Consider the following 57,436-nt stretch of genomic DNA (forward strand, 5'->3'; position numbering starts at 1 on the left):
AGCCGTTGGTCGCGTTGATCGCGGGCCGCGTGTTGATCGCCACGTGCACGAGGGCGCCCAGGATGCAGATCATCAGCAGCAGCTGGATCGCGTCGCGCGTGCGTTGCAGCCAGGGCGGGTACAGCTGATGATGCTGCTGCTGCTGGAATATTACGTCGGTGCTGCCCTGCATCTTCTTGCTGTAGGCGCTGGCCTCAGCCATGTCCGAGATCGAGTACTTGTTGAGGTCAACGCTCCTTCTCCGCGCCCCTTCCATGGCCAGTCGAAAAGAATGCAAAGCAACCGCGGTGTTGGCCCTGCTGCTGCTGTTGCTGCTGTTGTTGTGTGATGGTTGCGTGGGTGCACGCGTGTTGGGGTACGTGAGTGCCTGTCTGCTTTGGAGTCGAGGGGTGTATATGGGTGTATGCATATGTGTGTGTGGAATTTAATTCGGCATGTGTGTGTGTGATAAATGTGCTCGCTATCAGCACTTGCCCCAACAGTCTGGTAATGCTACACGTGGAATATCTGTCTTTGTACTGAGTATGTGCGTGTGTGCTTGCGTGTGTACGTCTATAAGTATATATACAGCAGAGATAATTTAACTTCTCAAACTTTAACACACGCTATTAAAGCAACACGGCTGCTCTCATCGAGCAAACGTTAATTAAGAGACGCCTGTAATGGCTTTCAATAATCTCCAAAGTCCTTCCTTGTGTTTATATAGACCTGCCCTGCACGCGTGTGCATGTGCGCGCGTGTGTGTAAACGTACACTCCCACACACACGTGCTGACGTGCGTACATACACATGCTCGCCTTAGGCTAGACCCACCTTTAATTACAAGAACGCACGGTGATTACCCGTACCCACCTTTACGTCTCCATCAAAAAAAGAGGGCCTGGGCTAAATTTGGACCACCACCACTATCATTATTAACATCATCATCATTATCGCGACCAACACGACCGACAAAATCCAGTCCAGGTGACTCCAATGGTCACTTGGGGGCGGTAGGGGTGAGGGTCTCCATCACTTAGCCGAGTTTCTCATTTTGAAGACGAAACTCGCGATTGCATCGCCGCCGGGCATGAGCCGGGTGGCTCAGAGGTCAAAGCACCGAGCTCTCGGTGCCTCCGAGGGCTGAGGACTTGAATCCAGGTTTCAGATTAAATCGGTTCCTGCGGGTGTTGCGAGACGGGACCGGCGGTTGCAGCCCCTGCCCGAGACGACTAGAAGCGCCCAAAAGAAGCATCGCAACTGGCATGGGATCCGCGTCGTAAATGAGGGCTAGATCTTGATTTGAAGCTTTCGTGACTGCAGGAATCCATGCCCTTTGGCTCTTTCGGTAAAGTCACGTAGATGGAAATGTAATAGATCACGACGTTTCGATCGCAACACAGGCAACCGTCATCAGGTGAGGCGAACACAGCAGGAGAACTGCTGACGCAGGAGAGAAGAGGACGACTCAGAGAGAGAGAGAGAGGACGACTCAGAGAGAGAGAACGACTCGAGAGAGAGGACGACTCAGAGAGAGATAGAGGATGACCAGAGAGATAGAGGATGACCCAGAGAGAGAGAGAGAGGACGCGTCAGAGAGAGAGAGAGGACGACTCAGAGAGAGAGAGAAGAGGACGACTCCGTGCCATGCAGGCGGAACGAGGTGTGGAGTCCGCAATGTTTGCTGCTCACCGCTCTCTCCTGCCACAGTCAGGGAACCACCGCCTCCCCCTCCTCCTTCGACCACCCCACGTGTAAGGGAGCTTTTGGCGACATTTTACGTGCCGTGATCCACCAACTATCGCTGCTGCCTCCACAGTGCTGGGCTGTGCAGGCCACGTGCAGCAAATCCACCACCACCGCCACCGCCCAGAGGGATGTCTGGTGACTATTTCTGTCTTCATCCCGTTATGTATTTTTGGGATTTTAGATACGAGTCGAGTTTTTAAAACCGGAACCTTTCTCTCGGCTTTAGCGTTACACTCAGCGGGGGGGGGGGGGGGGCGAATTACTCGGTCCACTGAGGATTCCTGCAGCTCGTGCATGCGAGTGCTTAGCTTGGGAATAAGAGCAGCGAGGGCAGCGGTAGTGGTCCCCGCCTAGGTTGACTCAGCCTTAAATGATTATCCAGTACCTTGTGGGTATCGTGCTCGTGTGTGTTAAATGGGGGAGCGGTGGTGTAGCGGTTAGCGCTACGCTGCGCTACAAACCGGGCGGCCCGAATTCGATTCCCGCCCATGGCCAACACCAGTGGCGATTATCTGAACCGGTCCTGGGCCCTCCCCTAAGTCGACTAAACCTCAAATGAGTACTTAGTGCGGTGTATAAAACATCGCCACTAGGGAGACAAAGGCGGCCGGGCGTGGTGTTGACCACCCACCCCCTCGTGTGCCTTTGCCGGCCTTCATAGGCGCTCGCTAACAGCACTTGCCCCCCGACAGGATATATGGGGGATCTTTGCCTTTGTGAACATCGTCACACGGGAGAGACAAAGGCGGCCGGGCGCTAGACTCGGAGTAGCAGCAGCAGTAGAAGCAGCAGGAGCGATGTGGTACTTTAATGGACCTTGTAACCTGTGAGATAAACCCTCAATGTCCCTCGACGCACGCCTCCCACCTACACAGGAGGGTGAGTGACCTACGGGGGGAAGACGTCTGTGCAATGTGCTGCTCATGGAATGCTCGGCACGGCAGAGGGAGAACCTTAAAGCGAGAAAGTGACGGTGAAGACGCCTCTCCTGTCGACGTGAGAGTGGAATGAGCTCGCGGAGCGAATCCGCGATTCGCTGCTAATGAACTTAATTGTGGGGTGTGGTGCCATGGGGTGGAGTTGGGGGGGGGAGGGGGCGGACGGGAGGGGATGGGGAGGAAGTTATTTTGAGCACCAATAATAAAACCTGCGGACTGTTGGCACCATGAGAGTGTTTCTCACGCAAAGCCAGCGGCCACGCGGCCTCCTGGGAGCGCTGCGATTCACAGCAGCGTTGATCCAGCACAAGCAACCTCTTGAGCCGGTTTCGACACGCAGTGTCTCAGCAGCAGCAGCAGTCGGGCTCGCTTGAGAGCAATGCTGGGTGTACTGCTGGATGTCACAGGCAAAGGATCCTCTCCGTGCGATATGTTTCCGAGCGGTGGCGTAGTGACCGCGTTATCAGCTCAGCACGGTCGCATCTCGACTATTGTTATCATTATTATTATATATCGTTGGCTCTTCTTGCCTAATCCAGGGGTGGGGAACCTTTCTTCGGCCAAGGGCCATTTGGATATTTGTAGCATAATTCGCGGGCCATACAAAATTATCAACTTAAAAATTAGCCTGTTATATTTGGTCAAACGTTTAATTAACTCACCCTCTACTGTGATGGCTGAAACTGTTTCTCTTTGGCGAGGCGTGTGATGTTAGCTGGTATTGATGATGTTGCTGCTACTCGCAACTGCTTTCCAGGTTTGCTCCTAGATTGATTGAATTTCGAGTCCCGCCTGCGGTTGCCTTGGCAGGGCCAGATCCAAATAATGTCGCGTGCCTTACACGGCCCGCGGGCTGGACGTTTCTCACCCCTGGCCTAATCGCATCGTCGTTACGATCACGGTCTCGGACATTTAACCGCTGTAGGGGGCGCTCCGTTTTTGTAAAATTCAGCCGCTACGGCTCCGCAGTTACCTCTTTGCAACATTACGTTACCGCTCGAATTAAATGAGACTCAACAGTGGAATGTAAATGGAAGTACTGTTGCTGTAAACCACTGTTGTTGAAAACAAATCTCATGGTAGTTGTCGAGGGTACCCCCAACTCGTAGCTTTGCCCACCAGGGGAGTGGAGAGGGTAAGGCGCCTCGTGCCCCTTGCGCTGGTGACGCTGCTGGTTCCGAGTGTGGAGGTGATACAATTCTAGATTTGAAGCTTTCGTGACTGCAAGGATTCATATTCTTAGGTTTTTTTCGGTAAAGTCACGTAGGTAAAAAATTTAAATAAAAGTAAAATAAAAATAAAATTTATTTATGTTATTTTTATTTTTTAAAAATGTAATGAAAGTAAAGTAAAAGTATAATTTATTTATTTTATTTTACTTTTAAATGTTTTACCTACGTGACTTTACCGAAAAAACCTAAGAATATGGATCGTCCTTACCTTACCCCTCCGAAACGTCGTGCTTTTTATTTAATTTTTTATTTACTTTTATTAATTAAATTTATTTTACCTACGGTGACTTTTCCGAAAAAAACCTAAGATATGAGGTGATAAAATTCTCCCCCAGCGCTCTGTGGGGTTCCTTTGTCAACCGCGTGGGCGCGCGACAGCGCTTGTGGGGCGTGGGCCCAGGCTGCGGGTGGCCGCAGTGGCACTGTGGATCGTATTCTTAGTTTTTTTCGGTAAAGTGACGTAGGTAAAAACATTAAAAAGTAAAATAAAATAAAAAATCACGACGTTTCGGAGGCAACACAAGCTTCCGTCTTCAGGTGGTACCGTCACAGCCACGACAGCTGAAGCTTGTGTTGCCTCCGAAACGTCGTGATTTTTATTTTATTTTACTTTTAATGTTTTACGTACGTGGTGACTTTACCGAAAAAACCTAAGAATATGAATCATTGCAGTCACGAAAGCTTCAGATCTAGAACTGTGGGTCGTCTTTGATTCTCCGCTCTTGGTGGAGGTGGCGTGAGCAGCGAGTGAGACTGCGAGAGAGTAACACAACGCACGCGGCGCACACGTGACGCAACTTGTCCGCGCTCGCTGTCGTTTGCTCTTGGAAAACCAACAATGTTTGATGGTCGACGAGTTTTGAATGAAAGAACCAAGAAGACGAATCCCTGCAGTCACGAAAGCTTTAAATCGAAATTTAGATCATCGGTCATTCGCTCTTTAGGATGACAGCTACAGTTACCCTTACGCGATGGAACATTACTGAACAAAACCGCAGAATAAACATTGTAGGATGAAATTGTGACTCAGAATCGTGACAATTCGTACGCATACAAGGCTGGTGATAATTAATGTTCCTTATAATACTCTTAGGTTTTTTCGGTAAAGTCACGTAGGTAGAAAATAAATAATTAAAATAATAGAAATAATAATAGAAATAAAATAATACATCACGACGTTTCGGTCGGAGGCAACACAAGTCTCCGTCATCAGGTGGGACCGTCACAGCTAAATTTACCGTATCAAGTGATACCTGATGACGGAGACTTGTGTTGCCTCCGAAGCGTCGTGATAATAATTTTATTATGTTAAATTTTTATTGTTTTATTATTTCCCTTCTACGTGACTTCACCGAAAGAACCAAGAAGATGAGTTCTGAATGGTCTTGCGTTTCCATACTCTGTGGTTTTTCCGTAAAGTCACGTAGGGTAGAGAAATAATAGATCACGACGTTTCGATCGCAACACAAGCAATCATCAGCAGTGTTTTTGTTGCTGTGGTTGTCCCACCTGATGACGATTGCTTGTGTTGCGATCTAAACATCGTGATCTATTATTTTTCTACCCACGTGACTTTACCCAAAGAACCAAAGGGTATGGATTCCTGAAGTCACGGAAGCTTCAAATCAAGATTGTCTTGTGTATCCTTCATAGGTTACCGTATGGATTCAGATTGTAACGCAGTCATTTTACTTTGGCAGGTTGGGCATGCACGACTATTCACGAGTTGGCTCTCACGCATGATACAATTTCACACATTTATAAATGACATGACTCGCGTGCTCCCTGGGACATTGACGTGTAACCCGCCCTCCCCCCCTTTGGCTGAGAAGCCCTGCGACTCTTAGCTGTTAGGGACGACGCGAGTGCGGGACTTGGGCAGGACGCGTCATGGCCACGCCAGGATGGGGCCACGTGGCGAGCAGTCAAGACCGGTCAGTGCAATCTTCTTGGTTCTTTCGGTAAAGTCACGTAGAAGGGAAGTAATAAAATAATAAAAATAAAACATAATAAAATTATTATTTTATTACTTCCCTTCTACGTGACTTTACCGAAAGAACCAAGAAGATGAATCCCTGCAGTCACGAAAGCTCTAAATCGAGACGGTCAGTGCAAGTTTGGTTGAAGGCAGGGGGTGGGGGGGGGGTAGACATTGGCAGTGCATGCACCCCGCTACTTACGAACATTCTACTTACGAACTTTCAGAAATACGAACAAACCTGTCCGTGAAAAACTTTATTTGAAGCTTTCGTGACGGCAGGAATTACTCTTTGGTTCTTTCGCTAAAGGCACGTAGAAATAAAATACAAATATTTATACGTGACTTTACCGTAAGAACCAAAGAGTAAAACCTGTCCGTATGTCCAGTTGCCTGTTCGGACCGAGATTCGTAAGTTCAACCGCTGCGCAATAGATGGCGGTGATGGCATCTACATCTGCAGAACGTGAAGAACCAGTGGCATCTACATCTGCAGAACGTGAAGAACCAGTGGAATCTATATCTGCAGAACGTGAAGAACCAGTGGCATCTACATCTGCAGAACGTGAAGAACCAGTGGAATCTATATCTGCAGAACGTGAAGAACCATTGGCATCTACATCTGCAGAACGTGAAGAACCAGTGGCATCTACATCTGCAGAACGTGAAGAACCAGTGGAATCTATATCTGCAGAACGTGAAGAACCAGCGGTATCTACATCTGCAGAACGTGAAGAACCAGTGGCATCTACATCTGCAGAACATGAAGAACCAGTGGCATCTACATCTGCAAAACATGAAGAACCAGTGGCATCTCTATCTGCAAAACATGAAGAACCAGTGGCATCTACATCTACAGAACGTGAAGAACCAGTGGCATCTACATCTACAGAACGTGAAGAACCAGTGGCATCTACATCTGCAGAACATGAAGAACCAGTGGCATCTCTATCTGCAAAACATGAAGAACCAGTGGCATCTACATCTGCAGAACGTGAAGAACCAGTGTCATCTATATCTGCAGAACGTGAAGAACCAGTGGCATCTACATCTGCAGAACATGAAGAACCAGTGGCATCTACATCTGCAGAACGTGAAGAACCAGTGTCATCTATATCTGCAGAACGTGAAGAACCAGTGGCATCTACATCTGCAGAACATGAAGAACCAGTGGCATCTACATCTGCAGAACGTGAAGAACCAGTGTCATCTATATCTGCAGAACGTGAAGAACCAGTGGCATCTACATCTGCAGAACATGAAGAACCAGTGGCATCTACATCTGCAGAACGTGAAGAACCAGTGGCATCTACATCTGCATAACGTGAAAAACCAGTGGCATCTATATCTGCAGAATGTGAAGAACCAGTGGCATCTACATATGCAGAACGTGAAGAACCAGTGGCATCTACATCTACAGGAGATTATACAACTTTTAAAACCATTCCTCGTGTCTTGTGTACATTCCGTGCACCGTGTTTGGAATCGACAGGAGTGAAGTTGGGACTTACGAACAAATTGACTTACGAACAGACCTCTGGAACCAGTGTCAAAATATAGTAATAGGGTTTTACCCTTTCAACTGGTACAAAAACTGACACCTTTATACAAGGGATCATGGTTGCAATAACCACAACACAAGCAGTCAAAAATGCAAACAAAAAGAAACAACTCTGATAATGATAATGCTATGCACTGTCCTTGAAGTTGATTGGTCCACACCCGAGACAACTTTTCTTAGAGCCTAGTCTCCATTGGTGTTGGACCAGATGACGCCAAAAGGCGTACAACTCAAAAGCAGCGCACGATCAGAGTATTGAGAGCTCGGGGATAAGCATTTACACTATGAGACATCTCCTTTACCAGTGGCAAAATATAGTAATAGGTTTTTACCCTTTCAACTGGTACAAAAACTGACTCCTTTATACAAGGCATCATGTTTGCAATGACCACAACACAAGCAGAGGAGACCTCCTCCAGCCACATGTCCCCAACGCGAGCTGTCTTCGGTCGCTCGTCTCAGCATGGGCGACTACTGCGATGTGCCGAGGTCGCACCGCCCGTTCAATGGGTGACTCCCGGGGACTTTTTCCCGTGTGCCCCCCTCCTCACACCCCCCCCCCCCCCCCCCCCCCCACAAGTTGTGGAATTCACTCCCGTCCGATGTTCGATCTCCTTAAACCCTCGGCTTAAATCTCCGCCTTAAGGTATGTTTTTTTTTCCTTCTTAAAGGCCCGTTCCTCCTTGTTACACTTTCTCACTTACTTGGGTGCCTGGTCGGGGGAGGTGGTGGGGGATGTGTGTGTGTGTATTCGTGGTTAAATCACGAGACTGCGTGCTTATATTAGGTTTTAGAATTGCGTTTAAGTTATTGCTTAAATGATTTTAGCTCTGTGCAACGTTATTGCGACCCTCTGCGTGAAACGCACTTTAAATGTGTAAATATGAACACTATGTTAACACGATTTTTGTTCCTGGGTAGTAAGTGCTAATTTTTAATTGCTTATGCCTCAAAAGTACAGAATATGGCTATTATACCCCACACACTTTGCTTTTATGAAAATAGGTACATTTAAAAATATCACCGTCCTGGTCACAAAGGGGAATAAATAGCCATTTTCTGCACTTTTGAGGCATAAGCAATTAGGAAATAACACTTACTACCCAGGAACAAAAAAATGTTTTTGTTACAGTGCAATCATTATCACTTTAACACGCAGGTTTTCAGGATCAAAACTATGCCTAATAGAGGTTGTTTAGTAGTTTGCGGGTTATATAGCGAAAATGTGAATGTTGTGCGTTGGCCCTCCAACGCACAACCGGTGCTGCTGCTGAAGTAGCAACGGAGTGGCACGTCTTGTTCACGTGACGAACCCTCACGCGAATTGGCTGTGTCGGGTGGTGGCGGGTTTAACGACACATTCATATGTACGCGATCGAACCCGAAAAAAAACCTACTCTATTATGGATATTATTATTATCATCATCTAGAGAAGTAGTCTTTAGAAGTGGTATATAGAGGTAGTCTATGACAAGCGCAACACGTGGTCATGAAGGACGGTCGTCATGAACACAATCGGTGAATACGGAATGCGCTTAATCAACAGCAGTCACAAAACCGCAGTATCTGGATTATTAAGTTATTATACAAATGTATTCACGTACGAATATAATGACAAAGACCCCCCGTGTAGCCTTGACAGACTGTAGGGGCAAGTGCTGTTAGCCAGCAACTGTAAAGGCCGGTACGGCACACAAGGGGGTTGGGTGGCCAGAACCACGCCCGGCCGCCTTTGTCTCCCCAGTGGCGATGCTTACACACCGCACCAGGTACTAATTTGAGGCTGAGTCGACCTAGGGGGGCCCAGAACCGGTTTAAATAATCGTCACTGCTTTTGGCTGTGAGCGCCAACACCGGCGCTAACCGCTACACTACCGCTTCCCACACACACAGGCACACACACACACAACAACAACCGCCATTCGCCACTAAGTGGCGGTGACGTCACCACGACGCTTGTGCCAGGCTATGTGCACCTTGAGGCCACGTGAAGTGTCGAACGCCCGCTGGCAGGAGGTCACGGGGCAGACCCAGCAGGTGCCGTGGGTCGACTGACCGAGATGACTGGCTGATGCACCTCCTGTGCACCCTACTGTGCCAACTTGCTGTGCTTTAGCCACCCGGCGCTCCACAGGCACACGCACACACACAGGCACACACATACACACACACATACACACACAGCCACACACACACAGCCACACACACACTGGCACACACACACAGGCACACTGGCACACACACGCGCGCGCACACACAAACGCGAGCGCGCATCTATCGGATTATAAGACTCACCCCCCACCTCCCCAAATGTTTGTATTAAAATCAAAATCAAAATCTGTAATTATTCTGAAGAAATCTGATGAGCTCTAAAGCTCTTTTTCACAACTGTTAAGCCGGGTCCCGTATAAACGTTACACCAGCAAACAGTGCAAGAAAACAAACACGATAGGAGTGCAAAGTACAAGAGAAATACAAAAAAATCACCCAAACACGTTCCTACGAGGAAAATGCCCACTGGGGTGTTAACGCGTGGGTGTGGAGGGGGGGGATGGATTCGATTCGAAATGTGTGCAGCTGCTACCGCTGTATTATGAGCGGTGCACAAGCATAGTCAACAACAACATCAACAACATTACTAAAGCAACACTCGCCAACAGCAACAACGAGCGCCGAGAAAGGAAGCGTCATTAAAACGAGGCGACGTTTCGGGAAACGGACCTTCTTCAAAAAAACGGAATAGGAATGCGGGCGGGGTGCCGCTAGTCTCACAATCCGAAGCAGACCGTCGTGGTGATGATGATGATGATGCCGCAGACGGGGGGGGGGGGGTGGGTAGTGGAGGGGGAACACGTTAAGCGAGGTGCAGAAATGTGCAATTTCATTTAATTGCACCCCGACTTTCGCGTGTGCGTCTGCCTAATTAGACACCGGTCATTATTTCGCTGTTTATCGTCGCAGTTACATTGTCCGTATCCGCACCCCACGCAGCCCCCACCACCTCCCCAACTCAAACTGGGGGTGGGGAGGGAAGAGATGGGCTCAGAAGAAAAAAAAAATCATTAATTTATTAATTACCAGAGTCACGACGATGGACTTTCCAGAGATTAGAGTCTCCATCTGAGGCTCGGGACAGACGGTGTCAAACTCACCTGGGGTTCACCACCAGAAGACGGCACCGACGGGAGAGGTGGAGGAGGTGGAGGCGGAGGAGGTGGAAGAGGTGGAGGAGGCAATGAGGTGAGATGGCTGGGGCTGTCCTCGCCGCGAGTCAAGGCTCACCTGGTGGTGGCTCACCTTGATGAGCGCGTTATGACGCTGAGATCGCTGCGGATAACGACCGTCTCTCACTCGGGGACCGGTTGGGGAGGGCGGGGAGCCGAGGATGTGGAACAGAGGTGACCAGCCAGAGGGAAGGAAGAGATAACCTGGCCTGTGGGAATGAGTTTCGCGATGAGTTTGTGTAAGCGGGTGGTTGCTTTTTTATGGTTTGTTTTGTTGCACTGGGGGGGGGGGGGGGGGGGTTGTTTTTAAATAGTTGAACAGGGCCATGAAACTAAGGCTACGATTATCGTCACGGCAGGGGTTAGGGTAGAATTTATTTTTAAATAAAAAAAAATCGTCTAATAGGATGGGCGCAAAGCCCCACCTCATTTTCCCTTTTTATATTTCAATGTGCATCTCTTAATATTAATAACATATATAAATATAAAAAAGCAATTATAACCGTTTCAAGGTAAGGAAAAAATGTAAACCCAGCGGCTAATTAGGGTCGCCTTGTCACATTGATCCATGGTTTCTGTTGGGTTTAGGCCACGTGGTAGTTTTATGGCAAGACATAAAAATCTCGTCCGTATATTTTTGTTTCAAACAAAATTGCGTGCGGCGTTAAAGTATATTTGTTTGCATGTCTTAGCACAAATTACGTGTGGTTAATGCGGACTTGATGCCTTAATAATGGGTGTCTATTTGGTGTTACATTTTAGCACCTCCTGTATTAAGCCAGACAGGGTAAATCCTTTAAAAAAAAGTGTTAATACTGGCAAAAGGCTCTCACAGATACACCTTTTTTTGTAAAGTCATTTAGAATGAAGTCAAATGGAATATTGATGTCAGCCGTGGTCGGTAATCGAACCGAGGTGGCTGGGTTCTTCACGCAGCGCGCTAACCACTGCGGAATCACTCCCTCCCCAAATAATTCGTGAACTGCCCGTGCATACACTCAACTCTGCACAGTGACAAGTGCTGATCGCAAGCCACTGCACACGGATGGCGTGGGGTGGTTATAATTACTCACGGCCGCCTTTGTCTTCTCGGGCAACTCAAATCTGGAATCGAAACGAGAATCGTAACTGCTACTAAACTATATTCTTAGGTTTCTTTTCGGTAAAGTCACGTAGGTAAAAAATGTAAAATAATAAAAGTAAAATAAAAATCACTATTTTATTTTTATTTTACTTTTATTAATTTAAAATTTTTACCTACGTGACTTTACCGAAAAAACCTAAGAATATGAATCCTTGCAGTCACGAAAACTTCAAATCTAGAATGCTACTAAACTATATATTCATTGTTATTTCGGTAAAGTCACGTAGAAGGGAAATCATAAAAAATAAAATTAAATTCTCACGACATTTCGATTGCAACACAAGCAATCGTCATCAGGTGTGAAAACCACGGCAAGACAATATTTCTGTGGTTTTTACACCTGATGATGATTGCTTGTGTTGTAATCGAAAGGCCGTGAGATTTTTATTATTTTATTTTTATTATTTCCCTTCTACGTGACTTTATCGAGAGAACCATGAATACGAATCCCTGCAGTCACGAAAGCTTTGAATCGAAATTTAACTGCGACCAAACTACTACTTTTATTTTAACAGGTAAGGCCCACTGAGCTATATCGTTCTTTTTCAGAAGCAATCTGGTCACAAATGATGGCTCACCGAAGTGGCTATTCACGCGGAAATTTACATCAGCCAAATACTCGAAACGCACGTTTCTAAATGTGGAGGGTAAAACCCGGAGGAACCCGAAGCAAAAAAAAAATCCACGTGACGACGAGGAGAAGAAAGAGAAACACGCAAACTCGAAATATACAGCAGGCGTCAGGGTCGGGATCAAACCCACCACCTCTTGCATTTCAGATGAGCAAGATAACAACTCACCACCACCACGGCGGCGGCGCCCCTGTGGTGTAACACATTGTATGCTGCTGGATGGACAGGATGGGGGAGAAGGTGGGGATGAAGGGGAAGGGGTGGAGGGGAGATGCGGGAGGGGAGGGGGGCTGAAGAAACGTTGATCATTGTTTCACCGGCCGCACCGCGAGATGAAATCGAACCTGCTGCCTCTGAATTGGCAGGTGCATTTGTGCGAAGCGTGGTACCGCATTGGTGGAGGGAGCGGTGCAGAGTTCAACATGAATGATCGTCAACCACGATCTACCCACTGCTGGATGGAGGCCGCCGCAAAGGCCCTACCCTAAGCATGAACCCCATTAAGAGATTCTAGATTTGAAGCTTTCGTGACTGCAAGGATTCATATTCTTAGTTTTTTTCGGTAAAGTCACGTAGGTAAAAAAATTAAAATTTATAAAGGTAAAATAAAATAAAAATAAGATAAAAATCACGACGTTTCGGAGGCAACACAAGCTTCCGTCTTCAGGTGGAACCGTCACAGCCCGACAGCTGTATCAAGTAAATGAGAGATTACAAGAGATACCACTCCGTATATATAATGGTTGAGGGGGGGGGGGCAGGAATGGCCCACTTTTTATTATTATGGTAAGGTGCGGCTTGAGACTATGAATAGACTACATAACAAATGACTGAGCCTTTATTATGGAGAGGTGCGGTTTGTAACTACGCCTATAGCCTACATAACAAAATGCTGCAAATGAGACCGAGCCTCTGCCATGTAGTTGGTAATAGACTACACAACAAATGACTGAGCCTTTATTATGGAGAGGTTCGGTTTGTGACTACGCCTAGCCTACATAACATAACAAAAGTGTGAAAAAAGAAGCTAAACCTGGTAAAACAAAACTGGCTGTCTATCAGTAACCTGTAATAGAGAGCCGGCTACTTAACTCTGCTGTCGTTTGCTGAGCGGTTGAACGATTTTGTTTCTTCTGTCTCCTGGCCATGTGGGCAGTTTTAATTACTCGAACGCTTTGTGAGATAAGGTCGGGGCCTGGGGACGGGGTGAGGAGTCGGGGATGAGAGTGAGGGCGGGTGATGAAGGGAGGAGAGGCGGTGCGGAAGGGAGTGGGAGCCCAGGAGGCATGCGACATCCCATGAACGGTGCACGTAAAAAGATACCCACTTAGCCAACCCCTTATCTTAGATAGAGACCCATAGACGCACATAGAGACCTATGAACTCTCACAGAGACCAATATATTCACCTAGACATATTGAACCAGATAGAAGCCAATAGACTCACATAGACACCCATAGACTCACATAGACCACAAGAATCACATAGACACCCATAGATTCACACAGACCAATAGACTCACATAGACACCAATAGACTCCACACATAGACCTATAGTCTCACACAGACATCAATAGACCCCACACAGAGATCAATAGACTCACATAGACACCAATAGACTCCACACAGAGACAGAGACCTATAGACTCACATATACACCAATAGACTCCACACATAGACCTATAGTCTCACACAGACATCAATAGACCCCACACAGAGACCAATAGACTCACATAGACACCAATAGACTCCACACAAAGACCTATAGACTCACATCGACACCAACATACCCCACACAGAGACCAATAGACTCGCATAGACACCCATAGCCTCGTAGTGGAGTTGCTGGTAACCGCAGGTCACACTTGTGGGCGACTTCTTCTTGGTTCTTTCGGTAAAGTCACGTAGAATGGAAATAATAAAATAAAAAAAAATAAAGCATAATAAAATAATTCTCACGACGTTTCGGCCACAACGCAAGCAGCCGCCCTCAGGTGGAGAACAGAGTCAGACTCTGTCTTCTTTATTATTTTATTATTTCCATTCTACGTGACTTTACCGAAAGAACCAAGAAGATGAATCCCTGCAGTCACGAAAGCTTTAAATCGAAATTGTGGGCGACTCTTAAGCCTCATCGGGTTGAGAGACATCATCATCTGCCGTGTGATGCGCGGATGTTGTTAAATGCGGAGCGAATTCCTGCACTGATTGGTGCTCACCTCTCCTGTTTACGGCCCTGAACCAGTGGTGGCAATTCCACGTTCCTATGGCGGCGGGTGGGGGGGGGGTAGGTGGACGAGCCTCTCCATTGGGGTATCAACGGACGACTTCTTCTCAAGGCGGAACGACGACTGCTGTAGGTTGCTACGCGCGTGTGCCGCGTGGATCTCCGACGTGTGCTCGGGCACGACGTCTGACGTTTCGCTCCACGCACCAGTTGTTGATGAAGTTTATTATTCTTAGGTTTTTTCGGTAAAGTCACGTAGGTAAAACATTAAAATTAATACAAGTAAAATAAAATAAAATCACGACGTGGCTGTGACGGTTCCACCTGAAGACGGAAGCTTGTGTTGCCTCCGAAACGTCGTGATTTTTATTTAATTTTACTTTTATTAATTTTAATGTTTTACCTACGTGACTTTACCGAAAAAACCTAAGAATATGAATCCTTGCAGTCACGAAAGCTTCAAATCTCGGATTAAGTTTATTCCCTGTAGAAGTTGTTCCTGAACAAGTTCCCGAAGAAGCTGCCAGCACGCGCCACGGAACGTCGGACATCACGCCGAAGGACACGCGGCACGGCCTGGATACACACACCACACACACGCACAGAGAGCGGGAGAGCAGATTCAGAGTGATTCATACGGAGCGGTTTTAATTTTGAATTCGACCAATTATCGTGCGATTCGACGCCACTTTTTAAATCCTTTATATTAAGTTCACTTGCTTGCGCGCTTACGACCGTGCAAATCTTTCGGTCGTTTTTGAACCCACTTCCCGTGATCCAATCGAGCTGACATTTTGCACACAGACTCGTTGTGCATGACAATTTATTTTCGTGAAATTTTTCTTCCAAAATTTTCCACTTTTTAGGAAAAAAAAAAATTTCACACCATGGAGATGAGGATGCTCAGATGGAGCCTCGGGCTCACTCGATGGGATCGTGTCAGGAACGAAGACGTTCGGAAGCGACTTGGTGTGGCCCCCATTGCGGACAAGATGCTTGAGGCAAGGCTTCGGTGGTACGGCCATGTGATGCGAAGTGAAGAGTCATCAGTGGCCAAGACTGCCGTGCGTATTGAGCCAGAGGGCCGCCGTCCACGCGGACGTCCGAAGAAGCGATGGATGGATCGAATAAAGGAAGACATAAAGACGGTCAACACATCCCCCGAAGATGCCCTGGACCGAGCCAAATGGAGAAGACAATGCCGAAAAGCGGACCCTGCGCCACAGCGGGAACAACGCTAGGAAGAAGAATCATATATTTTTCCTGAACACAGAAAATTATTTAAGAAAACAACAAAAATGTACAATATAAACAATCATATAAAAACTGAAAAACTTATAATCCTTATATACGACTTTCCTTATATTCAATGTAAAATACCAATGTGATAAAAATGAAACTCTTACTCAAGAAAAACAGAAATGAATAATAAAATAAAACCGATGCCACGCATATAAAGGATTTATAGTGAAAAACTTTGTTTTTACGGGTTAAATTTTTACGTGACCGCCCTTCCTCCGCTCACGTGCGGGCAGGGTTGCCAACCCTCCCGGATTGGCCGGGAATTGGCATCGATCTCCAGGTGACTATTGAATGCAATCCGGGATATAGTTATAGTAGAGAATATTTTAAGAAAACAAATGATCAATAATAAAACCTTCAGTCAGAGTTGGCAACCCCTATGTGCCAGTTACAATCGGAACCCACAACCCTCCTGCCTGCCACAACCCCACAGAGAGCCCCTCCCCTACAGCCCCCCCCCCACGTCCCCCTACACCCCCACCCATACCCCCCCATCCCCCTACACCCCCACCCATACCCCCCCGTCCCCCTACACCCCCACCCATACCCCCCACACACCCCTGCCCCAGGAAAGCACGCAGCTGATATAGAATAAAATGCCCAGTCTGGCATTCCTCTATAATTGGACCGCGTTGCAACATCCTCCATCAACCGCAAACACGATTGATCACTCGCTTAACTGGAGAGCTAATAGACCACGTGAGATGCCCTTTGGTGGGTAGAGGGTCGGGGTGGGGGGTAGTGGGGTGGGGGTGGTGGGGGGTAGTGGGGTGGGGGGGTAGTGGGGGGGGTAGGCGTGGGTAGCGGTAGTGCAGCGGTCAGCACGCTGCGCTACGCACCCGGTTCGATTCCCGCTCACGGTCAAACACCAGTGACGATTATCTGAAGTGGACCTGGGCCTCCCCTAGGTCGACTCAGCATCAAACGAGTACCTGGCGTGGTGTATAGTAAAACATCGCCACTAGGGAGACAAAGGCGGCCGGGCGTGGTCATGGCCACCCACCCCCTCGTGTGCCGTGTTGGCCTTAGGGTTGTTGTTGTTGTTTGACTTGCATCCCACTGGGATTTTTACACACAGTGTTGGTGTACGGTGATTTTTCTGAAATATTTTGATGTCTTTTCTTGGATTTTCTGTTTGCACATAGTCACTTTAAGATGTTTTCTTGTTCATGTTCATGTTTTTGTTTTGTTGCGGTTGCACCCGATTCAAGAGCCGAATGGCTCACAGGGCTATACCTAATCAATGCAACTTTGAAACTTCATAGGTGCTACTCGCTAACAGCACTTGCCCAAATTGTTTATTGAGGCTATCGTTGTCTTTTGGGCGGGGCAGGCAGGGGGGATGAGGCAAGATCTGGCGGCTTATCTGTGCGCTTGTGTGATTGTGTGGCCCACGACAGCGGAGCGGTTAGTGCACTACGCAGTCTACGCGACCGACTCCGACGACCTGAGCTTCGATTCCCAGCATATGGCTCGCAAGCCAGCGACGCACATCTGAAGCGGTCCTGTGTCGACTCAGACTTAAATGGGCACCCGATGCGCTACTGAGTAAACATCGCCACTGGGGAGACAAATCCGGCCGGGCGTCACGACGGCCTCGTGCGTTGAACTTCTTTCACACCGTACGTAGCCAACCGTGCTGATCGGAGTTGCGGAGGGAAGGACAACAAACTAAACACAAAACGCAGTTCTAAAGACATGCGTTTTCAATCTGTATGATTTCAAAGTGCATAGTGGCTTCCTAATATTGGAAGGAAGAGCGTTCCAGACGGACGCAGTAGCGCGTCTGAAAGCGCCGTGCGATGCGGTGACCGCCGTCTGTGTTCGATGGCGGTCAGATAAAAGCCGCTGCTGCTGCTGCGAGGATGACGAACGGAGTTCGCGTGACGATGGTTTATGACTCCTTGACGAGGTCGGCGAGGTATCGCTGATCATTTGTGGGGTGAGAGTGCGACCTTTCACCGCCAACTCCCCCACCGATCGGCATGACGCTGGAACCGCTCTCCAAGCATAATGCGGTAACTCCCCGATTTACGTTTTCCCCCTTTAACGTCGTTTCGATAATACGTCGTCACCCTATCAACACCGCGACCCGATTTTGCGTCGCTTCGACGCGCACACTCACGTCGCTGACGCCATCGCTGTTCGTCCTTTCTCCTTATCCGTCGCCTCTCAGCCTTCGCTTCCACCACCACCACGACCAACAACAACACCACCACCACCAACAACACCAACAACACCATCACCACCACCACCACCAACAACACCACCACCACCACCAACAACACCACCACCATCACCACCACCAACAACAACAACACCACCACCAACAACACCACCACCATCACCACCACCAACAACAACACCACCAACAACACCACCACCATCACCACCAACAACAACAACAACACCACCACCACCAACACCACCACCACCAACAACAACAACAACACCACCACGACCAACACCAACAACACCACCACCACCAACAACACCACCACCACCACCACCACCACCAACAACACCACCACCACCACCAACAACACCACCACCACCAACAACAACACCACCACCACTACCAACACCACCCACCACTACCCTGTACATCGCTTTGCTTTACGTCGTTTCGATATCCGTCGGCGCACCTCTTGAGGAACGCATGCCCGACGGAAACCGGGATTATTGCTGGAGGAGGAGGAGGAGTAGTCGTAGCAGAAGATCTTTACTCACAATAGAGCCAGCAAATAGTGCTGGAGACCCCACCCCCCTCCTCTACCTCGGCGCCCCATTTGTCTTTATTACGGAAGTCTTCATAGTGATGTATCGGCGGAGACGCGCGGCGTGGCAGGCGTTGGGTACGTCCGCTCCGCCGTCGATAAACACTAAACAGTGACTGTCTCCTTTGCTCTTGCGCGCATTACACGGGCAGCCGTAAATGTCCCGTTGCATCTGCGTCACGCTTTGTTTGGGAAACTGCTTCGTCGGGGAAAAGCCGAGCAACAGAATTCATCCCTGTTTCGAAATCATCCCATCCGCGAAGACAAAGAAGATCCCCCCCCCTCCCCCACCCCGTACAGCCTAAAACGGTGCAAGTGCTGAGAGCGAGCGGCAGCCTATTGAGGCCCCACCCGCCTTTGTCTCCCCAAGTGGCGACGTCTCGAGTCATCGCATCACCGCGAAATTTCGTCGCCACCACCACCACCACCGCGGTTTTCCGCTGGCCGAAAATGTAAGCAGTATTCTCAAGTGTAGCGAGTTGATAATGATCTCGGCTCAGGTGGGTCGCCGATCACTGCACAGAAATCGTAAACAAACAAAATAAAGACTTGAAAGCATGTCCCGTATTTGGTTGATTTATCAGACGCTCCGAAAAATTACACGCCTGCCAACTCCAAAACAAAAATCATAACTTGTGCCCCGATGTAAAAATAAATATATATCAATCATTATTGAGCCCGGAAAGTCACACTTTAAGATGCTTCGATGTAAAAAAGTGCTTTATAAAAATAAAAGTTATTATAATATTATTTACCAGCTGGGTCTCGCACAAAATGATGTTTGACCAACAGCAATGGCTCAAGTCATGTCAATTCTGGCCATATACACACACACACCTACCGGATTATAAGATGCGCAGACTCAACTTTTTCTTAAAAGAGTAATCTCCATAAAGCAGGCATCTCAGTAGTAGCTCTGTGACACCTACTCCAGCAGGCCGCTCTCTACAACACGTGGGGGGTTGGGAGGTGACACGTCGCTCGCTCGGAGAGTGTCCGACACGGACACTCTCCATCTCGTGCCGTCACCTCGATACACTGTAGATGTCACTTGGCAGTGAGTGAGCGTCTGAGTGAGAGTCTGGGTGAGGGTCTGGGTGAGGATAATCAGGGTTAGGGTTTGGATGAGAGTTTGGGTGAGAGTCTGGGTGAGCGTCTGGGTGAGAGTCTGGGTGAGGTGAGTCTGAGTGAGAGTCTGGGTGAAAGTCTGGGTGAGAGTCTGGGTGAGAGCCTGGGTGAGGTGAGTCTGAGTGAGAGTCTGGGTGAGAGTCTGGGTGAGAGTCTGGGTGAGAGCCTGGGTGAGGTGAGTCTGAGTGAGAGTCTGGGTGAGAGTCTGGGTGAGCGTCTGGGTGAGAGCCTGGGTGAGGTGAGTCTGAGTGAGAGTCTGGGTGAGAGTCTGGGAGAGAGCCTGGGTGAGGTGAGTCTGAGTGAGGGTCTGGGTGAGGGTCTGGGTGAGAGTCTGGGTGAGAGTCTGGGTGAGAGTCTGGGTGAGAGCCTGGGTGAGGTGAGTCTGAGTGAGGGTCTGGGTGAGAGTCTGGGTGAGAGCCTGGGTGAGGTGAGTCTGAGTGAGAGTCTGGGTGAGAGTCTGGGTGAGAGTCTGGGTGAGAGCCTGGGTGAGGTGAGTCTGAGTGAGAGTCTGGGTGAGAGTCTGGGTGAGAGTCTGGGTGAGAGTCTGGGTGAGAGCCTGGGTGAGGTGAGTCTGAGTGAGGGTCTGGGTGAGAGTCTGGGTGAGAGTCTGGGTGAGAGCCTGGGTGAGGTGAGTCTGAGTGAGAGTCTGGGTGAGAGTCTGGGTGAGAGTCTGGGTGAGTTGAGTCTGAGTCAGAGTTTGGGTGAGAGTCTGGGTGAGAGTCTATGTATCTTGATTTAAAAAAAGAATCTCGACACTCGGTGAGGCTTTTAATGCGTGGGTACAGAAAGGCAGAGGCGCGGCCCTGCAAGTGCGTGGCCACATCACTGCTTGCGCAAGGGCTTCCACGAGAAGGAGGCATCGAGAGCCACCTCTGAGATGGTACATCGGCCTGTCCTTCCACGCGTTAGCCGAATGTCGTCTTTGTGAGAGCTGGGAGTACCCCGACACTTTACCACATCACACCACACGCGACCTCCCCATCGACTGCCTTGCCCTGTATTCCATTCATACTGCTGCATGGGTAGAGGAAACGGCGGCGGGAGGGGAGGTGTAATTTCGGAAACCTTGCACCATTGTTGTTTCAATTGCCCGTGCCGGGAGGATGGAGTCGAACCGATGGCTTCTAGATTGCAAGTCCGGCCAGCCTTGTGTGCTGCTGACCATTACACCACCGTGGCAGCATCCCTCCCTACACGCCCCCCCCCCACCCAACTCCCACAACACAGAATCCTCCTAACAAAAATAATTGCCTTCGTACTCAGCGATGCTTCTCAGCGATATATATATATAAAAAATGACATTGTCGTTACCAGCATTGCCCGAGGTGGCAAAACTTGAGCTATTTTATGTTGTAAAGTAAAGGTAAGGGGGAAAGAAAAAAAGTAAATTTAAAAACACGACTGATAACACGCTCGTGTGGAGAGATCGGCGCGTTATTCAATTTTATTGGCCGTATAAAGAAATTGGCATCGCCACGAATTTGATTTTTTTTGCCACTTCAGCTGCTGCCAATTTGCGTTCCTGACCACAGCCCAAGGACTGTGGTCACGAAGCGAGCGACGAGTCATGGACCACAGGCGAGGAGGGGGGGGGGCGCAGAGAGCGGCGGGGACGGGCGAATTGCGGAAATAATAGGCCGTGAACTCAACTCACATCGCCGCACACACTGCAGCCCAAACTACTGCCACTAATCATAATACTGCAGCTCAACTTGAAATGTGGCGCTCCACGCGCTGTCGAAGATTGAGAGGGAGAGGGGAGAGGGTGAGGGACAAAGAGAGAGAGAGAGGAATGAGAGAGCAACACGCGAGAGAGGCAGGAGCCAAATGGTGGTAAGCCAGTGGCCAGATTCCCTTTCCCAAGCTCTGCTGTCCTATATATATGTGTGTGAAGGTGTCATCTTCCTCACCTGATATGCAGGAGGACGGGGGTTCGATCCCGACCCTGGCATCTGTTGTAAATGTGGAGTTTGCGTGTCTCTCTAGCCGTGGTCACGTGGGTGTTTTTCTCCGGGTCCTCCGGTTTTCCCCTCCGACGTTAAAAGCAAAAATACGTTTCGATTATTTCGCTGCTATAAATGTCCACAAACGTCACTTTGTTGAGCTATCATTTGTGGCCAGGTCGCTTCTGAAAAAATGAGCGAATAGCTCAGTGGGCTTTACCTGGTAAAGTAAAAAAAAAATATTTCGTTTATTTGTACTTTTATTTTTGTTAATGATGTTATTAACTTTCTTATACCCTGCGCTCCTATTGTGTTTTAGTATTCTTTGTTCTTGTGCACGTTCTGATCCACCCCTACTGGACATCTGCGAAAAAGGGCTTAATAGCTCAGGGGATTCCTCCAGTATAAATACACATTCTGATTTCGATGTGCGAGGAAAACTGGAGCACCTGGAGAAAAGCCACGGGCGCGAGGGAGCAACACGCTATCCCCAGACAGATCGACAGGCGTGCCAGGGACCAGGCATCACTCCATTCCCATCGAGACGGAACAGGTGGAGTTCAATTTCGATTTAAAGCTTTCGTGACTGCATAGATTCATATTCTTGGTTCTTTCGGTAAAGTCACGTAGAAGGGAAATAATAAAATAATAAAAATTAAACATAATAAGATAAAATTCTCACGACGTTTCGGCCACAACGCAAGCAGCCGTCTTCAGGTGAAGAACAGGGCTGTCGGAAAGACATTAGGACGCTGTCTTTGTGGCCGAAACGTCGTGAGAATTTTATCTTATTATGCTTTATTTTTTATTATTTTATTATTTCCCTTCTACGTGACTTTACCGAAAGAACCACGAATAAGGTGGAGTTCACTTTTTTTTGCTGCACCGACTTATCCTGGTGAGCCGGGGGAGGGGGGGAAGATACAGCTCCTCCTCGAAGCCCACGGGAAGGGAGTTTTACAACATTTGCGTGTTATCCACCAACCACGAAAACGGTCATTTGCATATTGCACAGACCCGGCAGCTCGCAGTCGGGAGGGTTGCGGGTTCAACTCTCCCTTGGGGGAGGCTGTCTCAGCCCATCATCACCTCCCCGGTCGATACAATTACCAGCACTTTGCGGGGATGTCAAAAGCGATCGCCCGAGGTGATTTATTGTTGGCTTAAATGTTGGGAGGGAAACAGAGAATCCGGTTAAGACTCACCACGCATATGCGCGTGGTCCGGAGGTTATGGAGTGATGGGGGGTAAGGGTAGGTGGGGTGGGGGGAGAAGGGGGGGCGAGGGGTGAGCACACGAAGCTGAGCACAGACCGGGTTGACAAAATAAACGCAGCCAACCGATTTGCACGGTTGGCCACGTACGGCGCGAAAGAAGTTCAACATACGTACAATTCCACTCACTGTGTACTACCATCTGCTGGTCAATCTCGCAGTCGAAAGGCCTCGAGCAAATTTAATGTTAAGGCCACCCCCCCACCCCCCCTCCCCCTTTTTACGTCAAATAGAGTTATACTTCCACGGGATGTTCAGGGCCGTTCAGCAATCGAAGTTGATATTTCCATTGGCCACGGTTGTTGGGAGTCTCACCACTACAAATCTCGTCGTGATCCACCAGCCCTCGCCTGCCGAGACCGCTGACCCGCTTCGGGAGACAGACGCCACCGCGCCCGGACGCTCTTCGCTCAAAGATTTGACGGCGTTCAGAAGAAGAACGCCGTTCGTCGCCCCCCCCCCCCCGTCCCATCAACCTTGCTGGGCGCAATGGAGCCGTCCCTTAATATCTGTGATGTAAAGAGTCACAGAAGATTAATCGTAAATTGGCGCGCAGTGGAGGGTTGCGAAGGTCCATCCAAGGTGGCCAGCCGGCAAACACACACACAAGACAAAGTCCTCCTCCTCCTCCTGCCCCCACCCACCCCACCCACCACTACCACCACTCCTGCAGCCGTTAGCACACTGCTGTTAGAGAGCACCGGTGGTGCGGGCGGTAGTGCAAGCGGTGATGTAGGCGGTGGTGTAGGCGGTGGTGCAGGCGGTGGTGCAGGCAGTGGTGCAAGCGGTGGTGCAGGCGGTGGTGCAGGCAGTGATGTAGGCGGTGGTGCAGGCGGTGGTGTAGGCTGTGGTGCGGGCGGTGGTGCAGGCGGTGGTGTAGGCTGTGGTGCGGGCGGTGGTGCAGGCGGTGGTGCAGGCGGTGGTGCAGGCTGTGGTGTAGGCGGTAGTGCAGGCGGTGGTGCAGGCTGTGGTGCAGGCGGTGGTGTAGGCTGTGGTGCAGGCGGTGGTGCAGGCTGTGGTGCAGGCGGTGGTGTAGGCTGTGGTGTAGGCTGTGGTGCAGGCGGTGGTGTAGGCTGTGGTGCAGGCTGTGGTGCAGGCGGTGGTGCAGGCGGTGGTGCAGGCGGTGGTGCAGGCTGTGGTGCAGGCTGTGGTGCAGGCTGTGGTGCAGGCGGTGGTGCAGGCTGTGGTGCAGGCGGTGGTGCAGGCTGTGGTGTAGGCGGTGGTGTAGGCTGTGGTGCAGGCGGTTGTGCAGGCGGTGGTGTAGGCGATGGTGTAGGCGGTGGTGCAGGTGGTGGTGCAGGCGGTGGTGCAGGCGGTGGTGTAAGTGGTGGGGCAGGCAGTGGTGTAGGCGGTGGTGCAAGCGGTGGTGTAGGTGCTGCACTCCGCTATCCATCCCGGCGAGCCCAAACCCCGCTCGATTCACGCTCAGTATCAACAACGATGCCGAAAAACTGAACCGGTCCTGGGCTTCACCTAGGTCGACTCGGCCTCGCCTCGGTGCCTGGTGCTCGTTAAATACAAAAGACTTCCCGTTTTAGCCTCAACAGATTTTTTTCTTTAGGTGGCAAGTGCTGTTAGCCTCTTCCTCCCCCCGAGGCGATGTTTGTACACGCAGCACCGAGTAAACATTTGAGGCTGAGTCGACTCAGCCGGTAGGCGCAGGACCGGTACCGAATAATCGTCGACTGCTGTGGGTGGTCGCGGGGGATCAATCGAACGTCGGGTTCGCCGAGTTCGTAGAGAGCGGCGCGCTTCGCCCGCTGCGCTACAGCACCCCACCAAAACAGACGCGCGGCGCGGACATCGCCGATGATTCCAGATTTGAAGCTTTCGTGACTGCAAAGATTCATACTCTTAGTTTTTTCGGTAAAGTCACGTAGGTAAAAAATGAAATTAAAATAAATAAATAATAAAATAATAAAAATCACGACGTTTCGGAGGCAACACAAGTCTCCGTCATCAGGTGGGACCGTCACAGCCAGATTTGCTGTATCAAGTGAGGCAGGGATTCTAAGAAATTGCATCTTGGAATTTTGCCTCACTTGATACAGCAAATCTGGCTGTGACGGTCCCACCTGATGACGGAGACTTGTGTTGCCTCCGAAACGTTGTGATTTGTATTATTTTATTTTTATTAATTTAATTTTTTACCTACGTGACTTTATCGAACAAACTAAGAGTACATCGCCAATGAAACTCGTTGTGCAAACGGAGACTTCCGAAGAGTCGCGGCGGAAATGACAATTCACGTGGTTGTCCTGCTCACGTAATTGTGCGCGGGGTTGTCCGTCCGCGAAGACGAAGAGACAACATCGATGGCAATGAGGGTGGTGGGGGCGATGGTCTCAGTCGAACGAGTGTTGAGATTTGGAAGGAATAAGTATAACCAGTAAAAACAAAGTTTTCACTATAAATCCTTTATATGCGTGGCGGCTAGAGTCCTCTCGTCCTCTGGCTTGAGATGGCTGCCACCTATGGGTCAGATGATTGCATTGCACCATTAAGCAATTGGTAATTAAATATAATATTTTTGTCCTAAAAAGTGTAAAATTTTGGAAAAAAATTTTCACGAACATTAATTGTCACGCACAACGAGTCTGTGTGGAAAATATCAGCTCGATTGGATCACGGGAAGTGGGTTAAAAAACGACCGAAAGATTTGCACGGTCCTAAGCAAGCAAGCAAGTGAACTTAATATAAAGGATTTATAATTATAACCCGTAAAAACAAAGTTTTTCACTATAAATCCTTTATATGCTTGGCGGCTAGAGTCCTCTCGTCCTCTGGCTTGAGATGGCTGCCACCTATGGGTCAGATTATTGTCTGCCAGTATTAAGCAATTGGTAATTAAATATTTAATTTGTTTTCCCTAAACAGTGTAAAATTTTGGAAAAAAATTTGCACGAAAATTAATTGTCACGCACAACGAGTCTGTGTGCAAAATGTCAGCTCGATTGGATCACGGGAAGTGGGTTAGAAAACGACTGAAAGATTTGCACGGTCGTAAGCGCGCAAGCAAGTGAACTTAATAAAAAGGATTTAAAACGAGAAGCGGTTGGCCCGACTCAACTCCTTGCCACAGTGATCTCCTGGCTCGATGGGCGTTGAGGTATTGGTGCTGATTTCCTGTTTAGAGCCCTGGGGCCAAAGTTGTGGAACATTCTACCAATTCATCATTCCCATGGCCGGGAGCCGGAGGGGAGGGTGGGTGGCGGGGGGGGGGTGATGAGGAACCACAGATAATTGGTGTTGGTGGCAGTCAGCTGAGCCTCTATATTTTAAGATGTTTTCAGGCTAGATTTGAAGCTTTCGTGACTGCAAGGATTCATATTCTTAGGTTTTTTTCGGTAAAGTCACGTAGGTAAAAAAATAAAATGAAAATTAATAAAAGTAAAAATAAAATAAAAATCACGACGTTTCGGAAGCAACACAAGCCTCCGTCTTCAGGTGGAACCGTCACAGCACGACAGCTGTATCAAGTGAGTATTTTTATTTTACTTTTATTATTATTTTTTTACCTACGTGACTTTACCGAAAAAAACCCAATAGTATGTTTTCAGGCAACGAGTGTTCTCCATGGGGGAGGAATCCGGAGCACCCGGAGAGAAGACACATCTATCCCAAACGGATAGGACGGATGAAGATTAGTTTAACACGTAGGATTTCGCGACAAATACTCTCCATAATAGAGGTGTTTTGGGTTAGATCGCGTAAATAAATTACGTTTCGTTAAATCCGCCACCACCCGACACGGCCAATTAGTAAGGTTCGTCGCATAAGGGGCCGTCCATAAATGATGTCACGCGATTTCGGACAATTTTTTACCCCCCCCTCCCTTCGTCACACGACGTCACAAAAAGTCAGACCCCCCCCCCCTCAAATATGACGTCACAAAGCTCTGCCCCCCCCCCCCAAAAAAAATGCTTCAAATCGCTTCAAACTATTGTCATTGTAGTGCGTATTTAATGTGGCGCTGCACTCTGATGCTGTAGGAGAAAACATTTATTAAACAGCCTATTAAGTGGAACGTTTCGATTTAAAGCTTTCGTGACTGCAGGGATTCATCTTCTTGGTTCTTTCGGTAAAGTCACGTAGAAGGGAAATAATAAAATGATACAAATAAAACATAATAAAATAATTCTCACGACGTTTCGGCCACAACGCAAGCAGCCGTCCTCAGGTGAAGAACAGGTCTGTCAGAAAGACAGCGTCTGAATGACGTGGAACGTGTTGTCTATATTTATTTAAATTGCGCATTTTGATGTGACGTCACATTTCTCAAACCCCACCCCTCTCTTCACACATCGTCATAAATGTCTGACCCCCCCCCCTCCCCCTAGGTGCGTGACGTCATTTATGGACGGCCCCGAAACAAAACGTGTGAATTCCTTATTAGTACAGCACACCGGTGTGTTGTAAACGTTGTGGGTTTACTCTCCAACACATTGGCTGTGTCGGGTGGTGGCGAGTTTAACGACACAATTATATTTACGCGATCTTACCCAAAACACCTCTTATAGACGCAAATGTGTCCACATTTTGCTGTGCCGCTTTCTCCTGGTAAGCCAATTGGCACGGCACCTCCTAAAAGCCCACGGGAAGATTTAAATTTAGCAAGAAAATAACGTGATCTGTAAGTAATCTTCTTGTTTGTTTATTTTTGTAAACATTGTATTTCTATATAAAAATGTTTATTTTAGTGTGCATTCTTAAATGTACGTAATTGTTTGTTTGAGCGGTGAGTCAATAAATGTGTTTGTGCCGGATTAAAGGAAGGCACGTACGTAGATGCCCCCCCCCCCTCTCCCTCCACATTTATAAACAGGACACGCGTAAACAATATGTGGCTGCTATTCTATTTCCCCCACGTGTAATAATAATGATGAAGCCACTCGGATGATGCTGACGTACGATCACGTTGTGGCCAGCGGCTCGCCTCTGAACAAGAGCTAACGGCTCAGTGTTGGGATGGCTTTATCTCGTAAATACATGTTTACATTTTATTTAAAACATACTCTTAGTTTTTACGTTATCATGTGCACCAACAGGGGCTTGCGCACAAACACGTCCATGTCTACGTCTACTTACACCTCGTGCTCTCTTCTAGCCCCCCCCTCCCGATACGTTCCATTCATTGGCTACCACGTTCTGATACGCCCCCCCCCCTCTCCTCCCCCTTAACTTGTATTTAAGAACTTGCATATTGGAATCCCTGCCTCACTTGATACAGTAAATCTGGCTGTGACGGTCCCACCTGATGACGGAGACTTGTGTTGCCTCCGAAACGTCGTGATTTTTTATTTTATTAATTTTAATTTCATTTTTTTACCTACGTGACTTTACCGAAACAAAACTAATAGTATGAATCCTTGCAGTCACGAAAGCTTCAAATCTAGAATGTATTTAAAACAGTCTCAGAACGTTGCTTCGTGAGCGGCTGACGTACCCGCCCCGCTCCCCGCTCCCCCCAATGTGTATTTTGTTTTCTTTCGTGGGTCGCGAGCAGAGCACCACCGATGTCATCGCGAACACAGCGCACGCGTTGCGGAGCGCGCGCGCGCGGCAATTTACGAGCGCCCAGACGCATCCACCGCTTAATTGGAACCGGCAATCTGGCGCGGCTGCTGTGTTGCAAAGGGATGAACGAGCTAATGCCCCCACCCACCAACCCACCCACCCCCACCACCATCCCCCCCCCCCTCCTCCTCCCATATGGATAAAGAATAACTCAAGTCTACCGCACGGTGACATTACCACCCCCCCTCCCCCCCACTAATTTAATCCGTTTGTTGTTGAATTATTGGAACGCGTTGTGGTTTCTATCGGCCGCGCGTCGCGCGCGGTGTAAGCGACGCGGCGAGTTTTTGTTTGGTGGCCGATTGACGTTCTCCCTCTGCCGCAAGAGTCAGACCACGTGAGGTTCATTGTTATACAGCGTGGCCCAAGAGTCAGACCACGTGATGATCATTGTTATACAGCGTGGCCCAAGAGTCAGACCACGTGATGGGCATTGTTATACAGAGGGGCCCAAGAGTCAGACCACGTGATGGTCATTGTTATACAGCGTGGCCCAAGAGTCAGACCACGTGATGGGCATTGTTATACAGAGGGGCCCAAGAGTCAGACCACGTGATGGTCATTGTTATACAGCGTAGCCCAAGAGTCAGACCACGTGAGGGTCATTGTTATACAGCGTGGCCCAAGAGTCAGACCACGTGATGGGCATTGTTATACAGCGTGGCCCAAGAGTCAGACCACGTGATGGGCATTGTTATACAGCGTGGCCCAAGAGTCAGACCACGTGATGGGCATTGTTATACAGGGTGGCCCAAGAGACAGACCACGTGATGGGCATTGTTATACAGCGTGGCCCAAGAGTCAGACCACGTGATGGGCATTGTTATACAGCGTGGCCCAAGAGTCAGACCACGTGAGGGTCATTGTTATACAGCGTGGCCCAAGAGTCAGACCACGTGATGGGCATTGTTATACAGCGTGGCCCAAGAGTCAGACCACGTGATGATCATTGTTATACAGCGTGGCCCAAGAGTCAGACCACGTGAGGGTCATTGTTATACAGCGTGGTCCAAGAGTCAGACCACGTGATGGGCATTGTTATACAGCGTGGCCCAAGAGTCAGACCACGTGATGGGCATTGTTATACAGCGTGGCCCAAGAGTCAGACCACGTGATGGGCATTGTTATACAGCGTGGTCCAAGAGTCAGACCACGTGATGGTCATTGTTATACAGAGTGGTCCAAGAGTCAGACCACGTGATGGGCATTGTTATACAGCGTGGTCCAAGAGTCAGACCACGTGATGGTCATTGTTATACAGCGTGGCCCAAGAGTCAGACCACGTGATGGGCATTGTTATACAGTGTGGCCCAAGAGTCAGACCACGTGAGGTTCATTGTTATACAGCGTAGCCCAAGAGTCAGACCACGTGATGGGCATTGTTATACAGCGTGGCCCAAGAGTCAGACCACGTGATGGGCATTGTTATACAGCGTGGCCCAAGAGTCAGACCACGTGATGGGCATTGTTATACAGCGTGGCCCAAGAGTCAGACCACGTGAGGGTCATTGTTATACAGCGTGGCCAAAGAGTCAGACCACGTGATGGGCATTGTTATACAGCGTGGCCCAAGAGTCAGACCACGTGATGATCATTGTTATACAGCGTAGCCCAAGAGTCAGACCACGTGATGGGCATTGTTATACAGCGTGGCCCAAGAGTCAGACCACGTGATGGGCATTGTTATACAGCGTGGCCCAAGTCAGACCACGTGATGGGCATTGTTATACAGGGTGGCCCAAGAGTCAGACCACGTGATGGGCATTGTTATACAGAGGGGCCCAAACGTCGGGACACGTGAGGGTTATTTAATTAAATTTTACATTGGCGTTAACGGGTTTAATTTATTCTGGAAGTTAATATTTGAGCTATTATAATTATTGATATCCACAGATTTTTTTTCTTTCCTCCTTTTGAGATGACATTTAAAAATGTAAAGAAAATTGCCTAAAGGCGAACGAGTTCAACTCGCTTTCATGTACGCTAAAGAAAAAGCAGCTGTAATACTAAAAAATCGTACATTAATTCCAAAAGACAATTCATGCACGCATTTATGTTAACGGCAGTCCGCTTGAACATTTGTTGAAATAAATATCGTAACCCTGTGTGTCCTGACGTTTGGGCCATCCTGTATATTGAGCTGGAAACCAATTTACTTTGCAAAAAGTGGCCCTCGCCTGTGAACCTCGGGGGCGTGATGTTGATTTTGGGTTTGAGTGTCTGCTGAAACGTCGAACGTCAAAATCTTGCTCGGGCTGTTCCAACACTCCTCCTCCTCCGCATGTTGCTGAAAAATCAAATCGATCGGGATACGTGCCCACGCGACGCGCCAACTCGAATTGACTGGCTCAGTCGAGAGGTTGGAGGGCTACAATTAAAAGTGTCGACATTACACCTCCACAGTGAACTAACCCAGAATATAAAATTAATCATCAATGTAATAAATATTGATTCGGGAAAAGCCCGATCCGGGCAGTTTACCAGCATCTATTAAAGAGCGCCCGACTCTGCTGCTAATGATTATTATGGTGCAATTATTACGGTGCAATGCTTTGATGTTGCCTGCCAGCCGAGTCGCCATTGCAAACGCGCGTATTAGCTCAATGAAAGCTTTACTCGGTAAAGACTTATTATTCTGACTGTACGCTACATTTGACGAGACACTGAATAAAGAAAACGATTCACGGCCTTTGCCGGCATGCGTTCAAGCAACTGCTGCTCGTGGCAAGCTGTGCTGCCACAAGGTCGTGATGATGTGGACGTCTTAAAAGTAAAATAGAAAAAGACTTTGCTGTTTTGCGCGGAGACACGTATGGGAAGAGGACACGTTATTTATTCTTTTCTCAGCATTCTCCGCGAAGCCGCTGCATTATTAGTGTTGTTGCCGTGTTACAAATAACAACGTGAGCCTTGTACGCCTAGGACTTAACAAACCCCGTTTGCGAGCCATGCGAATTCAAGTGACCTCAAGGATACATCGTTTATTTCTATAGATTTGAAAATATACACGTTATGGGTTCTCTCTCTCTCTCTCGGCACATATACTATAGCAATGTACAAAAACGTCGAAATCATTGTGGCATGCAGCAATCTAGGTTTTTTTATTGAGTGGATACAGCACTGTATTTAAAATTCTTACGATTCCACCCCCCCCTCCCCCATGTCCTCCCTTGACCCCCGGCCAATACAGCCTCCCGCCCACCTGCATCAACACTATATTCGGCCAGTGGAGTCTATCACAAACACGACTGATCACCTCACCAGGCCGGGTCGAGAGCGCTAATAGTAGCCATGGGGGGAAAAAAACCGTACAAATTTAGCATTAAAGTGACAATTTCCTCTTATTTTGTTTTGCTCCATAATCCCACCAAACAGTCTCTTATATAAAAACATCGCCCGCCGTACATAACACTTCATTGCGAAACTCGCGACTTAAGTGCCCTTTAACATTTTCCCCCCACCACTTGTTCGGAAGGCGGGTGTGTAAATTTATGCGTTTACGATTCGGGGGCAGACGTGTGCAAACGTGACTTGTAGCTTAAAGCAAGGCTGCCTCGCACAATACTGCACCCGGATCAGACGCACAAAAACCAGGGATTCATCTCCAGTTGAGAATAGAAACAGCAGCGGTGCTGGTTGGGGGGGTAGCGGTGGTGTAGCGGTTAGCGCGCTGCGCTACACTCCCGGCGACACGAGCTCGATTCCGGGCTCACGTCCATCACACAACCCCAGCGACGATTCTTTATCTGGACCGGTGCATGGGCCTCACCCAGATCGACTAGGCCTCAAATTCTTGTGCGATGTGTCGGAAACATCGCCACTGGGGAGACAAAGGCGGTCGAGCGTGGTACGAGCCACAACACCCACTCGTGTTACGTTGCGGCCTTCATTGGTGCATGGGAACAGCACTTGTCCTAACAGTCTGTTTAGGGTTAAGAGGGGATATTTTTGTCTTTGGAGGGGGGGGGAGGTGGGAGGAGGTCGTGGCGCTATGCGCCTGGAAACCCGAGTTCGATTCCTGGCCACAGCTCATGTCGTCCGTGGCGAGAAACATCGGAACAGCTCATGACGCGTCTCCACCCCCCCTCCCTCCACCGCAGCCAGACATTAATTAACCAGCGCTGACAAGAGTGGTAAAGTATGGGCAAACAAGCCATGCCACTTGAGTAAAGCGAGGAAGCCTTCATCCAGGAAGGGCTGTGAAAAGACTATTATCAATATGTATCACTATATAAACAATTGTATGGCCATATTGGAAGAGTCGGCCAAATAGACTTTGTCAAGGGGCTCTCTCTCTCTCTCTAGAACTCACGGTGGAGGCCCTTCCGGCAGCATTGGCGTGAGCAAGCAATTGCAGGGCTGCGCCTTTCCCTCCACATCAAACAACTGAATCCTGACTCCAGTCTAGACAATGCATTTAAAACGCCCTTCGCTCGCTCCAGACCATTGTAACAATCAAATATTTTTTTCCCCAGTCTTACAAACTGAGAATCATCTCCCTTCATATTCAACAAAGAAAGGCAGCCTTTTTGTTCGTGCCCAAATTTGATAAGATGCTCACAAGCACACAAGTGCGTGCATGTGGTATTGTAGATTTGTTGTTTTTAAACCATCCGTCATCTAATTACAGCTACAATATATTATCGTATAATATAACAATGTACAATGTGTACACAACAACACCAAATAAACGAACCCGCCGCCCTGCGTTCCACCTCGTATCCACATCCCCCCCAGCTTAGGACGTGTCCGCTACACACGTTGGTAACGAGCGGTTCAAACTCCCCGCACATTAATACTCGGTTTCCACACGCGGCGTGATTGAAGGGTCGCATGCAACTCGAATCGCGCATCCGTATGCGGACGTCTCCGCAACCGGTTGCGGCAACCGGTGGGAGGGCTCACAGAACGAAGGACCCAAGTCAACTTCCAAAGCGGCAATCGGCTCGCTCGACGCGTTTTCAAATCGCGTGCAACTCTCACAAAACAAAACAATAACTCGCGCGCGATTTTTGGTTGCTGCCTTCACGAATGACGCCACTGCCGCAACTGCTCGCTCGCTCGCACACGTGGACGAAGCAGCCGCAGGCGATTCAAGTTGCGCGACCGACCACCACTCGGATGTGGACCCCCCCACCACCCCACCAAAGCCCCAACACCCGGCCTTGCACACCCGACGCGTTCCTTAAGCCGGCTGCCCATTTCAAACAGCCGCCGATGAAAGGCCCCGACGAACCGTTCAAGCTCTCTGGCGTACACTCGCTTACTCGCTCGCGCACGCAGTCGTAAGCCACTCTTAGCAGCAACCTCCCTCCCCAGCACCCCCCCCCCCCGCCACCCCCCATCCGTGTAAAATATACAGCATACGTCAAAAAAGCACGGGGGGGTGGGTGGGGGGATACCTTCACGCTACACTGCGCAGGCGACCCCTGCGGTGCGGACACCGCGAATGAACGATCCTATTGGACCGGGTCCCTTCCGTTCGTCGCATCGCTCGGCGCTCGATTCCGACGTTCGAAAGTGTGGGGCGGAGTTGAACGGATGGATTCGGCGGCGTGGCACCGAATGATTGCACGACACTCACTGACACACATACTACACACGCTGCACACAGAACGAAACAACCCACGGTGTGCGCGCGTGTGCGAAGTTTGGTTTGTCGCTTCAAATAATTCCAGCTCTTTTGAGTTCGGCAAACTTGTCGTGTTTTTTGTGTTGTGTTCGACTGCCGTGCGTCGGTCCACACCGAGGGCGTCTCATCGCCACCCTGGCGTGAATTGAGAGGTGACCGAAGGGAACTGAGGAAATTGGTTTCTTACGACGTCAACTCCAGCAGCCGTCCCCTGCGGAAATTGTTGTTACATTACACCGCACACCCTCTGGTACGCGTCCCAAGCATTGACGTCTTCATCGCACGGGAAAGTGGCGGCAGAATAGGCCAAAGTGGCGTCCCCGTTCGTAAGAAAACCAAACCACGCGGGTATTCTGGCGAGCATGCAATGCTGAACTTCTGTCGCGCCGCACGTGACCGACACGTGATAATCGGAGATGCGCAAAGGGCAGGGGGCCACCAAAGCGTGCGTGAGTCGGCCAAAGTTACCCCTCAAGAAGGGAAGAGGGGTAACTGTCGCTCAAGTTCCCCGCGAGTGGAGACCGCTCCCGCCAGCAGCGAGCGCAAGCAAAAGCAATTCCAGCGTTGCACCTTCGCCATTGCCAAGTTTGGTTTAAAATCATAAAACACAAAAAAACCCGCGCCCCCTTCACGTGGAAAGACGTCGCTGATGACCGCTCCGATAAACTCGACGGGCCGAGGAAGGCAGCGAATAAATAAGGAGAAACAGATTGTTGTTGCAGAGGCGAGCGGAGGAGTGCGTTGACGACACAATTTGGCGTGCGGGTTCGCGACAAGTGCGGTGCGGGCGGCGCTCCAAGTGCGTCAGGTAGTTTACGGCCCGACGCTACGCCGAGGGCACCTGTGGTTTTGCTCGCTCGCTCATCATCTCAATTCAAGGTAACAACAACAATAGCAGCAGCAGCAACCGCGAGCGATACTTGCGCTCCAGAGGTCCGTTCCTCCCCGGCCTCCGCTACCCCCCCCCCCCCCGCCATGGATTCCACGCAACTGCGGTGGTGTCGCGTGAAAATTGAGCTGCGGTTGATTTACGAGAACGGCCCCGCTCCTTCGGATGAGATTAACAGTTTCTTTCCAGCGCTGGACAGATTTACAACGGAAAAATGACTACAATCATTGGTGCAGGAGCTACAGTTTGATGTTAAACCACTCCTCAAGTGTATATATATTTCTAAAATTTGATTACGGGTTTCAAGACGTAAGCTGTAGAATGGTTTTTTTTCCTGCAGAATTTAAGGCTTCATGAACGGAGCAGCTGATTGAAATTCAGGACACCTCTGCCGAGGTAAAAAATAAAATGCGTGTAGAAAATTAAATGAAAACAAAAGTGCCCCAGGTGGTCATTCGAGCGCACGTGCAAGTAGGAAAACGGTCGCGCACAGGCACACCAAACAGTTGCAGAGAGAACCACCGACGCACAAAAACACGCACGCACGAGCCTCCCTCTCCCCTTTGGTGCCGAGTCCTGTTGGGCGTGCGTGTGCGCAGGGCGGGTGGATGCCTCCCCAGTGTCCCACAACGCGAGGAAGGTGGCGCCGAGTGTGCATAGACCGGCGCGCGTGACAACGAACGCCCAACACGCGCCCGCGTGGAGCTTGCTGCGGAGACAATTTGAAGAAATGTGACACAACCCACGTGGGTGAATGCAGCATATATACAGTGACCCCGATAAAACGAAACGTTATTTGGTGATACTGCTTTGGCAGCGGTGCACAAGAGCAATTAAACAAACAACAAACAGATCAACACATTCCGTCAATAACGTTGCCTTCAAAAGGAAATTGAAATATATAAAACCGGACACATTTTCGGCAATGGTTACACAAATGATGTTGCGTGCTATCAAGAAGGGCCGTTGCCTGAAACGTCGCCTTCATATATTTATTTCCTTTTTACGGCAGTAACCCCTGCAAGGTCAGGACACATGTTCGGATAACCGTCACCGGCAAATTGTCACCAGCAACTTTCGCTTTGTCGTCCGCCAGTTGCCAAAATGCGGACAGAGGTCACGTGACTGGCTCGAGGCTGTGTCGTTGCGCGAACGCGAGCTCTGTGCATCAGTCACTGCTCATCGAACGCCCCACACAGCGCTCGGCAACCTCCGTCCGGATGAGCTGAACTCTTCTTCTCAATCTACGCCACTCTGGCATGACCACGGCGCTCATAGTTTCATGCGTTGCCGGTGGCAATCGTAGGTGGCGGTTGCCCTGAAGTTGCCACGGTTACCTATGAGCATAAAACCCTTCCCCCACACCTCCCTATCCAGGGAGGAGAGGGAGGAGGGGAAGGAGGGGCGGGGGGGTATTGAGAATTCGTGGTGGTGAGAGTGGAGGTGGTGAGAGTGTTTGGTGGTGGTGAGTGGAGGTGAGAATTGAGTTGGTGGTTGAGAGTGGCCGTGGTGAGTTTGGAAACTGAGAGAGGATTGTGGTTGTGGGGGGAGGGAGGAGGGATGAAGCAGGGAAGAAGTGGAGGGGAGGGGGGAGACGTGGTGGGCGGGGGAAGTTTGGGGTGGGGGAGTACACGGAGGAGGCCGGAGGAAAGGGAAGGGCAGGAGAGGGCAGGAAAGGGTAACGAGCGGAGGACTGAAAAAGCTATTAACGAAGCGATGAGGTCGTTCGCTTGGAGAGAAGACACGCGTTTGTCGGTTCCGCCATGAAAGTGGGAGGCGGGTGGGGTCGGTGGCCACGGTGAGAGTGGTAGGAGAGGGCGGGGGGGGAAGGGGGGGGCAAGCTGGGCAAGGCGGTCGGCCGTCTCTAGAACGTCTCGTCGTCGTTGCACTGCTCGGCGGTGTGGCCAAACGACTCGCAAATGCCGCAGTAGGGCCGCGTGGCGTGGCGCTCGCCGTGGTGGGCCGAGTGGGGCGGCTCCTCCTCGGGCTGGGCCTGCGTGGGGCAGTCCTCCGTGTCGTGCAGGTCGAAGCAGTCGCAGATGTCGCAGAAGAGACGCGGCGCCACCTGGCGGCGGCCCTCCTCCGGCCTGCCGGGGGGAAGGGGTCACGGCAGAGATGGGGGGGGGCGGTGGGTTAAATGCATTTATCGATTGCCGCGGGTTGCCGAGCGCGGGATTAAAAGGGCCGTGTGATGTAAAGAGGTCGGCGATGGAGAGAGAGGGAGGGGGGGAGAGAGAAAGAGAGCATGCCGACGATAGTGTAAGGAGATAAGTAATGGGTTTCTTGCATTGAGCAAGGTTAGAGGGGGATTGGGATGAGTTCCAATGCCCGCTGCAGAGAGCGGCGACGTTGGCAAAGCAGGCCAGACCTAATGCGCTGAACCACCATGAGCACGCGGAACTTGTAGGCGAGCTGGGAACACCGATAACGGATGGGAGTTACGATGATGGCAACGGTGATGATAGCAGGGCCTGATTAGAGCTACCGCGGTGTTTCCCCGAGTCGAGCGAAGGTTCCAAAAACTTGGGGAAAAAAAGATGACGCCAGAGTTTCCCCAAGCAAGCGACGAGAGAGCACGCGTGACAACGCAGCAGATGAACGGTGCTGAAAGAGGAGAAATGTTGTTTCCCTGCAATTTGGGGCTTTGACGGCAGTAGGGGTTAGAGGACACGGTGGTGGTGGTAAGACCAGGGGAAGTGCTCACGGCGAATCACTTCAATGAAAGGAGGAGAGACGCGGAGATCAAGTGGAAGATCAAAAGCAGTTCTCCCGAGATGGAAAAATTCGGGAAATGCGATAGAGATGTAGACAAAGCACCACTGTTAAACCGGTAATAGCGGGCAAGTCCGGGGAGTAAACACAAATAATTACATCTGGGCGCGCCGTCACCGACGCAGCCCTGTTATTACGTCGCCCCTTGTTACACGGCCAACACTGACAAACCTCGCCTTTAGCTCAGCGGGGGCTAAAACACAAATGTTTCCCTTGTAAATCCAAAGGGGAGGTGGGGAGGCAGGGAGGGAGGGAGGGAAACAATAACGAAAACCGTCAGAATTACCGTTCTCACGAAGCTCTCCAGAGGCCTGCTGCATTGTATGATTTTCTACTGTCAAAACAATTGCGAGAACGCCCGCACGCTTGCTGGCATTCAGCGCCGCCACCACCACCGCCACCGCACAGAAGGTATGCTCACACGCGCGCCGAAGCAACACACGTACGCTGCACGGATGGATGGACGGACGGACTGATGGACGGACGGAGGGACTGACGGATGTTCGAACGGTCGGATGGATTGACAGACAGACAACAAACAGACGGACAGCCGAATGAACGGGCTTGCGAGCTAACGCGGAATAACAGGAAAAGCGGTGCCCGCGTCGGACGGGGCGAGGCGGACGTCTCCTTACTCTTCAGCGCTGTCCCCCTGTCCGGCGGCGTCATTCCCATTCACGGCTGCCTGGGCCAACTTCTCCAGCTGCGACTGGAGGTCCTCGTTCTTCCTCTGCAGTTCCACGATCACCGAGTTGAGGAACTCCACCTGCGCGCACGCGGGGATGAACAGGGCAACGGTGCGCCGAACACAGCGGTGGCGTTATTAGCACGCACGTGGTGATCCGTTCATGACACACTCCTGCTGATTATTCTGTTGGGACTACATTTTTTTTTCAGGAGGGCCCTGCTACCGGTTTTCGCAGGAGGGGGGCGACGATTGCGATGTAACCCAAAAGACGAGCAACGTGCGGATAATTTTTTTTTCCCAAATTGGCAAATGTGGACCGTGACGGGGGGTCGCATACGGTGGGCCCACTATAGCTCCACTCTGCACTCAATTACTCAGTAAGTGCCGCGTGACCGCTGTAGATGTGCCCTCTCTCAATTAACTGCCTTCACGGGCGCACTCGGCTCATCGATAATGACCCTCATGGCTACCCACTTGGGTCCCCCCCCCCCCCCCCGACTTCAAAGAATCATTCCCATGTGGCTGCTTCGTTCACCGCTCTCCTTTTGTACCTAAAATGCGACTAAATTTAGATGATTGCCCATTTACATTTTCTTAACGTCCAGATTACCGCGGAAATTATCGTATGCTCTGGGTTATAAGGCACAGTTTTTTCTCCCCTTTGCATCTGCCAGTCATCTCAGTCAGTGACCCTGTGGCAACTCCTGGGTCTGGCCCTGCTGCCAGAGAGCCTTTGACGCTTCGAGTGGCATAAAAAAATGCACCTAGCCTGGCTCAAGCGCTGTGGTGATGTCACCGCCATTTAGTGGTGAATGGCGGCTGTCGTTGTTGTTGTCTGTGTGTGCAGGGAGCAGTGGCGCTGTGGTTAGCGCGCTTGTGCTACGACTTGATTTCGATTCACGCTCACGAGGATCTGGTGTGGTGTGTAATCACCACTGGGTAGACAAAAGCAGCTGGGCGTGGTGCTGGCCACCCATCCCCTCGTGTGCTAAGCCGGCCTTCAAAAAGTGCTTGCTAACAGCACTTGCCCCACCAGTGTGTTAAGGCTATGAGGGGGACCTTTGTCTTTGTGTGAGCGACCACATCCATTTAACTATTATTAGCATCGGGTACTAATAAAGTTCTGGGTGCGTCTTACTTTCCAGAGCATCTCATAATCTGAAGAAAACGGAATATTTGTTGTATTCGAAAGGATACATTTATATATAATTATATATATTTTTTTCGTATACAAATATATAATCTTAATGGATTTCAGTTTTTCTGGCCGCGATTCAACGGCAGTTGGTGCTGACTACTGGAGGCCGGGAGGGAGGTGGTGGTGGTGGGGGGGGTTACCGCACGCACACGCACGCAGCACCAACCATTTGCTGGGCGAGCCAAGGAGCCACGGAGGATGTGGTGGTGAAGGAGGAGGAGGTGGAGACAGTGAAAGTGCAGCCAGAAGATAATTGTGCATCAGGGTTCAGGTGGGTGACGGTGTGGGTGGGTTTGGTGGTGGTGGTGGGGGGGGGGGGGGGTGGTGGAGAGAGAGGGTGGGAGGGGTGCAGAAGGGGAAGCAACGAAAGGAATAAAGAAACAAAGAATGAGAAAATAAATCACGGGGAAACCAAGTGGAAACAAGAGCCAGAAGGTGAGAATACATTGGAACCAATCGCACGACTTGAGATAACGAACGTCCGTGCCAAAAACAAACAAAAAAAGGCACTGCGCACAAGGAGACAAATTAAAGCGGTGGCCGCCGCCGCCACGGGGCGTTGCGTGCGCGCGTGTTTGCGTGTTTGTCGACCGCCACCGAGTGTACCTGGCCGCTGACGTCGTCGTCCTCCTCCTCGTCGTCCGCGTCTTGCCGAGCCGCCTTGGTGGTGGCCGCGACGGCCGCTGCGGAGGGAAGAGGCGGCATCGGTCTCTGGTCGCATTCACTCAATTGTCAGTTTCGCGTCAGGCGCACAAATGCGACTTCACGTCGAACAAATGTACGTACTCATAATCAACGTTTTTTTTTGGGTTTAGATCGCGTTATTTATAAATGTGTCGTAACCCTCCACCACCCGACACGGCCAATCAGTAAAAAAGTGTCACGTTGACAAAAGACAATTAGTTCACTGCTTTAGCCCACCGGTGTGTTGAAGCGTGAAACCACAACAATTTACAATTTGAGTACGACGTTTCGCTGGTAATTGCATCTGATTGGCCGTGTCGGGTGGTGGAGGGTTACGACACATTTATAAATAACGCGATCTAAACCCAAAAAAACGTTGATTATGAATAATATTGGTCGCGAAAGCCTACGTGTTAAACTGAAATGTACGTACGTATGTTGAACTTCTTTCGCATCTTACGTAGCCAGCCGTGACTATCGGAGGTGCACTGGTCGATTAACTGGACTGTGAGACACTGACGAACTGCGACATCAACGAACCGCCAAATAATGGGTAATCTTCTTTGTAAGTCAGGCCTGGCTGCCTTCAATATGATAATTATTTGAAACATCATCAAAGAAATTAATTTCAATGGTCTTCAATGGACTCCCATATCAAATGGCAACTCCTGTTATGGTAATCCTTCCAATCGACCCTTATTTAAAATATCTGCTAAAGCATGGGTATACACAAGACCTTCCAAACAATCAATTAAGGGGCGATGAAAGGCAATACAACAAAGGCAAATTTAGGACAACGGTCGCTTGCAATTGTCACCGGTAGTATAGCTGCCACACCATTTGCTATTGTACATTTTGTTGGAAACAACTCTGGATAAATCTGATCGCTGCACTCAGGAGTGGGCAACTGGGATGGTAACTTCCAATCAGATCGCAGACACAGGTCACATGACTGCTCGGAGTTGTGTATTCTCTTTAGACTAACAAATGCTGAACTAATCACTTTTCAAGGAAGTCTGCTTTTATTGGTTAGTCGGAACTCTCATCACTCTATGCCCCTGCCATGGCAAGATGCTCATAGTAAGGCCGACATTATTAGTCACGGCTCATATCAGCTCAGGCTTGCCTCTGGCTCACACAAGCCGGCTCAAAGAAAACGCTTAACCCTTTCCCGTTCCGGTGACGTAGGTACGTGTACGTCATCAAAACAAAACCGGAAGGAATGATAAAACAACATTATTGGTACCGAGGCTCCCACAACGCCATGCGAGAGAGGTGCGTGTGGCACAGTTTGGCGCCAGCTATCGGAGCGTGCGGTCGTGTTGTTATAGGCTTCTCTGCGGGAGAGTACTGTGTCTTTAAAAACAACGGCGCTACGCCTTTCTAAACTAAATTAATGCCGAGCCGCTTGCGCGTTCCGAGACTCAGCGGTGAATGGAGCGTGAGGGTTCGATCCAGACCCTGATGCCTGCATATTTAGAGTTTGCAAATCTCTCTCCCCGTGGTCACGTGGGACTTTTTCTGCGGGTCCTCTGGTTTTTCCCTCCGCATTTAAAAACATGCGTATAGATTATTTTTTATTATTTGGCTGCTATAAATTTCCACACAAGCCACTTCGTTGAGCGCTCATTTTTGTTGGCAAGGTCGCTTCTGAAAAAGAAGCTAACAGCTCAGTGAGCTTTACCTGGTAAAATAAAAATAGCTTATTCGTATTTTTTTTTATGTGATTTGCTTACCTTCCCTATTCTTTGCGCTCCTATCGTTGTTTTGCATTGCTTGTGAAAATAGAGCTTCATAGCCCATCAGATTCCTACCTCCAGTCTCAATGAAGATTCTTAATTCTAATGAGTGGCAACAATAATTGCCCTGAACGTGTCACGGCCTTTACACATTTGCACCGCAACTGTTGTAACCGCAAAGCCAAGGTGCGAGCGTGAAGTGCACGTGTGAAATTCAAAAACTCTTCCCAGAGCGCTCCCGAGTGAAGAGCTACATTTATCACAATTACGATGATGTATTATTTATCTCGCGCCTCGCACCTGCGCAGCTAGACGTGTTCTGACATTGAAAATCCACGCACGGGTAACGTAAAAATAGAAATTCGCACCACAGTAGGCATCGACAATATAGAAATGGTAAATCAAAAGATAATCAACTCAAACTAAAACTATACTTTTTTTTTTACCAGCTAAGACCCACTGAGCTATGTAGCTCTTTTTCAGGAGCGACCCGGCCACAAATGGATAACTCAACTTAGTGGCTTATCAAGTGGAGATTTATATCAGCCAAATACTCTCAACGCATGCTCGTAAAAAAAATCCACGTGACCACGGAGAGAGAGGGGACATGCAAAGTCCAAATCATACAGGCTTCAGGATCGGGATCGAACCCATGACCCTCCTGCATACCAGGCGAGGGAGTTAACATCTCGCCACTGTGGCGCCCAAGATATCGCCGGTCCTAGCAATCAAAGGAGAGTCTGATAAAATAGGCATTGAAATTAATTGTGAATATTTAAATAAAATAAATTCGTGTAAAAAAATCCCCAACGTTATCCCTATTGTGCTATCATCATGGTGCCGTCACGAGATGCAGAATCCGTTGAGAAACCTCACACAGCGGTGCATCCATTCGTGTTAGAGAGCGGGCAGCGGAAGTGGATATCGCACCACTACCACCAAGATCCTTTCAAATGACCTCATGACCACGCACAGTCCAAGGTAGTGCGTCCCCACCCACTCTGCCATACGACAGCAACGTTTGTCGCAAGACAGTCAATCCGACATTCGGTTCATGGCGCTAAAACGTATCCTGATTAAGCGCAGAGCTACATTTTACGCGATGGCTTTTTAATTCGGACATTGGTGACCTGGCCGAGGGCATCAAATGGTTGCACTCGAGAACCCGGTTTAATGACGAGCGTCCGGGACCCCGGATTTGAACCCAGAATCTCAGAGCGAAGCCTGCTTGGCGCTCCGACCTGCGAGCCGGGCGGCCTCATCAACGCTCATTGAATTTTGGCACCGCTGAGGCAGAACTGAAATTCTCGCGTGGGTGCATGTGCGATAAGATAATTAGTCACATTTTAACTTCATTCGGCATCGACAACGCACGACGGCAGACCGGCAACACCTGCTGTCCATGCTGCTGCTGCTGCTGCTGGCCTGCCACTGCTGCATGTTTGCTGCTGCTGCTGCTGCTGCTGCACGGGCCACCCGTTCTACAGCGAGCGGTTGGTACAGAGTCAACATCTGTGAGCGTCACACCTGTAGGGTGCCGTAGTGGTGAGATGGTGTCTCCCTTGCCTCATATGCAGGAGTGCGTGGGTTTGATCCTGACCCTGACGCATGTATATTTGGAGTTTTTTTTTTTTCCCTCCACATTCAGATACATGCGTTTAGAGCATTTGGCTGCTACTATAAATTTGTATGTGATAAGCCACTTCGTTGAGCTATCATTTGTTGCCAGAGCAATTCTGAAAAAAATTGCTAATTGCTCAGTGGGCTTTACCTGATAAATAAAATAGTTTCGTTTTAGTACTCACAGAACCATTCACGATCGTGTTAAGTTCCCACTCCTAATTCGCGGTTAGACCTTTGCGGCCGTCAGAGGAGGGCGAATTAAACGGCGGACCGTTGACGATGAAGTCACACGCTCAAAAGCCAGACCCACATGTACGTATGTTGAACTTCTTTGGCACCATACGTAGCAAACCGCGCTATTCGGAGGTATGAAAGTCGATACGTGAATTCTAACCAAGGCTGCGGAAACCTCAAATTCAGTATCGCTATCTTGGTTCTTTCGGTAAAGTCACGTAGAAGGGAAATAATAAAATAATAAAAATATAACATAATAAAATACAATTCTCACGACCTTTCGGCCACAACGCAAGCAGCCGTCCTCCTGCTTGCGTTGCGGCCAAAACGTCGTGAGAATTTTATCTTATTATGTTTCATTTTTATTATTTTATTATTTCCCTTCTACGTGACTTTACCGAAAGAACCAAGAAGGTGAATCCCTGCAGTCACGAAAGCTTTAAATCGAAATTCAATATCGCTATTCGTCCGTGCGTGCGTGCGTGCGTGCGCCTCCTCACCGGACGCGGCGATGGGCTGAGTGTCGAGCTTCCTCTTGGTCTCGCCGAGCGCCGACTCCAGGCTCTGCACCTTCTGCTCCAGTCTGGTTTTCTCCGTCTCCAGGGCCTGCACCGTGCTCTGCAGATCCCGTGCCGCGTTGCCTGCACTGCGCAGGGCTGACAGCTGCAGGAACACAAAGGGGTACAACAAAATCACGCACGTGCCGTGATGGGTGTCCCCATCCAGTGCATGCCGCGCTGCATTGGCTTCCGGTTGCTGAACGAATACACGAGGAGGTCGCACTCATTGTACACACAAAGTGCTTGCCACAAATGAAGCACAATACCTTGCTTATCTCGTCAAGGAGCGGAAATCATCATGCGAACCCAGGTCATCCTTGTAGTGGCTTACGGCTTAGCCATCGAACAAAGACGGTGACTGCATCGTGCGCTTTCATATGCGCTCCTGTGGCCATCTGGAACGCTCTTCCTTCCAATATTAGGAGACCACTTGAACTGTGCACGTTTAAATCGAGATTGAAAACTATTTTTTTTTTACAGCGTTTTGTGTTTCTTTTGTTTTCTATCCTCTGCACCTCCAATTAGCATGGTTGGCTATGTACAGTGCGAAAGAAGTTCAACATAGATATATACATACACACGCATGGGATTCCGGAACATTCTAGAACGCTTTTGTGCTTGATGGTATTTTTTTTATAATGAAGTCTATGTACAGTATAGAAAATGGGTGTTCCCTGCTTTAACGCATCAGAAATGAAGACAAATAATCGTTTTTTTTGTGCAGTCGTTGGGTTACCAGGCTGAGAAAGATCAGCTTGATAAACTTGAGAAGCCAGTTTAATCACAAGCTGGTGAAATCTGAATTTTAAACCCAGGGTCTCAGTGTTGCCAGCTAAAGTGCAGACATGGCCTTGCGCCGCCTGGCAACCTTAAAAATAATAAAAATTATAAAGCAATTCACAACGGGCGCAATATTTCACGGGGCATAAGTGACCGCGACCCTGAGGAGTGGACACTGGACGGACGATGAGGCCGAGTCAACGGGCCCCAACGGGGAGTTGAACTCGCAACCTTCCTCCTGCGAGCCGCTCGCCGCCCCCCTCCGATCCACGCGGACCCGCACGGTTCCATCGGATACAAGCAAGCTGAAGTGCAATGTCTCATGCATGCAGAGACCATGTGGCTAACGACACGAGCTTCCTTTTGATGCAGGGTCTCTGATTTCCAGGCATGGGCCAAATAGTTCCTTGGTTAAATGTCTCAAGCCACGCGCAAAGACAAAGATCCCCGTATAGCCTTTCAACAGAATCTTGGGGCAAGCGCTGTTAACGAGCAGCACCTATGAAGGCCGGCACGCCACACTATGGGGTGGGTTACCAGGCGCCGCTGTGCATACAGCACACCAGGTACTCACTTAAGGCCGAGTCACCCTAGGGGAGCCGCATGAACGGTTCAGATAATCATCACCGATGTTGGCCGTGGCCGGAAATCGAACTCGGGTCGCCGGACTCGTAGTTCGGCACAGTGAACCACTGTACTACTACTGCTGCTCAGCGGGAAGCCATCCACATGCACGCACGCACAGCGCTGGCAACGAAGACCGAGAGATACTAGAACAGATTGAGGCAGAGCGAACAACTTAGAGGCAGCCAGATTAAAGCATTTTGGCAAATCCCACTCGGTTTCACTGGTAATGCGTTTTAGTGGCAGTATCCAGACAGTGATTTATACCGGGGATATTAAGTTGTACCCGCCGGGGCACTTTTAAACAAAAGGAAACAACGGTAAAGCGTGCGAACATTCACCCCACCTCCCCCACCCTCCCACGGAGTGATTAGATAAGAAGTTACAATTCAGGGTTATTACTCGATTCAAGAATCCATTCTCTTTGGTCAAATCATCTCTTGGTGTCGTTTCTTGAGTTGTTTTTCTTCATCCCGTCTTGATAGCACGATGACCAAAACAAACAAATCAGTGCGTCAAAGTTCTTGTCAGATCTTGGTAGCTAAGTAGGATTTGAGCCTGGTTAATACCACGTGTTGTAGGTTGGGGCTACAAGGTGGTCAGGAGATAGCAGTAGAGGAATCGAATCTTAAACGTATCCGTGCGGAGGCTTGAATGTTGCAACCTCGTATGGCGTGGTCGGTCTTCTCTGGGTTAGCCTGTGTAAAAAACTCCTGAAAAGGTGTCCTCGAGACTGGCACCAATTTTCCACTAGCACACCCGAGCCAAGCTGGCACGGCGCCCTCACGGCACAATGGGAGGTTTTTCCACCGGCTGTCTGCCGTGCCGAGCCAGAGTCAAACCGTGCTCCACTGACCTCACGAGAAGACATCCGAATCTGGATCGCAGCAAAGTAGAGCCAGGGGTGGGGCTAACGACGCGTTCGTTGCGAGTGACGTCAGCGGCTCTCGGCTTCTGCGGTCGACGAAACGCAACCCCCGGTCGCCCCTTCAGCCGCGTCGGACTTGCCTCGGCTACGGCTCGGATGTGCAGTGGAAAAAGGCAGTATCGGCTCAGGCTTTTTGCTGGGTAAACAAATGTCGTCCACGATACGACGGACTCCGGAAGCCGTGGCCGCGCCTCGCTCACCTCGGTCTTCAACTTGTCCAGCTCGCGGTCCCTCCCGGAGATCTTGCTCGACGTCAGGTCCAGGGTTTTGCGCAGCGACGATCGCTCCTCCTCAAACTCGGCCACCAGGGTCGACTCTCTAAGCGAGGGGGCCGGGAGAGGGGTTGAAGATGAGGAGGGAGGAGGAGGGAGGAGGAGGGATGGGGAGGGGGGAGGAGGAGGGAGTCACATGTGAGAGCGAGCGTACGTAGGCAGTGGCGGGGGCGATGAAGGATGCAAAGGGACGGGACAGAGACAACAGCAAAACCAGAAGCGCGTAAAAACTGCGGGCGGTACACGGATGCAACCGCAGGGGCAATCGTCACTGGCAATAGTTGCCACGGCATTCTTAATTTCCCGAAAACAAGATGTGTGCGGGCATGCATCAAAATGCATTGATGTTCTGTGCTTCCATGCTACCCACATTCATCAACCCGCGCTGCAAAGAGGGGCGAGGTATGGTCAAATAACCACCGCAATTCCGCACGGGGTGGGGAGACCCTCATACAGCAGTGAATGGGGGGAAGTGCTGTTAATATGGAAGGGTTTCCTGTTCAACCGAGGACAACCCATCCCCACTTGATAACAGCCCGAAAGCTAGTGGCAAATATTCCACATTCCTATGATGGGTGCGAGATATCCATCGGAACATCACCGTTTTATTCCCACATAGGAGCTCGAGTGTAATTGACCCCCAGAGAGATGATTGGCTGAGCCTCCTCTCAACTGTGAGTCGATATGTTGCATATTAAAAGCAAAATGGAAATAAATTATGGTGATGTACAGCCCTTTGTCAATCCACTGCTGGATGAAAACGTCTCCTACACCGTCTCGATCGTGAGGGGGGGGGGGATTGTTTTAACTATACTTCACCGCACTGATCAGCGCAGATTGGTGAAGAGTCAGGGGTTAGGACCGCTCCAGATTATCGCTCGCCACCACCGTTAGCCACGGCCGGGAATCGAACTCTCTTCACCAAGGCTCATATTGGAACGTGCTAACCACTAACCACTGAGCCGTCGAGTTCTATATAGAAAGGGCATGATGTGCTGCCTTAAGAGCAAGCCGGTCCCAACGTTGTGCTCTGTGGACTGCTAGTGAACGCAGAACTGTTGCAGATGCTACGGTGTTTAACATTGTGAAATAAATGTTATTGGCACACGGTGGTCCCGTGAAAATGATTTGAGGGTTGACGGCGGTTTCGCGGGTCTAGAGAGGTTGGGGTAACTCTGCTGCCTTAGGGTATAAGGTAGGCAAGCCCGAAGGTTAAGAGTAAAACACGTTTTGAAAAAACGTTACGTAAATTTCACTTCGACTCTTAATTGGGTGAAGCCAGACGCACAGCGCAAACGTACTTGCGTGTGCATATGCGCACGCACGCACACGGATGGACGCGAGCACGTGGATAACATCGGCGTGCTATGCAGATCCACAGCCGACAACACAACGTCTGTCGCAGCAACGCGCAATGGCAAATGCATGCACGCAGCCACGCGCTAGGGATGCAACGATTTTGACTTCCAGTGTGGTGGATTTTGACAATCCGCGGGTGGGCGGGGAGGGTTACAATTCATGACTCGTGTATCCACCATTATTCTGCGCGTGTCGCGTTTACAGTAAAAATGCGCAGCGCCTGCAATTGCTCGCCCACACAAGTGCTGGCGGAAGGGGCCTCTCTCCAGGAGAGAACGTTCGAGACAAGCCACATCTTAAAGATGGAATTTTTTTTTAGCCTACTCTTCCACGCTGGCCGGACATGATTAAAGGAAGGGAACGCGAACCCTTTACCACACCGCGCGTGACGAGCCGATCGACTACAGATGTTGGGCGCAACCCATTTATACCCGCTGTAATTTACGGCTGCAAAAAAAAAATATAACAAATCGGAATCAATTGATTCTCGAGTATTCACACGGGCAGGTGGTTTTTGGTGCACGCATCGCGGGCGCCGATGGTCGATCCGAGCCGACGGACCATTAAAACGCTACATCCCTAACGGGTGGGTAGCCCCGACTCGAGCACGTAACGGAGACGGGAAAGACGTCAGTCAGGCATCAGCAAGCCAAGTGAGCAATCAGAAAGCGAGCGAGCGAGAGGCGGCTACCAGGGGGCAAGCAATACGGTACCTTAGAGCATTGCATGGGAGGCTTTGAGTTGTAAATGAAAGGTTAATGCAGACGCATCAGTGCAAAGTAAAGCCAAAGCGGATCAACAAAAAACCTTGGCGCCGCGCAGCGCAAGACTACATCGCGCCTTATCGAACCCCGCCGATGGGGATTAAGCGCAAACTGATGTCTCGTATCGCCGGCTGAAAGGGGCACTGTATGTGAGCACGCGTGAGCCAGGTCCATCACGGAAGGGGTGGGGGTGGACAGCTTTCTCGCCGACCAAATGTGAAGCTTTGCAGATATATTTGCAGTTATATATTTGTACACGCACACAAGCGCGCAAGAAATTTCCAATTGAAATTATGTTTCCAAAAATGGCCCGGGGATACACCGGTCTGTCTCGGGAGGTTGTCGCCTTGCCAGATTGAGAGTGCGGGGAGGTGAGAGGCAGGGATGGTGTACAGTTGGCGGTGGTCTGTCGACAATGGGTTCAAGTTTTATTGGCGCACGGTTTTGAGTTTCTGGCGGAAATCAAAGCAAAATCTCGGGGCTGGATTGTTTACTCTGCCAGCTAGCTCAGTATATGAAATGATTCTTGGGCAGGATCGTCTGCTAACCCCCTCCCCTCCCACCATCATCTGCCCACTTTGCCCCCAAACCCCCCCGACTCCCCTCAGGGTCTAATGATGCTCCCGAGTAAGGCTGCCGTGTACCCCGCAGGACAAAGCTCTTTGTAATCTTCAAAGCACAACCACAGCGTCGACAGAATTAATAGTTTGGAAGGAAAACGTCGGCACGGAAAGCGGCGCGCGGATATTAAATAATACTTATACGTGTGTGTCTAATGCGGCCGAGATGGGTGAATAGAAGAATGCTAATTCACCGGCAGGAATATTCACCCTCCCCCCAACTCCCCGCCGCCCCCCCCCCAACCCACTCGCCCCACACCCCCCAGGGCGCCTACTTAAAAATGCGCAACAATTCCTGCTTCATTTGCGCAAGAGAAAGAAGTAATTATCGCGCTTTGGCGAAACGGCTTTGCGCAAGTAGCGGCTTCTTGGCTGCTCGCGATCGTCGCCCGACACGCGCTCATCTCTCGATTTCCATTTTTTTTCTGACGACCTTTAAAAAGCCTGCAAATCGGTGCAGTTCAAAAAATATGTAAACCTTTCGAAAACAATTCGTAAACAACGCGACAGTTGTTTTATGCACGAATATAAAATTGACAGGAAATACGTCGGACCGTTAAGAGATCGTCGGGTTTGTCTTTCCATTGCGGTCTTCTGCCATGAAATTTCATCTGTAATATTAACCGTGGGTGTTGATTTAAAAGATGTAAAAAAATAATATATAAAAAAGCCAGTCCCTACGGCTTTCTAAAAAAGGCCCTCCTACCGATTTTCAATCAGCGTCGTTGAGATGCGGTCGCATTTAACATCCAAATCGTGTTTTACAAAAGGCGGTTCTGAAGTCAAAGTGCCGATATACAGTGTCCTTTTAAAGCCCTTACTATTACCAGCCAACGGCCATGCCCACTCACCGACGACCACTGCTCCATTGGGCTTGGATCACAATCAGAACCAGAAATATCTTCATAACTCTGATCATAATCAAGAGCTTAAAATCTGTACGCAACATCCGCCAGCACGGACTAGCATCTCTCTTCAACATCTCGTAACACCCCCTTGCCCATCCACATTTGCACCTTACATTTGTGTCGTTGTCGTTGTTGTTATTAATTACCCAGCGGAATTCCTCGTACCGCCAAAACGCGTTTGAAGTTAGCGCCCCCCCCCCCCTCACCCACCCGCCCCGACTCTTAATTTAATCCGCTGGCAAAACCACACGCCGGGTAGAGCAACGTGGTGGCGTAGCAGCAGCAGCATTAACAAACTGCTCGTCACTTGATATAAAACATAAAACGTCAAATATTTATGGTGGTGGCAAGGCGAACAAAAAAATGTAATGTACAGATTTTTTTTCTCGCTCTCTCTCTCCACACATAAATTTGGTTAAAATCTATCTCTGTCCTGGTTGTGATCAAAGCAGTCGGCGGAGGGATCATCAAACAGGCAGCAGGTCTAATGATTATGCTGAGAGACAGGTGCCGGCGGGCGGGGGGTGGGGGGGGCGAGCGTAGGACAGGGGGACTTTATGGGAGTGTGTTATAATTGAAGGGAGCCATTAGGAGAGTACAGCTTGGGGTTGACTTTTTTCAGCCTTACCACAGAAAGACACAAAACGCGTACGGGGGGGGGGGGGGCAAAGAACGGCAAAGAGAGAGACACACACACACGGAACACATCTTGCATCACGGACACAGGCCCCACAGCTAAATCAGATCACCCGACAGCAGCAGCAGCAGACGAGCTCAGATGTTACTCATGGCCGACGTGATGCTAAGACCGCTCTTTACATCTGGCTGTGTGACCGGTGACCTTCATTGCAGACATTCGATGAGTTCACCATTGGAATCTCTCCTTTGCCAGTAGCAAAATATGATAATTGTTTTTTTACCCTTTTATCTGGCAGATAAAAGGGTAAAAAAAAATTATCATTCGATGAGTTCGATGAGTTGGTCCACAATTCGTGTTCATGATTTAGATCATAGTAATAATAATAATAAATATATATTTTCTCGCGTCCCATTTTTAGCATCTCGTTTGCATCGTTCCGTCATTATTCAATTGGTTCTTCCATGCGGTTTAGTTTGCTCGATTAGACGAGATGGAACGTGCGTCTGTCATTTGCACGTTATTCGCTCCTCCGACTTGCATCCAATTGTTCAAATTGCTTATATAACTTAATTCGCTGTCTTCCACGGCTCTTCGTTGGTACCTAGAATTTTCCCCATTCGGAATCGCATTTACAGTCAATCTCTTGTCTTTCGAATTGCATGCCCAATAAATCAAATTCCGCCTTTCTCCAATTGCTCTCACGAATCTTCCTTTTATTTGCACACACCGTAATTATTTACGTGCCCAATTTGATGCACATACCACTCGCCAGCTAAGAAATATATTTATATCGATGCACCCTTCCATGTCTCAGTATATTAAAACACCAAGGCATCTGCAATTAATTCGTATGAAACACATAGCTGCAAGATTCATATTTAATAACTGCTCCTGCAGATACTATTTGTATATTATTAAAATGTTTTTGCTTTGTTGAACCATCGTCTCATACCATACATTTTGTGCACAGATATCAAATATATTTGTGCAGTACAGTACTTTGGAATGTATCCCAAGTCTCCCTTGCAAGATACTTATTTTGAATAAGCTCTCACCTGGAATGTGTAATAATAAATAGATATATTTCACAAATAAATGATTCACAAGTTTTTATCGTTTTGCTGCTGGGTGAAGTTCTCTCCACGGCACGGTGGTTGTCTGACAATACTTTACCGCGCAGGTCAACGGCGCTCGCCACTCACGCTGCCCGGGAATGAAACCGAGGCAACCGGGTTGATGGCGTGGTGTGCTAACCACCGCTCCACTCATGTACGTGTCACATGTTCCGGATTCTGTTCGTATTGACCCAAGGTTTGTGTCACACACGTGTGTCCCCCCCCAGTTTTGGGGGGGGAAGCCTGCTTGGAATGACACAAACAGCGGCAGCAGCAGGGCAAAGACGGCTATGCCATACTGATGAGGCCTGATAAGCACGAAAACCCGGTATGCGCCAAACTTCTAGATATTTTTCACCGGTGGCTATTACAGGCTGCGTGCACAATGTATGCAGGAATGGTGATGTTCATCTTGACATGCAAAGCATGCTGGGGTTTTATATCGTGATTTTGCAGTCGAAAACCACATTATTATTATGATCATTTTGTTTCCAGCCCGTGCAATTTTTTTACGGATAATTAGTTTTGCTCGTGGGGAGCGGTAGTGTAGTGTTTAGCGAGCTGCGCTATGAACCCGGTGACCTGAGTTCTGTTCCCACTTACGGCCACTAACAACCAGTGATGATTATCTGAACCGGTCCTGGGCTTCCACTCGATCGACTCAAATGCTTCCCCGCTGCAGTGTATAAATATCATCACTGGGAAGACAAAGGTGGGTGGGCGTGGTGCTGGCCACCCACCCCCTCGTGTGCCGTGCGGCCTTCATAGGTGCTCGCGAACGGCACTTGCCCCAACAGCCTTGTTAAAGGCTATACGGGGGATCTTTTGTTGTCTCTAGTGTATGTGTAGTAACATCGGGGATGTCACTATATGGTGCCGGCCCATGAGGGTCGTGGCGCGCGACGTACTTAGGGCGCGGGTTGCTGTGTGAGGCCGGCTCGAGCACAGCACGACATGCGATGCACCGTCATCGCGTACAACCCGTGGGTGGGTGTAGTACCAGCCCTAGCGGGCTTGGTGAGCGCTGGGATAGCGCGGGCACCACGCAAAGCGTGCAGTGCGGGCTCCCACAATGGGGAGCGGGAGAGTGTCAGCCCAGGGACAGGGTTGCCCCGGGCCATGGCACTCTGGTTGACCCCGTAGACACGTGATCCGGAGTGTCCACAGAGAAGGCCCCAGCTGGGGGGGGGCTAGGGGGTGATCACGTGTCCGGGGGAGAGCTCTCGAGAGGGATCGAGAGGGAGCTAGAAGGCTCGAGAAGGCGGGCGGGGCCGAGGGCGGAGCCAGCCCCGACCCGGGAGGATAAAAGGTGGGTCCCTGAGAGGGACCGGGGTTGCTGCATTCTACAAGCTGGAAGCTCTACGTCTACAAGCTGTAAGATCTACGTCCAACGAGGCATCAACACGTGGCCGGGGACCCGAGTGAGGGTCCGACCCTTCGTAGCTGTAACTCCGACGTGTAGTGTAGTTAGCTGGGTGGTCACCACCCCAGGCTGTATCTGGTAAAGGGGCAGTTACCCCTTTGTAAAAACGTGTTACGATAAATGTGTTGCCTCTAAAGAATAACGTCTGCGACTCAGTTGGACTCACTACATATGCAAACTCAAGGTGCAGTGATCAAAGCACTGAAATGGTATGGAAATCATTACATTATGCCAGAGTTATAAACAGCGAATTACTTCCAAGAACCACGACGCCTTTCTTGGAACAGAACGCAAGCACCAAATCGCAAGCGCCTCTATTAAGACATATATTTATATTTGAAAACAGCAAATTTGCCAATAACACTGGAAAAAGCACGCATGGCAGAGAGCCAATGCCAGAAACGTTAACTATTATAAATGCATTGTCCGTTCATCATGGCAAAACAAAAAAATTTACGCGCGCAAATTTCGCGAAACGGACCGAACGTTGTTCCATCAGGATCTCGGGGGAGGGTTTTTTTATTTATTTTTAGATTCGTAGCAGTTTTCTTGAGAAACACCTCGAGATTTAAATGTTGATGTACGCACCACCGCCAACGCGGCACCACCAAAAAAAACACGCGTGTGTGAGGATACGCACGGCAACATTTGGCGCACCGCAAACAGCTGGGGGTGCGGTGCGTACGTGTCGGCAGAAAGCGTGCGCGCACGTAAGTGGTTTGATACTGATGTATCGAGGTCAAGCGCAGAATCTCACTTCAAAACTAAAGCTCCTGTACGCAATTAAATATAATCATTGGAAATGAATGCAATTTGCACGCTCTAACGCGGAAAAATGGACTTAATTAATGGTACAAATTATTCCAACCCAAGTCTTTTCATTGCCATTAATTAATAACCATTGCAAATTCTGCCCATACCTCAAACCCCCACCCTCCCACCCCACAACGGCCTTCCATCCCCCACCCCTCCAACCCACCCCCCCCCCCAGTCCATAAAATAAATCCCACCTTCTTTTCATGTCGAGCAGCTGCTGATTGAGAGTCGATTTCTCCTCGTCAAGCTGTTGGGAAGACACGAGATCACGTAAAGTTGCGTTAAGCACGAGGAAGCCGACTGCGTGGCGGCCGCGCGGCGACGAGTGGCGACAAGTGGCAACGCGTCCGGACGGCCGCCCTCACCCCCACGGCACGAGAGCCTGACAATCCCACGGGCGCCAGCGGCGAATCGGCACCACCGGCGAATCGGCGCCAGCAGTCGAAGCCACAGGGGAGAAGGAGCGATCGGTGGCGAGTTGGGGGGTGGGGGGGGGAAACACGAGCGCTACGGCCCGTGAGCCTGCGCGCGTGTCAACCCCTCCGCACCGCCCGCGGGTCCACTCACGCACAAAGCCAACAAAAGGGCCGCATCGCACGGATAATTTTTGAATGATTGTCCATACTTCACCACGCTGGGTCAGCGCTGGCTGTTGAACGGTTCGGTTGTGGGAGGGGTGGGGGTGCGTGCCCTCGAGCGCGGTTAAGGTGCGTTCGACATGTCCGCCACCGATGTTAGCCATGGTCGGGAATAGAGCTCAGGTTGTCAGGTTAGGAGAGCAGTTTGCTAACCCCTTGTGGCACCGCTCCATCTAATGATTCATTACGTGGCTACAAATTAAGTTACACAGACAGGCCTGTTCTCATTCCACTGCTGGATGAGGGATTTGCACGATCGCCTGGTTATGGCAGTAAAGCAAAAGGACTGCGATATCAATCTGTGCAAGAGCGTGGTGGGTTTTATCCGGGTTCATCCGGTCTCATCGCGCTCACGAAACAGAACTGGCCAAACGTCAACAATGTAGTGGGAGAAGAGAAGTCTTGGAGACTCGGTGAGGCTTTCCTGGGTAAATAAAGGACATTTTCTGGTTATAAATATTTATATTCGTTTCCCCAGTGGGTCAGCACACAGCAGGCAGCCACAGGCAAGTGTGGGGAGCAATAGTGGCGGTGGTGGCAGTACACACATCATCCGAACGCACTGTGAGAAGCACAACACTTATCACATTCTGGCAGCGGCTTTCGCGTTAATTTTTTTTTTGTTCCTCATCATTAATTGCAAAACCAGCTATTTAATGAGTGCACGTTGTACGCACGTTTTGCAATCCACTGCAAATTCCGCGGAACAATTAATTCGGTTAAAAAACGCCAAACTGCAAACGACTTTGGGATGTAACGTGTGATTATGGGTTTTTGTTACTTGTGAAGTATACGCTGTAAGAAATGTTTTCCCATAAAAAACACAATGAACTATTTATGGGGAGGGGCTGTTTGCAATTACAATGCAATACAATTTGGGGTTATGCATACAATGCAATTATAATTATCCAACTTTAGTCCAAATTTGCGTTGCTATCTGAGACTTGGCCAACAGAAAAATCCGTGAAATTGGTTAAAAAAATGAGCCAGAGTAAAAAATACACTACTCGAGTATTCACCACCATCTTCCTGACTGCCAGTTAAACAAACTATTTAAACAATTTCACATTTTCTGAAGCATGTTTAAAGATTATTCCATAATCCATGCATATGCATGATTGTTCTGCCTTGATTTCCTCTGCCAATGACCGACTGGCATGCCTAACTGCCTACCTGCCTCTCCATAAACCAAATAACGGCCACCGTTTCTGCAAAGGATCTCGACATGCGGTCGCGCATACGGGTGCCGTATAATTCCAGTGGCGTAGCTGTTACTATTGTTCCCATCATCATTCTGCCGCAGCGGCGCTTAAGAGCCGCGTGCGGTAAAGCGACGTCGTTTTGGCTGCGAGGATGCCAAACAACGACAACGATGCACGGCGCCCGCCGCCGTTTCGAATTACAAAAAAACATAGGCTGTCAGACATTTTGTAAAACTGAAGGGGACTGGACGCCCGTGTTCAAATAATTACAGTGATTTTTAAGAAACGTGCAAAGATTTAGAAAAGGTCAGGCACGCGCGTGCTAATGGGAAGGTGTTGTAAGAACATTGCGATTTTCTTTTTCGACCTCGCACGTTTCAGCATCAGGGCAAGTGGAGGAGGGGGTTGCGGGGGTCAGTATTAGAGCAGCGGAAACGGGCAATACTTTGACTGGTTTTAATACTAAATGAATAGGCGAGGGCCTGTTTCGCGGTGTTGTTTGTGGTCCATCGGCCAATGAGGCTGCTGCACCAATGTTTTCCAGCAGCATTCGTTTAAGCAGACACGAGTCTTATCAGCAGAGATTGGCCAGTTAGGGCGGTGATGTGGCCCATCGGTGGCGCGTTCGTCGCCTGTTGCAGAGGCTCACGGTTCCATTCAGTA

The 57,436-nt window shown here is 49.6% G+C and overlaps 1 protein-coding gene across 1 annotated transcript; it reads right to left on the reverse strand.

The window, feature by feature from the left end:
* Positions 1–31,478: 31,478 nt before the first annotated feature.
* On the reverse strand, positions 31,479–55,263 carry LOC133339994 (CAP-Gly domain-containing linker protein 1-like). Its single transcript, XM_061548092.1, has 6 exons — positions 55,128–55,263; positions 47,217–47,334; positions 44,625–44,787; positions 40,451–40,527; positions 38,594–38,724; positions 31,479–37,273 (listed from the first exon to the last, which is right to left on the reverse strand). The coding sequence occupies exons 1-6, from the start codon at positions 55,136–55,138 to the stop codon at positions 37,051–37,053; spliced, it is 723 nt and encodes a 240-aa protein (XP_061404076.1). The 5' UTR covers positions 55,139–55,263; the 3' UTR covers positions 31,479–37,050.
* Between the last annotated feature and the right edge of the window lie 2,173 nt (positions 55,264–57,436).

The sequence above is a fragment of the Lethenteron reissneri genome, unplaced genomic scaffold (assembly GCF_015708825.2).
Source record: "Lethenteron reissneri isolate LAM-NWPU_2019-01 unplaced genomic scaffold, ASM1570882v1 scaffold_622, whole genome shotgun sequence".
NCBI lineage: Eukaryota > Metazoa > Chordata > Hyperoartia > Petromyzontiformes > Petromyzontidae > Lethenteron > Lethenteron reissneri.

What these genes read in the sequence shown, in the direction of transcription:
- LOC133339994 (XM_061548092.1), bottom strand. An exon ending in TCAGCCCATCGCCGCGTCCG is followed by an intron (nt 40,528 to 44,624) that starts GTGAGGAGGCGC and finishes TTCCCTCCGCAG; the next exon opens with CGGCCGTCGCGGCCACCACC. An exon ending in CAGGGGGACAGCGCTGAAGA is followed by an intron (nt 37,274 to 38,593) that starts GTAAGGAGACGT and finishes TCCCCCCGGCAG; the next exon opens with GCCGGAGGAGGGCCGCCGCC.